The 50629-nt window shown below is 34.0% G+C and overlaps 6 protein-coding genes and 1 non-coding gene across 7 annotated transcripts; 2 read left to right on the forward strand and 5 right to left on the reverse strand.

Moving 5' to 3' along the window:
- Window positions 1-1880: 1880 nt before the first annotated feature.
- Window positions 1881-4736, reverse strand: LOC126674741 (fruit protein pKIWI502). The gene is made up of 5 exons (XM_050369241.2): window positions 4103-4736; window positions 3913-4012; window positions 3722-3817; window positions 3545-3625; window positions 1881-2271 (listed from the first exon to the last, which is right to left on the reverse strand). Exons 1-5 carry the CDS (start codon window positions 4648-4650, stop codon window positions 2209-2211), a joined length of 888 nt encoding a protein of 295 aa, XP_050225198.1. The 5' UTR covers window positions 4651-4736; the 3' UTR covers window positions 1881-2208.
- Window positions 4737-5072: 336 nt separating this feature from the next.
- LOC126674740 (ATP synthase subunit beta, mitochondrial) lies at window positions 5073-8347 on the reverse strand. Its single transcript, XM_050369240.2, has 9 exons — window positions 7786-8347; window positions 7609-7684; window positions 7422-7510; window positions 7153-7270; window positions 6955-7058; window positions 6702-6860; window positions 6395-6619; window positions 5991-6302; window positions 5073-5497 (listed from the first exon to the last, which is right to left on the reverse strand). Exons 1-9 carry the CDS (start codon window positions 8284-8286, stop codon window positions 5384-5386), a joined length of 1698 nt encoding a protein of 565 aa, XP_050225197.1. The 5' UTR covers window positions 8287-8347; the 3' UTR covers window positions 5073-5383.
- Window positions 8348-18325: 9978 nt separating this feature from the next.
- On the reverse strand, window positions 18326-20813 carry LOC126672754 (protein DETOXIFICATION 16-like). The gene is made up of 4 exons (XM_050366707.2): window positions 20718-20813; window positions 20002-20081; window positions 18858-19096; window positions 18326-18439 (listed from the first exon to the last, which is right to left on the reverse strand). The coding sequence occupies exons 1-4, from the start codon at window positions 20811-20813 to the stop codon at window positions 18336-18338; spliced, it is 519 nt and encodes a 172-aa protein (XP_050222664.1). The 3' UTR covers window positions 18326-18335.
- Window positions 20814-24698: 3885 nt separating this feature from the next.
- On the reverse strand, window positions 24699-24805 carry LOC126675978 (small nucleolar RNA R71). The gene has a single exon (XR_007640157.1). It is a non-coding gene; the product is annotated as a small nucleolar RNA R71 (small nucleolar RNA).
- A 5970-nt stretch (window positions 24806-30775) lies between these two features.
- Window positions 30776-38920, forward strand: LOC126672755 (uncharacterized). Its single transcript, XM_050366709.1, has 3 exons — window positions 30776-31715; window positions 35127-35615; window positions 35664-38920. The coding sequence occupies exons 1-3, from the start codon at window positions 30776-30778 to the stop codon at window positions 38918-38920; spliced, it is 4686 nt and encodes a 1561-aa protein (XP_050222666.1).
- Window positions 38921-40142: 1222 nt separating this feature from the next.
- LOC126672756 (protein DETOXIFICATION 16-like) lies at window positions 40143-41577 on the reverse strand. The gene is made up of 4 exons (XM_050366710.2): window positions 41250-41577; window positions 40630-41174; window positions 40391-40477; window positions 40143-40248 (listed from the first exon to the last, which is right to left on the reverse strand). Exons 1-4 carry the CDS (start codon window positions 41535-41537, stop codon window positions 40143-40145), a joined length of 1026 nt encoding a protein of 341 aa, XP_050222667.1. The 5' UTR covers window positions 41538-41577.
- Window positions 41578-44647: 3070 nt separating this feature from the next.
- On the forward strand, window positions 44648-49508 carry LOC126672757 (protein DETOXIFICATION 12-like). The gene is made up of 7 exons (XM_050366711.2): window positions 44648-44941; window positions 45768-46312; window positions 46789-46875; window positions 46954-47010; window positions 47110-47348; window positions 47567-47772; window positions 49041-49508. The coding sequence occupies exons 1-7, from the start codon at window positions 44648-44650 to the stop codon at window positions 49101-49103; spliced, it is 1491 nt and encodes a 496-aa protein (XP_050222668.1). The 3' UTR covers window positions 49104-49508.
- Window positions 49509-50629: the final 1121 nt, after the last annotated feature.

The following is a 50629-nucleotide window of genomic DNA, read 5'->3' on the forward strand; positions in this document are numbered from 1 at the left end:
TTAATGATTATTTTTGTAATATAAAATAAATATTAAGTAGATTGTTTAAACAAAGGGATTCTTTCAAAAAATAATGAAATTACTCTTAATAATAGATTTTAAAAATTAAATAAATATTTTATTCAATCTAAAAAGTTAATGTAAATTATCCACTTCATTTGATATAATTATTTTATTTAAATTGAAAAATTAATAAAAAAATATCTATTATAAATAATTTTATAAAAAATTAAATATGTGTTTTATTTATATTGAAAGTTCATGAGAATGCTTCTATGTCTCAATTATATAAGTATATAGATTTAAAAAATTAAATAGGTGTTTTATTTATATGAGGAAGGAACTGATAAGAATGTTTTTTCGGTTCTCTCATTTATATAAGTATATATAAAGATACTTAATAAAGAAGTTTTTTAAAAAAATTATTTAATAGGGAAATAATATAAAAGATAATATCAAAGTTATTTAAGAGATAAATGTCAAAGTTAAAATATAAAACATTTAAATATTTAATAATTTATATATAGCCTGTTTTTTACGGTTTCGCTAAAGATCTTTATCATTAATGTCCTTCATTTTGCCCAATCATAGTATTGTAAAAAAAAAAAAATCAAATCACTAGGTTATACTTTTAAGAAATTATAATGTCATTTTTTGTGGTTTTATACATGAATAAACAATATATATTTTAGAAATATAATATGTAACCAGAAGATTGATTTTATTATTAATTAAATATAATTATTAAAAATTGCATATCAAATTGTATTGACATATTTACAATTTCAAATTATTTTCTAAGTAATATAATTATTTAATTTTATTAATGGTCTTTTTATATATTTATTTATTATCTTTAATTAAAATAATTATTAACTCCGAAGCATCGTTGTGTACTAGTAAGTTAAGAAAGAAGGAAAAGTAACTGTTAGACCCTTCAATTCTTCGTACAATTATATGATGAGGGGCATGTGGGGTATGGTCAAAATTGACGTACTTGTTTCAAAAAAGTAAAAGGTGCAATGAAATGGTGGTTTTCCACGATTACTTTTTAAATTTTAATGAAATTTAATTTGTACTTTTATTTATTATTGGTGAGATGACTTTATGACTTTTTTCTTTTTTTTTGTAAAACTTTCATCATATTTTTTTATATTTGTTTATCATAAATCTTTCAGTTTTAAGTAATTAAAATACTATTGTTAGATAGAGAAATTCTTATATGTACTTATATTATTAAATGTGTTTAAAATTTAAACTAACTAAATTATATTAATACAATATTTTAATAATGTACTAAAATATTCCTACCTCCATTAAAAAAAATACTTTTTGTCGTGTGATAAAATATTTGAACATTGCTTTATTCTTCAAATAGTGTGTATTAAAATATTTGAAAAACTCATTTGAATAAACGAAATACATGAGAAATTCATTTGTCGATTTTTTAACTATAAAATAAATATAAATTACTGATTTAGATAATTACCCCTCTTCTTTGTATTTATTACGACTCTTTCTTCATGAGTATTGGAATTGGAACAATTATTTTATTCCAAAGAAATCCATTTCCATTTGTACAAAAAGTAATGAGAAAATTAGAAAAAAATACTCTTTTTTAAAAATAATATGATTTCCTACCTCAACAACGAAAAGATAGAGAAAATACCTCACCATTTTAATATTTTTATTTTTTTTACTCTAACACCTATTTATATTATAATTATATCTCCAATATAAAAATCAATAGCAAGTTAATTCTAAAAAATATATTGTTAATATTAAAAAGTAATTAGTATTTTTAAATTATGAAACTAACAATGTTGAAAATATTAAAAGTAAGTTTCCTTTTTGACCGACACATTTAAAGATCCCCAGAATTGCTTCCCTCAGGGAGATAAAAAAATTATCAAACATTGGCAACTTCATGTTATTGAACATGTCCACACTTCTCTACGGGGTAGCTTAACATTAAAAAGGAGGCTGCCATTACATATCATATCATGCCAAATCTTGCTCAGGTTTCCTATACTTTGCCTGCTAGAATTTCTATTTTACAATTCATGGTACATGTAAGATGCTCAAAATTCAAAATTGGGAATTATTCACTAGCTTGACGAATTTCGTCAGCAGTGTGGATCAAAGAATCATCTTCAACTGTTGCTCAATAAATAACACTACAACAATGTGAACCTCTTTGGTAATATCTCAGAAGTTCTTTAGTATCTTCTCACTTGAGACTCCATCTGCCAACAGAATTGATGTTACTTCCTGTAAAACAGACAGCCAAAAAGTTAGTGCCATCCCTTGCATAATATTAGAATTGTTGTTCGCAAATTCACTGAACAAGTTATAGTTAGGAAGTATATGCACATTTAGATTTATTCTTCACATTCAGTTTTTCCCGCTGAATAAAATAGCTTGCTTGAGAATGTAACAAGAGATGGTCGGAAAAATTACTCGTAAGTTCTCTTTCAGAGTAAAATTCTATGACTATAATTCAGCCCCTGCTAAAACTTAGAACAAATTGTTCAAATGGATGTTTAGTGTTGACCCTCTACTCCTTGGATAGCAGAAAACAAAATTGCACAAAATATTATCACGGTTGTTCAGAAACACTGTTTGAGCCGTATTATTTGAATCTATCAATTGCTATTTAATTCACCTTCTAATGATGCATGATAACATTACTTTAATGAGAAATTGTTGACCCTTGGCATACTATGTTGTTGTAAGATCATATATGCTTCAAAAGAAAAATAAGAAACATAAAATGCATCTTGATGTTAAATTTCTATACTTTATGTGATATTAGACGTAAGATTGCCGGAGCATACATCTTAGTGATCCTACTATTGGATTTTTTCTTTCTTTCATAAAAGAACTAGAGTCAATAATGGTTTGCTGAGCCTGAATTCATGCACCTATTGAAATGAGAGCATAAAAACTTAAGACATCATTTTTTGCCTAGAACTGCCAAGATTAAGAGTTGGACATTTGAGATACTTGTTTATAAATTGGCCTGCAACTTCAAAAGATCACGCTACGACAGAATAAGTTCGTGGAAAGATGACTCGGCATAAATCCTTCTACCAGAATGTGGTGAGGAATAACGACAGCAACACAGAAGGACAATTTACATAGGACTATCCATATCAGATAAAAATTTATTGCTTCGTCAATGAATTAGACAAAAGTGGAAACCAGAATTATACATTAGCAGCATTGGAATCTCAAACCTTCACCCGACATGTTAAACGAGTTGCCACCTTAAAAGAGATAGTCCTAAACAGACAAAAGTATGCTTTTTCAATGTATTAAATTGTAGAGCAGTAAAAAATAAATGAGCTTTCTGATAGAGGTGGTCTTTTTCACAGGGGCAGTTCTAATTAACGGTACGATATAGACTGCTAGCATATACTTTGGGACATAATTGGTAGATGGTCCAAGTGTTCATGCAATTATCTAGCCATTATCAGTTGAACATAATACGTTATGGATTAGCAACTAGTAAACAAAGCCGAAACAAATATCAGTAACAAACCTCCGCCATCTGTTTCTGCCCACAAAGCACAGCACCAGTGGCTATAGGATTATCAATCTGCTTGGCTCCGGAAAAAGCAGCCTGGGGAAGAGCGACAAATGGTGTAAAAACACATTACTGGCAATCAATTCTTACGACAACTTCAAAAAGATACACGATGTCAAAAAAAAGAACTACCTGTACATAGCCAGTTTCACCAGTCCAAGAATCATCAGGCTGTGAAAGTACTGGAACAATAGTAACACCGGAAGACTCCCAATCCTTAAACCTATCCTATTATAAGACCAGGAACCGTAACTTTCAGAATCTAACTTGCACAATTGAAATGATAGCACATAAAATGAATCAAATTCAATTAAAAAAAACACCTGATAAGCCATTCTCGTCAGGTTCCTCGCCCCATAATACAGCCTAACATCAGACCTTCTATCAGCACTAAACCCCGACTCTATCAATGATCGAATTGGACTGCAAATTTTGATTTTCAAAATAATCAATTAACTCGCGCTTTTAATATAACAAAAAAACATAACTAAAACATCACTAATTAAATTTTACCTAATTCCAGATCCCGTAGCGAAAATCAGGACCGTCGAATACTTCTCAGGCGGCGAGATGCGATCTAAATCAAAACCGTTACCCATGGCTTGAGTTAACTCGACCACATCGCCTTTCCTCAAACCGCACAACAGCTCAGCGGTTGAGCCGGGAACCGTTTTCACTAGAAATTCAAACGCGCCTTTAGCGGCGACGAACGAAGGCGGCGACGCTATAGCTAGGAAAGAAGGTTTCTCGTAATCAGGGACGCGGAGCTGGAGGTACTGGCCGGGGCGAGTATGGGAGGATACAATATCAGGAGAGTCGGAGACGTCGATTGTTATATGGAAGAGAGATTCTGCAGCGGGTTCGATTAGAGAGAGCGGCGCGTGTGACCAGACGGTTGTGTCTTGACGAACGGCTGCAGCTGCGACGGAGGCGAGACGGCGTTTGTTGAGGCGGAGGGGAGTTAGGCGGCGGAGGAAAGACATGGGGAGGGTATTGTAGGCATGGGGAAGAGAAGGGGAGGTTAGAGAGAGGGGGGAGGGGGGCAGAGTAAGGCTAGGCATGCTCTTTGATTTTAAGTTATTGGACAGAGAGAGAGAGTCGTCCGGTCCAAGACGGTGGCGGCGCTTTAGGTGGCAATATGAGTCGACAACGTGTTATTTATACGACACCGTTTTCACTTTTATCCTGTAAAAGATATTTCGGCCACATGTTAATAGCGTTTCGGCTTCATCTTCATTTTTCTTTTTCTTTTTTTTTAGAAAGAATCTTCATTTTTCTTTTAATCGACTGTTATAATTCATTTTTTTTTTTGAATTCAATTTTTTTTTTGAGATTTTTTTTTTTTTTGAATTCATTATAGTTCATCTAATACCAACAATAAAATTGTATTTGGTGATTGGGTTTCAGAAACAAAGTCTGGCATGGAGATGGATCATTCAAACAACAAAAATAGCAGCTATAGAAAAGAGGCAAAACGAAGGCATTCAGACAAAACTGAGTTCATTGATAATCTTTTAAGGAAAAAATATACATGTCCGCCTTCCTTTTTTCCCCTTATTAACAAGAAAAAAGAGGGGGTTTTGGTCGGACATTCCCCATACTTGTCCTCCTCTTTTCAAATTCTGCAATAACATTAACCCAAAAAATAAAAAACTGATAATCCGACGCAAATTTCATCTCAAAACAAAAAATCAATATCCTGCTGTTGCTGGCTCTACCAGCATCTCCTAGATTATTTTTGATTTTCGCAATTATCAGTACAAGGGAACACAAAAGACTGCTCGGTATATATGTTTAAGCTGCCAAATCCCTGGCAATCTTCTCAGCCTTGGCAATGACTTCCTCAATGCCTCCAACCATGTAGAATGACTGTTCTGAGAGGTCGTCGTATTTCCCGTCCAACACTCCCTGACAATAACCACAAACCAACTTCGTTAAAATCAGGTACCCATGTTCTTATAATTCAAGAGATTACGCTTTTTTTCACAGATTGAAGCTGTTCAAGCTGATGCTAGTTTTAAGTATGATCAGTCAGCTACTAAAGTATTGAATCAATCAACCAAGCTTAACTTCATCAACCAGTGTCCGTACGAAAACATTGACAATGAAGAAATAAGAAATATAGGCCTCATGCAATGCACAACATGTTTTATATAAATCTCAAAACAGTCAGCACCTAGATGTATCCCCAAGTTCCAACATAATGAACAAAAGAGTTGCAAATAGACAGGCCAACATAAACATCAACAGTCAACATCCATTCAATATTTTGATCTTTAATGAGCATTTCACCACTATAATTCCTCAAATTAAAAAGTATATAATGAGAAATCAAGGTGCGTGAGGGAAAGGTACGAGATTTTCTATCTTAAATTCTAGAGCTAAGAATATAGTGAAGTACCTGGAAACTGGCAACGTTTTCTTTCAACTCGACATACTTGCCAGGGGCACCAGTGAAAACTTCAGCAACATGGAACGGCTGGCTCAAAAACTTCTGAATTTTACGTGCACGGGCAACTGTCAATTTGTCATCTTCACTGAGCTCGTCCATTCCCAAAATGGCAATAATATCTTGAAGATTCTTGTAATTCTGGAGAACCTTCTGCACTCCACGAGCAGTATTGTAGTGGTCCTCACCCAGAATATGAGGAGAGAGCATACGGGATGTAGAATCTAGAGGATCCACAGCAGGATAGATACCCAGCTCAGAAATCTGCTCCAATAAACGGCCGATAAGTTTCGAAAAAATAAAATATAAATGGTGAACGTTCTCCTAACATTATAATATACGAGTTATAATTATACCTGTCGTGACAACACAGTGGTGGCATCCAAGTGAGCAAAGGTCGTGGCAGGAGCAGGATCAGTCAAGTCATCAGCAGGCACATAAATAGCTTGTACAGAAGTAATGGAACCTTTCTTAGTCGTTGTAATACGCTCTTGGAGACCTCCAAGATCGGTAGCCAAAGTAGGTTGGTAACCGACAGCAGATGGAATACGACCAAGCAAAGCAGACACCTCAGAGTTTGCCTGTTCAGCAGAAAACTTGTAACATTAGCTGTGTAAAACAACAGACAAAGATTAGTTCAGATAGTATTGACATGCAAAGTACCTGGGTGAAGCGGAAAATATTATCAATAAAGAGAAGCACATCTTGTCCTTCAGCATCACGGAAGTGCTCTGCAACAGTTAGCCCGGTAAGACCAACACGGGCACGAGCACCAGGGGGCTCATTCATTTGACCATAAACAAGGGCACACTTGCTTTCAGCCTACATAAAAAAGGCACAAAATATAAGTACGATAAATTTAATATATCAACATATATACTCTTACAGAAACGATCAAACAGTAAATTTTATTGACCTGCTTTTCCCCTAGCTTAATGACACCACTCTCCATCATTTCCCTGTACAAGTCATTACCCTCACGGGTTCGCTCTCCAACACCAGCAAACACTGAGAAACCACCTGAACACACAAAATCCAACAAATGTTCAACAAAAAGGACAGTAATAAGTGCATAAACCACAACTGAATTGTCAGGTTATAAGTTATAACGAACCATGAGCTTTGGCAACGTTGTTAATAAGCTCCATAATAAGCACAGTTTTTCCGACACCAGCACCACCAAACAATCCAATCTTTCCTCCCCTTTGGTATGGTGCAAGGAGATCAACAACCTGTAGGTAGTACATACAAAGCAAGGTTTCTTTTTACACACGAGTAAAGCAAACAAATAAATTTCAAATAATATCACAAGCTGAAGTAAAAAAGAATCAGCAATAAACAAAACAAAACCACCTTACGTAATAAAAAAAGTAGGTAAAATACCTTAATACCAGTTACAAGAATCTCTTGCTCAGTAGCTTGGTCAACAAAAGAAGGAGCTTCTCTATGAATTGGCAAGTAATGGTCGGTCTCTGATAAGAACCACCAAACAAAATTTTCAAAATTTAAACACAAACAGCCATCAAAAACAACAGTTACTCAAGCGTAAAAGATTCAGTAGATATCTTACTGACGTCTCCCCTATGATCAATTGGTTCTCCAATAACATTTATAATACGACCAAGTGTAGCCCTACCCACAGGCACCTAATCAAATCAAAAATCATCACACAAAATCAGATCTAACCTAATACAGTTCAAACATTATAAATCTATAACATCAGATCAGATCAAATTGAGTGACTTACAGTGATAGGAGAGCCAGTATTAAGGACTTTTTGTCCTCTAACAAGACCTTCAGTACCGTCCATAGCAATAGTCCTAACCATATTCTCCCCCAAATGTTGAGCCACTTCAAGAACTAACCTAATCGAATTATCCATCACTTCAAGTGCCGTCAAAATCGGCGGCAATCCTTCGTCGAATCTCACATCCACCACAGCTCCGATCACCTGACACACCTGTCCGATCGCGCCTTTTCCGGTGAACTCATCGGTGATTTTCCCAGCGCCGCTACCTAGCTTATCCGACGACGGAGATGCCGATACTTGCGTTGTTGGCGCAGGCGCAGCGGCGGCTGCTGCCGATGTGGCGTACTCCGATGTGCGGGTTAGGAGGTAGCCATAGGGAGACGCGCAGCGCGTGGAGATAGGTGAGGGAGTGGGAGTAGGGTTGGAGAACGGCGATTTGGAGATAGATCGGCGAGTTGATGATCGGAGAAGAGAGGATAAGAGTCTGCGTGAAGCCATAGGTTAGGGCTTCAGTATAGAGAGAGAGATGAAAATGATTTGTTAGGGTTTGTGAAATGAAAAACTTTACTGTATAGGCGTTTTAAATGTACGCAGATTAGATCTGGTTTATTTTGTTTTTTACTTTTTACTGTTTTACTGTGGTTTCTTACTGCTATTCTTTAAATAGAATTACTATAATCTTCTGTAATATCCACCAATAGCGGTAGAGCACGTCGTCTTTTGAAATAAACGGTGTCGTATGAATGTATATGCAAGCAATGTAAAGACACCTGGCTCCACTGGAGAAATAAATGTATGATTTGACGTTAAAGTGCAAGAATCATACGGTGTCGTTGCGGGAATGGTTGAGTAGTCAAAGACAATATTCACCTTGTAGCGATGGCTATAAGTCAGCGCTGTTGAGACTGAACTACCCTTGTTTTATTTATTTTGTTGGGTTTAGAAATTTGAATTAGTCAGATTTGGAGAAAGATTATGAGAAATAATAGGCCCCATGAAAAAGAATAATTTGGGAAAACTATTATATGTATACTTCTATTGGATGATCGAAATATATCAATGTAAAGAAAGTGTACTAAAACAGTTAAATATACTCCCTCCGTCCCAGAGGCGGAACCAGGACTCCAATTTAAAAAGGTCGAAATTTTTACATTAAATTATTTAAAAAAAATCAAACGGCTCTAATAAGGTGTAAATCTGTAAAAAAAAAGGTTGTTATAAGGGCGGTTTCTAGGATTTTTAATATTTGGGTGCGTAGAGGTGTGCAAACGGTATTTCAGTTCGGTTCGGAAGTCAAATTAGTAAAACCGGTCGGTTATCGGTGGTTGTAAACTTAAAACCAAACCATCATTTTTTTCACTCAAAACCGATATTTTTTACTACCGAAATTTTTAGTCGGTTTGCTGCAGTTTTCGGTTTTATAAATCGATTTTGGGCCTTTAAATGGGCTTTGCCAATTAATAATATTTTAGAGTATAATTATGAAATATAACTAAGCTGTGTATCCAAAAGTAATTAAATATGCAATATAACTATTGTTACACTTTTAAGGATATATCAAAATATATATAATTAGTCTTCATGTTGATAAAACCAAATGTAAATTTAGTATATTGCTTACAGTATGAACTGATAATAATAACCAAAAAAATTAATAAGTCTCAACATAGAAGTAGCAACAAAAATAGCAACTGCAATCAGTTTTTACATACATAAATAAAGTCTGATAAGCTTCAATCAATATATGTAGCCAAGCAAAAAATTGGCCTACTGTAAACTGTAAAGTTGCCACTGCAATCAATTGATCCAAAAATGGTTCAATAATTAGAAGTTTAATGCTCTGAAACTGTTCGATGAAATGCCTAGAAGAAAAGTATTCATCTGGGCTGTTTTATTTCTGGCTTGTTTGTCCTTGTTGGCATTAGTTGAAGTTAGCACCTCCATTTTAACGAATTAGGGTCTATTTGAAATATAATTTAAAAATGAATGATTATTTTAAACTTTTTTTTAAGTAAAAAGAGGTTAATTTAATACTTGAGGGTACAATTGAAACATAAAACCTCAAACTAGGGTAAAATTGGAAATATTCCTACGTCGGGGTATAATTGCAAAAAGAGCTAAAGGTGAGGGGGGCTTGAGTGATTAAGCCTAAATAAAACAGTAAAGTCTGAGAGTTTTTCTTCGACTAGGGTTAAAAAGCACACGTATATATAGAGAAGAATTATGATTTTATTTTTAAAGTTAATCTTCCATTATATATTTTATTTTATTTAATTATCATGTTTACTATAAAATTAACTTCTAGTCATACTCATTTATTCTATTTAATTATTTTATTTGCTTTAAGGTTAACATTTAGTCGTATCCGTTTATTTTATTTTTATTATTATAATAAGGGGTGTAAACGAACCGAGCCGTTCGCGAGCAGCTCGGTGTTCGGCTCGATAAGAGCTCGGTTCATGTTCGTTCGTATTTTAAACGAACCGAGCTCGATCTTGATTTTATGTTCGTTAATATAAACGAGCCGAACATGAACATAGTGGTGTTCGGCTCGTTTACGTTCACTAACAGCTCGAATAAGAGTTCGTAAACAAGCTCGTGAGCAAACTCGATTAATAGTTCGTGAACGAACTCGCATATAGTTCACAAACAAGCTCGTTTAGAAACTCGATTAGGTGTTCGCGAACTAATTCATATTTAAATTAATTTATATAATTATGATTCTAATTTATTCAGCTTATATTCGTGAACGAGCTCGATTAGTTTGTTTTTAATTTATTCAGCTCGTATTCATGTTGGTTCGTCTAACAGCTCGTGTTCGTTCGTTTATCCGCTAAACGAGCGGGCTCGCAAACGAGCTCGTTTAGTACTTATCGAGATCGTTCGTGAGCTCGTTCACGAACTTGTTCGTTTAACGGCTAAACGAACGAACACGAGCTGAACATGAACGAACATGAACACTATAAAATATAAACGAACCGAACATGAACACTCCGTTCAAAGCTCGATTGAACATGTACCGAACATGAACACCTTGTTCGCTAAACTAGCCGAACATGAACAGTCCAAAGCTCGGCTCGGCTCGATTCATTTATACCCCTATTATAATTATTTTTATGGATGTTATACTACAAATGTTGAATAGTTATAAGGCCCACAAGTGGCAACTGAACAAATACAGAGTCTATTCAACAAGTCAAACAGGACAACCGAAGCACAAAACCAACCAACCTAACGACATAATTTATTAAAAAAAGTAAAAAAAATACCTGATTTGATGGTCTTGGTTCAAACAACAGCTTTAAAACGAGTTTGGAAGTCGGAGGCGCCTCCAAGGATAAAATTTTTTTATGTGGACGGGGTTGCATAATACTGTTCCATCATTATCTTTTCTTGCCTCTCGCAAAATTATCTTGAATGATAATTTGAGTTGTGGAATTTGTGGAAAAATTGAGACTCAAAATCATATTTTCATTCAGTGTAGTTATACTAAAACAATTTGGTACGAAGTTTTTGAAAAGATGGATTTATCTTGAGTTTTACCATCTACCTTTGAGGAAATTAATTTTATTTCAATGGATAACAACTATTCCAAATGGGGGATGTACAAAGTTTGGACTACGACTTGGATGATCTTTATTTGGAAAATTTGAAAGTGTCGCAATAAAAGAATATTTCAGCATAAGGGTTCGTCTTCGGCAAAAGTTATTTTTCGATGTGTTCATAGTGTAGCTTTTTACTACAAATGTAAACATCCTTTTTTTATTTACTCCGGATTAGATTTGTATAGAACTTCAGACATTATTTTTCTTTCTTAGCTTGTATTTTTCTTCCTCAGAGTCGTAGCCTTAAATGGCATAAACTATGTGAGTAGTGGACTTTTCCCACTTCTTGTGGCTTTTAATAAAACTTTTATTTATAAACAAAAGTTGAGATTTTAATTATTTTTAAAATTTCGAATTTCGAATTTTCAATTTTCAATTATTAATCTATGAAAATTAATTTTCAATTTTTAATCAATTTTCAATTTTCAATTTTCAATTTTCAATTTTCAATTTTCAATTTCCTACATTAGAAAGACGATCTTATCATTACAGGGATGCAAATATTCAAAGCAACTAAAATTAAAGGTCATATAACATTTTTTTACTTGGACAAATTCAAACATTGCCATTTATCTTTAAAAATATTCAAATAAGTCTTTAGTGAATATTTAATTAGATATATAATTATTTAATTTTTAAAATTAAATTTAAAACCGACACGTATCAACCTTCGACTCCAAATCCGCCACCGGTCCCACTCCCACCGCTGTTTGTCTTCCTCACGAAAGATGAGCAGATCTGCTCGTCTTTCGTGGAAGACAAGCTACGACTGGTCCGAGAGTGAAGCGAAGGTGAGTTCGAGGCAGGCAACAACAGAGTCGGGGGAGTTTTATTTACTTAATTTGTATAAGATAATTTAAATTAGTTTTTGATTTTGTGGAGAAGGTAATTTTCTTGTTTAATTTATAACATCAAAAAATATTTAGAATATTTAATAAATATGAAGAGTTCATTTTGAATGTTATTCGAATGAAAAGAGTTCAATTTGATACTTGAGGGTGGAATTGAAAACAATTAAACAACGTTGGAGTGTAATGTACCGATATACAACGTTAGAGTGCAATTAAAAAAAATAAAGGTCGATTATTTTTAAGACTATTAGCTAAATAATACTAAAATATACTAACACAGATAAGAGCATCTCCAATGAAATGTTATTTTTTATGTTAAATTTAGCATAGAAAAGTAATAAAATGCTATAATTAGCACATCATTCTAATTTTTTTCTCCAATGTGAAAGGCTGAAAATAATTGTTATAATTATTTACTAGGAAAAATATATTTTAATTATATTAATTATTTTTATTTGATAATTTTTTTATTATATATTTTAAATAAAAGTTAAAGTAATATTGTTTTTGATAAAATGAGTTTCTAAATAAAATTTATTAAAAACTTGATGAACTATATAATATTAATATTTTTATTTATTATATTAGTATATGGTCTACTATTAAAAAATAAATTCATCGAGATTGTGAGATTATAAAGAAACGCAAAATTTAAAATGAAGAAAAGTAAATAAAAGTTTAAATAATAAATGCAAAAAGATAATTGCAGTACAATTAAAATTAATAATAAATATTTATTAGATGTTGTAATTTAGCATATGATATAGTCAGCGCTAAATTTAGTACAAATTATAACACTATATTGAAGTTGTATTTTAATATTTAATGCTAAATTATAACGTTAGTTTTAATATATGTACCTCAAATTTTATTTCTAATTTATAATAAGATTTTAATTAGTGAAATATTTGGCAGAAGTTTAATTTTGTTATCATTGGTTAATTGGAAATTATAATCCAATTAGGATTAATACTCCTAATGCTATATAGATTAATTACTCCATATAAATACACTATCTAATTCACCTTTTAGAGTACACTAAAACCGAACACACAATGTTGACATTGATGTGAATAAGGGGAAAAAGGAGTGTGTGTGATGTGAGGAATATGAGTTAATTAACCCTTTTGGGTTATTTCTTGTAAAGAGTTAAACATCTTGTGGTTTTTTTTCTTATAAAGGCATATTTATTAGAGATGTTCTCTATTTGGTAAATCTCCACCAATTTTGACTCCTTTTGTTAATTAATGGATAGCTTGATTTTTCGCCTGTGTATGTATGCTTTAATATTAAACCACGTAAATCTCTTGTGTTAATTTTTTTTATTTTGCTATCTTGTCATTTGTTATCAAATCCATAATTAAATACCTACTAAATGGTTTTGATTCCGCTGCGCATACGAATCGGTCACGACAATTGTTACCAAAGATTCGGTATAAATATTACAACAATTGGTATCAGAGCCAATTTGGTTTTTAGATTTAATTTTGAATTATGATTATTATGACAAAATTGTTATTTGGAGGATTTCGCAATTTGAAGGCGAAATTACTTGACACAAAAAAATATATTTGGATATAGAGAACCTACCAATTTTATGAAAATTCTTAAAGATATTTTTGTGTTGGATATCAATATGCTACTTTAAACTATAAAGAAGAAAGATATGACTTTTCTATAAACACGTAATTTGAGGATTTTATAGTCTTTGTAAGATGAATGATTGAGATAATCTCTTTATACTCTCATGAAACTCTATAAGTGATTTGGATCTAATAATTATTTTTAAGAGTTTGTTAAAGGAAGAGTTTGTTTGGGCATAGTTAGATTTTGATAAATCATATGACATTGCGAAAGAGATTTTATTTTGAATAAGTAGCAATCTTAGACACAAGATGGATTACAATGTTTGTAATTCGGAACGACGTCATATTGGATCGCTCATGAGTCAATTTATTTGGATCGGAAAAATATTTTCTAATTCTGAAATTTATGCATATTCAGGTTGTTCATATCACATATGTGCCAATTTCTTTTTGGTTTTCCAACTACAATTGAGTTAATAGCGGAGTGTAGTTATGTGCAACAGTCAATACATGCAGAATTTTTGATATTTGTTCAGTTAAGGGTAAGATGCATAATGAGGCGGTTAAAACAATAAAGAATGTTCAACACGATTTCTATGTACACATGTCCGGTATCTCAATATATAAAATTACGAGTTTTATGGATATTTGGCAATGAAGTGAGAGTGGATGTTTCACTTGTGATGTATGCTCATTGAGTTGGTCAACTTATGAAGATTAAGGGATATGCTACGACCTCAACATTTATTTTTTGATTTAATCATTATAGCCTACTAACGACGGTTGTTTATGGTATCAGTTTTAAGACAACAAAAGTCGAAGATTCGTGAAATTTTAATAAATATACACGAAGATAGTAAATCTTCAGGTCATTTCAGTTTCAGCAAGTTCAAGACGTTCTTGAAACTTATATGATCCTCCTCAAAAAACCTCTTTTGGAATTAGCTCAGTTTGGAATTAAATCGAGAAGGTGGAGCACAACAGTAGTTTATTAGAGAATTAGAGTCAAGGTGGAGATTGTTCGAATAATGCCTACAATTCTATATCTAATGTGTATTATGATTCTAATTAGTAAAGTATTTTGGAAAAGGATAAATTTATTATCATTGGCTAATTAGGAAGTTTAACCCAATTAGAATTAATACTCCTAATGCTATATAGATTATTTGCTTCCTATAAATACATTACCTTGTTCACCTTTTAGAGTACATCAAAACAAACACACAATGTAAACATTGATGTGAATAAAGGGAAAAGTGGGTGTATGTGATGTGAGGAATATAAGTTAATCGTAACTCTTTTGGGTTACTTCTTGTAAAGAGTTAAACACTTTGTGGGTTTTTCTTTTAAGATCATATTTATTAGATATGTTCTCTATTTGGTGATTCTCCACCAATTTTGTATTCTTTTTGATGATTAGTGGATGGCTCGATTCTTTCGCTGTGGATGTACGCTTTAATGCCGAACCATGTAAGTTTTTTGTGTTATTTCTTTATTTTGCTATATTGTTATTTGTAAGCAAATTCATAATTATATACCTACTGAATGGTTCCATTCCGCTACGCATACCAATCTGGTTATGAATCGGTCATGACAATTGGTATCAAAGATTCAACAATCGATATTAATGTTACCATAGTTTGTTTTTATAAAATGAGTTATTTTAAATAAAAAATTATTAAAATAATCGATGAATTATTTAAAAATAATTTTTTTTATTTATTATATTAATATATGGTCTACTATTAAAAAAATTCATTCATCGAGATTGTAAGATTATAAAGAAATGCAAAATTTCAAATGAGAAAAGTAAAAAAAAGTTTAAATAATAAATACAAAAAAATAACTGCAGTAAAATTATAGTTAATAATAAATTTATGTTGGATGTTGTATTTTAGCATATGCTATAATTAGTGTTAAATTTAGCACAAATTATAGCATCGTATTGACGTCATATTTTAAGATCTAATGCTAAATTATAATATCAGCACTTTATTTTAACACTTTATTGGACATGCTTTGTCAAATTGCAAATTGTCAACATTTTTTTATATATATTAAACACAAAATTGTGCATGATGGAAAGTGATTAATTTTTTAGATCTTTTTCTTTAATTCCCTCTTTATTGTCTTTTCTTTATAGTTTTGAAATCTTAAAAGTTAACCAGGTACCTAATTTGAAATCAAGAAATGATAGACGATAGGAGTGTAAATGAACCGAGTCGAGTCAAACCGAGTTTAGAGTGTTCATATTCGGCTCGTTTAGCGAACAAGGTGTTCATATTCGGTTCATGTTCAGTCGAACTTTGAACGGATTGATCATGTTCGGTTCGTTTAGATTTTATAGTGTTCATGTTCAGCTCGTGTTCAGCTTGTGTTCGTTCGTTTAGCCGCTAAACAAACGAGTTCGCAAACAAGCCTGATAAGTACTAAGCGAGCTCATTTACGAACAAGTTTGAAAAGTACTAAACGAGCTCGTTCGTGAGCCCGTTCGTTTAGCGGCTAAACGAACGAACATGAACTCAACTTGTGTAACCATTAAACAAACGAATACGAATACGAGCTGAATAAATTAAAAACAGTACCTAAAAACGAAGAAAATAGTGAGAGTTTGAGTAAGAGGCGACACATTAGATTTAGGATTACTGGTTTTAATTTTAGACTTTTAAATTTTAGTATATATCAAATTTACTTTTAGGGTTATGAGTTTTTAACTTTTCTTATATCAAAACTACATAGTTTTGATAGAATATACCAAAACTGTGTAATTTTGTTTACTCTATGTAATTTTTAAGATTATTTCAGATAATTATATAATTTAATTTAAATATGGTTTAGTTCGCGAACACCTAATCGAGTATAAAAACGAGATTGTTTGTGGACTATATACCAGCTCCTTCACAAACTCTTATTGGAGCTCGTCCATGAACTTGTTCACGAACTCTTATTCGAGATCGTTCACAAACTACTTATCGAGTTATTCGTGAACGTAAACGAGCCGAACACGTATTAGCAAATATAAAATCTAGCTCGAATTTGGTTCGTTTAGAATACGAAGAAACACGAATCGAGCTCTTATCAAGACGAATAGTGAGCCACTCGCGAGCAACTCAGTTGATTTACAAGTCAGATGATATAGCGCGGCGAGAAATTAACTACTACATAAACATCACAAACAGAGGCGCTCACATGCAATTTTCGGATCATCGAATTTAATTTTTTAATTTTTTTTTATATATAGTTATTTCATATTCGATTTGATGAATTTGACGAGTTTAAAAAAATTATACAATTGTTATATCCTATTTCCTAGTGCATAATGTAAAAATCAATATTTTTATGAGGTTACAAAAACAATTATATATACAATTTTCCTCTTCATTTTACTTTATGGCTGAATATTAGTCCATGCTTCCGCTGTCTCTAACTCGTTCTATTGCTTTTCTTGCCTGAAAGAAGGATTAACAAGGTTAGCAATTAACATACTATATTAAAGTACGAATTTTGGAATTCAATAAATTTGGGTTGGATGGCTTCAAAATTAAATGTTTTGATATAAAAATTATCAATATTTTTCAATATAGAACTTAAAGTACCATCCTCGTTCAAAGTTCATAACACCTAAACTGAATTGGAACATTTGTTGTAATAATTGAAGAGAGCGATGGTCGTGTATGTGGTTATTCTCAGTATAATATAGCAACCCATTTAAAAGTGTATATACACATAATAAAATTTATTGGCTAGATCAAGTTTTTTTATATATATCTCTCGTAGAACTCATTCATTTTAAACTGTAAAATTTCATTGATAAAAGAGTGATCCACCTTATACTGAGTCTAGTCAAGAATTTTCCATTACTGAAAAACAGAAAATTCTAATAAAGTAGGCTCATAGTAGACTAATCTCACATAAGTGAACTCCGCTGTATAAGTGAAAAATTTGTGTGACTGTTTATAAAAAGGTTTAAATGCATAAAAAATTACAAACTTTCGCGTGTTTTTGGTATTTAACGTGAACTTTTAATTTGTGGTATACAAATATATGAACTTTCAAAATTTTGCAATAATGACACCGACACCGTTTTGGATGTAAAATAGCGCCGTTTTAGATATAAAACGACACTATGTTGAATAAAAAAATACAAATGTGATACATAATTGTAAAATTGGAAAATTCATATTAAATATCCAAAATTAAAAATTCATGCTAAATTTTAAAAACACGCGAAAGTTGCTGATTCTTGATGCATTAAACCTTATAAAAATTAGGGTTGGATAAGACATTTTCTGAAAACCTACCTCTTGATCCTAGTCGGTGAATACATTGATCATAATAAGTGCCACAGTTTGCACTAAAAGTCCACATATAATTCCCATCCATAGCCCCTGACCATAATAATTCCACCATCCTATTTAGTACACTGAAATTTTTGAAGGGCACATGTAATTTATCACAGGATGAAAAAAAATGAAGAGAAATAGACTTACCATACCTCCAATTTTCTAGACAAAAGCAAACAACAAAGCACAAGGAATTGCCACAGCATAGTAAGCCCCGAGGTTAATACAAGCACACATATTTTGCCATCCACATCCTCTAGCAGCCCCTGTATTAATTGCTCTAAACATGAGATATTCATAAGGTTAAATACAAATTAATTCAAAAAAATATAAAATATAGTGTATTATGCAATTTTAAAATAAATTTTAAATTTTTACTATTAAAAATACAAACTTATATTTTTTTTACAATATAATGAACATTCGGGCAATCTATGTTGATTGATCGTCAAATGTTTTGGATTTGACGTCTCACATCTACACCAATTGATCGGATATTTAATCGGTCACTTGAATTGAAAAAAATAAAAGTTTGTATTGCAAAAATTAAAAGTTCGTGTTGAAAATTACAAAACATGTTATAATTTATTAATTTATTAGTATTTAAGCATATTCTGCAACATGGTTAAATTAATTGTCACATTGTTATAAAATTTAATAAAAAGAAGAAGATGTTAAAATTACCTGATAGTACACATTGAAATCCATCCAAGAAATCTGAAATTGCTAGTAAAGGCAACATATTTGCAACATAGTTGATCACTTGTTCTTCATTACTGTAGAGTTTTCCCCATACATTTCGAGCCAAAATGGTTATAGTTCCAACAACTAACCCCTCAGAGAGTGCCATTATGATCATCACCTGCAGAGCTAACCGTGCAGCTTGTGGACGCCCTGCACCCAGTTCATTTGACACTCTTATACTGATATAATTAAAAATGTTAAGGAATAACGAAGAAAATTTCAGTAACCATTCTTAACAACATATTCTCCCAGCATGACATCTAATTTTAATTTATAGCTAAATGATGTATAAATTATAGTTTAAATTAAAATAATAAAATATCCTCTATTAATAAAGGTGACATTGCAGTTATGTAAATATCAACCTGATAAAAAGATTATCTTTTAATTCTACTCAGTACACATCATATGGGAGTTCATATGGCAACCGTAAGACTTTGACATAAATGCCATATGGGTGCTACATGCCAACCCATCTCCTAATTTATAAAAAAATCTATATACTATATTCTAAAACTGAAGTTGAAAATCCTATACATTGTACAGTGCGTTGTAAACCTTGTGGCTACAAAGGTTCGAATTTTAGTTGATTGAGGGTAAGGTCAAATGTGCAAGTTGTGCATGTAAATCTTAATAATTCATTTATTTATTCATTAATCCAAAAAGTCCAGATGCATATATTGGTGTTGGGGCCAAATTTTCACTTGCCATGCATGAGTCATTGTAATTTCATAAATGTTTTCAACTCTCATGTCCCATCTCACATACATTATTACTAATTCTTACACAGCGGGTTCATATTTTTTTTCATTGCCAAAACTTTTCTTCACCTCGAATAACACACTTTAACAATACAAATAAAAAAATTTAATTCTTTGAAAGGGGCCACTTGATTCAATAGTTTTTTCCAACTACCATGAACTATTGTTATAAGAGATGTATATTGAATTTCCCCTAATATTAATGTGCACAAGTCCAATTGCATAACAAGACAACAATAAATGTAGATGTCCTCTATATCTCTAAGCCTATAGGCTAACCTGTAAAATATATAATTGGAGAAATGAAATATAACTTCAGCAACCGTGAATCAAGGATGGCCTTTCCTTTATGTTTACTGACATTAACTGTCCTTTTTGGCGTAGTCTTTTCCTTTCTCATTTCCTGAGATAAAAAAGAATTGCTTTCCTTCACACCCAACAATACCTTCCCATTTCAAGTATAAATTGGTCAGTTTTCTAGTGTGCATCACACAACTCTGCAAATTGCGGTTAGTTTTTTTTTAATTATTTCAATTTCTTAGTATATTGTCTCCATTCTCATAAACTTATTTTTCGTAGATTTCTCTACCAATACGCGCATAGCTCATACAAGGTAATATTTTTAAAATTTATTAACCATTATGCATGTAAGTGCATTTGTATCAGTAAACAGGCTTAACGTTATGTGTTTAAGAGTAATTATCCCAATCAATTCGCCAACTTTTCCATCTCATCTTCATTCTACCAATTTTTGAAAAAAAATCTATGTCAGTCAAGATAATAATGAACGTTATAGCTTTCGTATGGGTTTGGCTGAATAACGGTATTCAGTTAAGACAATAATCTAACCGTTCAAGAAAACAAAACTATGGCAATCCAGAGCCAATAGCGACATATTTCTTAGTACATGTAAGTGCTCTTCTATAAAATAAGTTTTTTTCCTCTGAAAAAGCGATTCTATTGTCTTTTAACAATTTTGATGTCTTGTCTTTATGTGACAAGTGTTCTATGTTAATTGTTGTCAATTATTAGCCATTACTATTTCAAGAGGAGTGAGGTTGGTTGAGTAGGGAATCTGTCTTGTGTTTTGTGCTTTCTCTGAAGTGGCTTTACAAGTGGACCAGTACATGTTCATCATTTACATGCAAACTTAACCAAAGTTTGTATATTTCCAGCTAATTTTGATACGTGATTTTTTTCGATTCTTTCTGGTAATTTGCTATGGCTTCGTCTGGGAAAACGTTCAATGGGGAGAAGCTTTCATATCTATATTCTCGAGCTACTCTTGAGGAGGAGGAAGAGGGGGGCTTAGAGATCTTAGAGGATGAAGAAGGTGTTATTGAGAGTGGTTACAATTGGTGTCTGGTGGGAAGAGTGATGACAGAAAAACCAATAAATTTCACCATTTTACAACAGGTGTTGTCTGGAGTCTGGAAACCGGTCATGGGAGTGGCTATCGAGAGGGTTGAGGCAAATCTGTTTCAATTCAAGTTTTATCATGAATTAGATATGCGAAGGGTGATAGATGACGGACCGTGGACGTTTGAGCATTGTTTACTTATTACTAGAAGACTTCAAATCAGAGATATTCCTTCGGAGTTGAGTTTATGGAAGGTGGACTTTTGGGTTCATGTTCTTGACGTTCCAAAAGGTTATGCCACAGAAAGGGTCGGGGAGAATGTGGCGAATTATTTGGGTACTTTTGTCGATTGTGATCTTACAGCGGTGAAAGGTACGGGAATGAAATCTTTTCGGATTCGAGTTAGTCTTGATGTCCGTCTACCATTAAAGCGTAGAATGAAGTTACGAAGAGGAGGTGGTAATTGGAGTTGGATTAATTTCCAATATGAACGCTTGCCTATGTTTTGCCTATGTTGTGGGATTATAGGCCATTCTGAGAAATTTTGTGCAAAGTATTTTGAGAATCCTATTCCGAAGGAGTTCTTACCTTATGGGTTGAGTATGCGGGTTGATATGAGGAAGAAAGTTGTGAATACTGGCGATAGATATTTGCGTCCTACGAGCCCTGCTAGGGTTTCTAACGAGGAAGACGATGCTGATGTGGCAATTTTGAAAGGAAAGATGGAAGCAAATCTGGTTATTTCAAATTCAGCTCAGATTTTGGAAATCAAGAAATCTGAAGTAATTAGGAAAGATTGTGGAGAAGGTAGTGCGTATCCCTTGATTGGTGGAGGGTTTCAAAAATCAAGTAGCTTTCCTGATAAGAGTAAGTCGACTAAGTCAGGTGAGGGAGTAGATGAGTTGACTCTGGATTCTAAAAGAAGGAGAAGTGAGGTGGGCTTCGGAAAAGAAAGGGTAACTAATGGGCCTGATTTTCATGAAGATTCTATGATTATCGACCCATCAAATAACTGTCCGGTGGGTTCTGGGGTCCAGACCCACCAAGTATTATGAGTATCTTAGCATGGAATTGTCGTGGGTTGGCCAGTCCACGGACAATTCGATACTTGAAAAACTTGGTCAAAACTAGAAAGCCAAGTTTCATTTTCATGAGTGAAACTATGATCTCTTCTAGTCGTATTAATGTTCTGAGAGCTGCTTTGGATTTTGAGGAAGGTTTTTCAGTTTGTAGTGTTGGTAGAAAAGGAGGGTTAGCTCTCATGTGGAGGGATTCTTGTTCGGTGGAGGTTAACGATTCTTGTGCTAGTTATATTGACGTTACAGTTACTGATAGGAGTATTTTACTCCTATAATTAGGGTCGATTTTACTCGGTTTTTATCACGTTTAGTAATAATTTTATACATTATTTGGCATTTTTATGTTTGATGGTGTTTGTTAATGTTTCAGTAGAAATAAGGTGAAAATCGAGTATTTAAAGCTAATTTATGGTGGATTAAGCGTTGGAGTAAAAGCATAGCTTGCGGACGAAGGAATTAACGTCGTAAAGGAAAGGATTATGAAGTCTCGAACGAAACTTGTGCAGTAAAGAGCTGTTCCCGTTCGAAAAACACTATTCTCGAACGGGAACCATGAAGAATGGCTTGAGTCTCGAACGAGAAAGCCATTCTCGAACGAGACCCAAGTGAAATGGTGAAGGTACGTTCGAAACCAAGGATGGGCAAACGAGAATTTTCTCTCGGTTAAAGCTTTTTCGAACGAGAAGCCAAGGTACGTACGAGAACCATGAAGAATTCAGGCATGTCTCGAACGGGAAAGAGAGGTACGAACGAGAAAGAGGTGAAATTTGCCTAATCAGAATTGGACTTGGACTTAATCTCCTTTTACGACTACAACCGAAACTCCTATTTCAAATTCGATTCGTCAATCGACTTAGAAGATTCCAGAGCTTCCTCCTCTATATAAAGACCTTGTAATAAACTAGTTTGAGGATATAGAATACATTAGTTTTATTTTCATTCTTTTAAAATAGCGTTTTAGCTTCTGTTTCTCAGCAGTTTATAAGTAGTTTATTATTAGTTTCTGCAAAGAACGATTGTGAAGATTTCAAGTTTAATCTAGACGATTCTTCCGAAATTGACAACTCCGGTATTTATTGTTCTAATTATGTTTAATTCTTCATCTTCTTCTTTGTTTAATTTAAGCTTAAGCATGTGTAACTAAATCCTTTGTTCGGGGATTGATATGAACACTTAGATTAGTTTTCGAATTGGATTAGGATTTATTAAGTGAGTAAAATTGTGTTTTAATTACTAGGATTAATGCTTGAATTGATTTGATCACTTAGTTCATGATTTTTTGTTTAATTAACTAATTGAGAGATTGTTAATTAAATAGACATAGGTAATTAAAAACTTAGAGGAAAACACCGTGAGAGCGGGTTGGAATTTAGGTAGTCGTTGAGTTTGCTTCATAATTACAATTTAGTTATTTAATTCAGTTTTAATATTGTGAGAGCAAGTTAATAATTGATTAGCTAATTTGGTTGTGATTTTATTTGAATCTTTGAGGCTTGAGAGAGCGGGATTCGGTGCATTAGAATAGCTTGATTTATAATAAAATCACTAGATCAGTTTTGATCCATTCTTTTACTAGTTTATTTGGAATTATCAATCCTTGAGCTTTTTATCATTATTGTTTAAACCTCAATTTACTTGTTTAAATTCAGATTTTTAGTTTAATTACTTGAAGTTGAATTAAGTTAGATTTTATTTAGATTACATAAATCCATTTATTTTTCTACTAGCCAATTAAAGAATATTAGAAATTAGTTGTTTAATTCATTGTTCCTTGTGGGATCGATACTTGGTCTTCCAAGTTATATTACTTGCGCGATATCGTACACTTGTGATTATTTGCCAACAAGTTTTTGGCGCCGTTGCCGGGGAGCAATTGCGATTAAATTAATTAAAAGTATCTTATTCTTAGATTGAGTTAGTTATTTTTATACTTTGTGATTCTTGGATTTTACGTTGGTTTTCTTGTTTGTGTTTGCGCAGGAATTTTGGTTAGTATATGCCTAATACACGGCGTGCCAAAGAACCGCTAGAACCGTTTCAGTCAGATTTGACATCCTTCGAAAGAAGTATCCGAAAAACAGCGCGGAAATCCAAAACAATGGAGGACGACCGTAACCCTCCGTTGAATCACGAGGGGATTGTTCCACCACCACCACCACATGATGGCCTAGCTCTTAATAGGCCAAACGAGAGGGTTGCCCCTCTTCCCGAAAGACGTACCTTGGGTGAATTCTTCTTACCCAACGTGGACAACGCCAACTATGGATGTTTTGCACCTCCTATCCTCGCTAACAATTTTGAAATCAAGCCGGGAACGATTCAACTACTTGAGAGTCGTTGCCAATTTTATGGGTTGGAACGCGAGGATCCAAATGCCCATCTTTCAAAATTCACGGAGGTATGCAACACATTCAAAATGCATAATGTGACGGAGGATCAAATCAAGCTTCGTCTTTTTCCTTTCTCTTTGAGGGATAAGGCGAGGAATTGGATTCAATCACTTCCAAACACCTCAATCACAACATGGAAGCAATTGGCACAAGCTTTTCTCAATAAGTATTTCTCTATGGGTAAGACCGCGAGGATGACCAAGGAAATTATAGATTTTCTCCAATTACATGGTGAATCTCTATACCAAGCTTGGGAACGCTTCAAAGAGCTTCAAAGAAATTGTCCGCATCATCATTTAGGGAGGGAGCATCTTGTCTCTATTTTCTACAATGGTACCAATGAGGGTACACGGGCAACGATTGATGCGGCATCGGGAGGATCACTTATGAAGAAAACTTATGATGAGGCCAATAACTTGCTAGATGAACTCGCTACAAATAGTTGTTCTTGGTCAACCGAGCGGTTGAGGCAACCACCTCAAAAGGGAATAATGACCCTCGAGCAAACCCAAGAATTTGAAGCAATGAAAGCGAAGAATGCGACACTTCTAGCACAACTCGAGATGTACAAACAACAAGCAAATCAAAGGAATGCTCAACTTGCGGTAGTTCAAATGGGTTGCGAGACTTGTGATGGGCACGATCATTCGGGAATGGATTGCCCCGTCCTACATCAAAACTCAAATGAGCAAGTCAAATATATCAATGGGCAAAGGCAAGGCAATGACCCATATTCCAACACCTATAATCCGAGGTGGAGGAATCATCCTAACTTTTCGTGGAGGGAAAATTCGAGTCAAGCCAATGCCAACCCAAATATGGGAGGAGCAAATTTTCAAGGAGGAAACCGTGGTCCACAAAACCAAGGCAACTTCAACAACTACCGACCACAACACCCACCCGGTTTTCAAAATCGGAATACGGATGAGGGGAGCAAAATTGACAAGCTTATTGAGGAAGTTAGAACCGGTTTTAAGAACCAAGCTTCCGTCAATCACCATCTCGAGACTCAAATTTCTCAACTTGCCATCTCGCTTCAAAATAGAGCTCAAGGGGGTTTACCATCTACAACGGAATCAAATCCAAGAAAGCAAGTCAAAGCTATTGAACTCCGAAGCGGGAAAGAACTTGATGATCCACATGCAAGTAAAGAGAAAGCGATCGATCTAACAACGGGAACAAATGAGGAGGAAGTAACCGAACTTCCATATGTTAAACCGCCACCTCCTCCTCCATTTGTGCCGAAGGTCCCTTTCCCGGGACGATTGAAGAAGACGCCGGATAACCAAAAATTCCATAAATTTCTGGAAATTTTTAAGAAACTCCAAATCAATATAAGCTTTGCGGATGCTTTGCGTGAGATGCCTCAATACGCGAAGTTCCTCAAAGAAATCATAACGAAGAAAAGGAGTTGGGACGACAAAGGCACAATTTCCCTAACGGAAAATTGTAGCTCACTCATCCTTAGTGACTTGCCCACCAAGCATAAGGACCCAGGGAGTTTTACAATTCCATGCAAAATAGGCGATTTAAATTCAATTAATTGTCTATGTGATTTAGGGGCAAGTATCAATCTAATGCCTTTGCTTCTTTTCAGGGATATTTTTGGTGATCAAACTTTGAAGCAAACATCAATGATGCTTCAATTGGCGGACCACTCCCTAAAAAAGCCATACGGAGTGGTAGAAGATGTTCTAGTCAAAGTAGACAAATTCATCTTTCCGGTGAATTTTGTCGTACTTGACTATGCGGCGGATAAAACATGCCCTATGATTCTTGGGCGTCCTTTCATGAACACGGGGAGGGCATTGATAGATGTGCACGCCGAACGACTCACTTTGCGTATCGATGATGACAAAGTAGAGTTTGATATGAAAAGGATTATGCGCAACACTTTTGAGGAGGTGGAATGCATGAAACTGGATATGATTGATGGAATCGTGGAAGAACTTTTCCCGCTTTCAAAAGTCATATTCCATTCCGAGGAGACACAAGAAACTTCCGGGGAAGAATATTCCAAAGAAGATGAGCCGAAAGCCGAAAATTTGATTAGAAGAGAGAGCGTGACACCACCTTCTTCTATCTCTCTACCAAAGGTTGAGCCTAAAACGTTACCATCTCACTTACGGTATGCGTTTTTGGGCGACAACATGACACTTCCCATCATCATCTCAAACAACTTGTCGGAAACACAAGAAGCGAGAGTTGTCAAAATGGTGAAGCAACACATTTTGGCGATCGGTTGGCAAATTTCAGACATCCGAGGAATTAGTCCCTCGGTGGTCATGCACAAGATCCACCTAGAAAATGAGTCAAGAGCATCGGCTCAAAGACAACGACGTTTGAATCCAAATATGAAGGAGGTCGTGCACAAAGAGATAGTAAAACTTCTCGACGCCGGAATTATATACCCCATATCCGATAGTGCGTGGGTTAGTCCCATTCAATGCGTTCCAAAGAAAGGGGGGATGACGGTGATTGAAAACGAGAAGGGTGAGCAAATTTCCAATAGGACGGTAACGGGATGGCGTGTTTGTATTGACTACCGCAAGTTAAATACGGAGACGAGGAAGGACCATTTTCCATTACCATTTATTGATCAAATGTTGGAGCGGGTAGCGGGCCACACTTATTATTGTTTTCTCGATGGATATTCCGGGTACAATCAAATTCTTATCTTCCCGGATGACCAAGAGAAAACAACTTTCACATGTCCTTATGGAACGTTTGCTTATCGGAGGATGCCATTTGGTCTTTGTAATGCACCGGCAACATTTCAACGATGTATGACTTCCATCTTCGCCGATATGATTGAAGATATTATGGAGGTCTTCATGGATGATTTTTCGGTATTCGGGGACTCTTTTGAGATGTGCTTAAATAACCTTGAACGAGTGTTGGCCCGGTGTGAGGAGACCAATCTAGTCTTGAATTGGGAGAAGTGCCATTTCATGGTAGAGGAGGGAATTGTCTTGGGACATAAAATCTCCAAGGACGGCATTGAAGTAGATAGAGCAAAAACAGAAATCATCGAGAAATTACCACCACCAACTACCGTAAAAGGAGTTCGTGCCTTCTTAGGGCACGCCGGGTTTTATCGACGATTCATCAAAAATTTCTCTTCCATTGCTCGTCCTTTAACTAATTTGCTTGTTAAAGATATTCCTTATGAATTTACTAATGATGGCCTTGTTGCTTTTTCTAGGTTGAAGGAAGCCCTTATCTCGGCCCCAATTATCTCATCACCCGATTGGACTCTTCCTTTCGAACTCATGTGTGATGCAAGCGATATAGCACTTGGGTGCGTATTGGGGCAACAGAAGGAGAAAAAGCTTCATGTGATATACTATGCGAGCCGAACATTGGCGGGTGCTCAACTCAATTACACCACCACCGAAAAAGAGATGCTTGCGGTGGTGTTCGCATTGGATAAATTTCGGTCGTACTTACTTTGCTCTAAGGTTATCATCTATACGGACCATGCGGCCCTTCGATACCTTTTTGCAAAGCAAGATGCTAAACCGAGACTAATCCGATGGGTGCTTCTTATGCAAGAGTTTGACATCGAAATTCGCGACAAGAAAGGAACGGAGAACGTCGTCACCGACCACTTGTCAAGGTTAGAAATTCCGGAACCAATTATAAGTGGCGTAGAGATTAATGAAACGTTTCCGGATGAGATGTTGATGGTACTTTCGGACGTAGAAACGCCATGGTATGCGGATATCGCAAACTATTTATCTTCCGAAATAATGCCGCCGGACTTGACTTACCACCAAAGGAAGAAGTTCTTGAGCGATGCTAAACAGTTTCTATGGGAGGAACCGTACCTCTTCAAGGTGTGTGGAGATGGGATTTTGAGGAGATGTGTCCCACTACAAGAGATGATGCCTATACTTAGTCAATGCCATTCGTCGGACTATGCGGGTCACTATGGTACATCAAGGACCGCCGCTCGTGTGCTAGAGTGCGGATTCTTTTGGCCTACGCTATTTCGCGATGCAAAAGACTTTGTTAGTCATTGCGATCGATGCCAAAGAGTAGGGAACATATCTAAGAGAGCTGAGATGCCGCTTACCAACATTCAAGAGGTGGAACTTTTCGATGTGTGGGGAATAGACTTCATGGGTCCATTTCCTATGTCGTTTGGAAAGCAATACATATTGGTGTGCGTAGATTACGTTTCAAAATGGGTAGAGGCGGAAGCATTACCCACTAACGATGCCAAAGTAGTGTTGGATTTTCTCAAACGTTTGATGAATCGATACGGGACTCCTAGAGCAATAATAAGCGACGGTGGATCTCACTTTTGCAATAGGCAATTCGATGCCTTGATGCGGAAGTATAAAGTCTATCATCGGGTCGCTACTCCGTACCATCCTCAAACAAGCGGGCAAGTTGAAGTTTCTAACCGTGAGCTAAAACGAATTCTAGAAAAAACGGTTAATAACACAAGGAAATATTGGTCACTAAAACTAGATGATGCATTATGGGCATATCGTACTGCTTTTAAAACGCCCTTCGGAATGTCTCCATATCGTATTGTTTTTGGGAAAGCATGCCATCTTCCGGTGGAACTTGAACATAGAGCATATTGGGCCATTAAAAAGCTCAATTTTGACCTTAAAGCGGCGGGGGAGAAACGTATGCTTCAACTCAATGAGTTGGACGAATTTCGGTTAAATGCCTACGAAAACGCCAAGCTTTACAAGGAAAAGACGAAACGATGGCACGATGCTCATATCGTTCCTAAAACTTTTTCGAAAGGATCGTTTGTCTTGCTCTACAACTCACGCCTCAAATTATTTCCCGGGAAATTGAAGTCTCGTTGGAGCGGTCCCTTCAAAATTCAAAGTGTGGCAAGTCATGGAGCTTTGGAATTGGAGAATGCTAGTGGTGAAGTCTTCAAGGTAAATGGACAACGGTGCAAACCATATCTTGGACCTTTGACGGATCAAGTGGTGGAACAAATCATGTTCACCACTCCTCCATAAATTTCGGGCCACGGTCTAGCTTTTGACCAAAAATAAAGCGCACTCGGGAGGCAATCCCGAGAGGTTCGTATTTTATTTTATTTTATGGTTTTGCTTTTAATTTTGTTTCTTTATATTTTTCTGTTTAATTCCGGGGTGAGTTTTTGTTTTTGATAGTGCAGGTATTTAAAGGGTTTATCGCAAGTTTTAGAGGGTTTCCAGACCATTCTTTGAGTTATTTTGCTTTGGTCTCGTCCGAAACTTATACTTTCGAACGAGACCCTTGCAAAATTCCTCAAATATGGCTCAGGTAAGATATTTCCCGTTCGAAAAAATGAAATTTCGAACGGGACATGCAAAAAATTGGCCTTGGTCTCGTTCGAGAATCTCATTCTCGTTCGAGACCAAGAGAAATTTTGAAAAGCCAAATCTCTCGGTTAAGTTGTTTTTCGAACGGGAATGGGTTTTTCGTTCGTACCCAGGGAATTTTGCCTATTTCCCGTTCGGGAAAGTTCTTTCCCGTTCGAGAACCAAGGCAATTTTGCCTGGTCTCGTTTGAATTTCGAACGAAAAAAAAAAAAAAAAACCTGATTAAAATTATGATTCCCGTTCGAAAAACCATTTTCCCGTTCGGGAAACCATCAAAAATAGTGGGAAATTTGAATTTTTCATTTAAAACTTTTGAATTAAAGTGTGGTAGATTTCTTGAGACTTGTGTTTCTTTTGAGACTTGTGTTTCTTTGAGATTTGTGCTTTGAAATTTGAATTTTTCACTTGGATTGATGACTTGGCAAATCCGAACCATTTATTAGTGCTTAAATTCCACTTGGATTGATTACATGGTGTTGATCTAAACCGTTAAATCAATTCAAAGTTATTAAATGGCAAGTTTGAATTTAGTGGTGGGAAATCTTGAGATTTGATATTTTTCCCTATAAATACCTTGCATTATTCTACTTTTTATTTCACAACAAATTCTTCTTCTAATACTTTTCTTTTCTTACTCTCTCAATTTTTTTTTTAGATATATTCTCATTCCGCAATCATGGTGCGAAGCAAGAATGCCGAAAATCAACCAATCCGCCGTTCAAGCACAAGAAATCAAGAAGCAGCTATTCCATCTTTACCGGCTGTCGGAAGAAGCCGCTCAAAATCAACCGCTCCCTCCACCTCTAGGGTTAACACCTCGGCGATCTTGACATCTCGATATCAAGCACCTTTCCAAATCCATACGGAGGAGGAAGGTGACTTATATTTGAGCATTGGCCAAGGTAAGTCACCACTCTTACGATGAGATGACTCTTGAGTTCTTTTCTACTCTTCAACCGGTTCGCGGTTCTCCTACTTCCATTACTTTCCGCATCAACAACACTAGTCATACTCTTAGTGTTGAAGATTTGGTGGAACTTTTTGGAATGAGGGGAACGGGATTGGTCAATTGGGCTCAAGAGTTCGATCAAGTGGCAATTTGGCGGGAATTGACGGATCGGGACGACTACAAGTCCAAGGTGTCCAAGATGAATGAAGTCAAAGACATCAACATAGTGGTGTTCTTGAAATGGTTTGGGCACTCTTTTGGCGGGCGTAATGAGTACTCAAAGGTGGCGAAGAGTGATCTTTTGGCATTGAATGCCATTTTACATCCGGAGATTGACGCCTACCAAGTCAACCCGGCTTATCGTCTTTTGAAGCGATTACGGGCGGTTCCACAAGAATTGTCGAAAATTGGCTATGGATGGTTTGTTCGTGCATTGACCGAGAAGTACAATTGTATGCCCACGGCATCTACCTTGGTAACTTTCGAGTCCACTCCGGCGAGGGTAATAAATATTAACCATTTAGATGTGGCCGGATATGTGAAGAGGGGGAGAATTATTCCCTATAATAGAAGGGTACGATTGTTAACGAGGGCCAAAAGAGAAGCGGCGGCACAAGAAGAGAGAGCGGAAGAAGAAGGAGGAGACGTAGAAGGAAGAGTAGGAAGACGAGCGGGGAAGGAACCCGCAGAAACTTCTCAAGCCGGAGAGGCGGCTAATATTTCCGGGTTTGATCAACGGTTTTCTGAGTTGGTTGAACAAACCCGGACCGGATGGGAGCAAAACCGGGTTGGTTGGGAAACTAACCAAAAATTACTTGAAGATATCCGACGTGAACAACATGTTGGTCTTACACAACTTCAATGGAGGCAAGATCGAATGCGGGCACGGCTTAATCGGCAAGAGGATTTTCTTCGGGGTTATTTTAATGCCGCCGACGGAGAGCGTTATCCATCACCGGAACCATCACCGGATCCACCGGCCTTTGACTAGAGCGAGATTTGTTTTTCTAAACCCAAACTCCTTTAATTTTCTGTTTTTATTTCTTAACTTTGGGGACATAGCTAGAAATAGTGTGAGGAGGGGGGAAGAAAATTTTATCTTTCGTTTGGGTTATTTTCGGTGATTTATCTTTATTTTCAGCTTTATTTTTTTAGGGTGTTGAAGTAGTTTATTTTCAGTTTTTATTTTTATTTTTAGTAGAATGTATTAGGGTATTAATGTAGTTTATTTTCAAAGGCTTGTATCGCGTTAAATCTTTGTCTTTTAATTATGAAAGTGTTAGTTGATTTGGTGTGTATCTTAATTAATTTGTCAATCTTAGATTTCCCCGAATCGATGAATGTATGAACACGGCTTCTTAATTCGACAATTTATAAGTGATGCTTGCTTAATGACTTAATAATTCGTTGACATAATCCGCTGAAATAAGGGTGAATTCAAAATTTAGACTTGTTCAAATCGTTGAAACATAATTGAATAACTTGATGCGGATTCATGACGTGTCGATTGTTTATTTTTATAGTCGTTTCTAAACTTTTGGCATAAGTAGCATAATTTTTGTAAGAATTGAGTTTATGGCATAACACTACACACTTTTGAGAGTTTTGAGCTTAATTTCCTTGTTGTGAGTGTTGATTTCATGTTTTATTCCTAGAACTTGCTCAGTGTCCGTTTAAAGTTACACGATTGGGTTTTCAACAATTAGATGATTATGGCAATTAGGTATACCCTTTTCGTTTAGACCACTTAAATAGACTACCCTTTATCCCTTAGATTACACCAATTTGAGCCTTAAACCTTTTTATTGTTTTTACCGTATTTTACCCTTTACCGTTCTATGTTTTACCTCTTTTGTTTACCTTATCGACTTTATATATTATTTATGACTATGATGAATATAGGTGATTAATAACTCAAGATTAGTGAAAAGAGAAAGTGAACTACATTGTGCTTAAAAGATAAAGTTACGCCTTGAAAAAAAAATATTGAAAAGAAAAAAAGAAAAAAAGAAAAAAAAAGATAGAAATTTGCAAGCAAAAGCTCAAAAGAAGAAAAAATTCTGAGATTGCAAAACGCAAGCGTAATTCAAAAAGGAAAAAGAAAGTTATGAGTTCATGTAAACGCAAAAGCGGAGTTAGATCAACCTAGAAGTTAATAGTAGTAGTAAATAGTTTATTAAGTTGATAATTAGCCTTTGTTTAACCTTTTTACCTACCCTTTACCTTAGCCACATTACAACCCCATAAAAGACCATATGATTTTTGTTGATTACCGAATCAAGTAGCGGAGTCCGGGACTATGAGCAAGCTTATGGTGAATATTCATGTTTTCAATTGTGAGCTTTTTTTGTTATATACCCTACTTGTTGAAATATTGATGCCATTAGCTTAGTTTTTACTAAATTGTGCTATGATTTGCCTAAGTGAGAAATTGATTATTTTCCATGTCCCGCAAGTGATAGTGAAACTTGAAGTGTGATTCAATTTGACCTTGTACTAATGAGTTAGTAACCATTGTTATATTGAATTATGTCATAAAATTATTATTGTTATTTGATTGCATCATTATTTAGTTGTCGGTTTTAGAAGGTTGTTGTTCATATTGTTCATAGGTTGGGGGATTTCTTTGATTGATTTATTGTTAAGTTATATGCTAAGGATTTCTAACATATTTTGTAGAGTAAGATTTATTTCTTGCTTGAGGACAAGCAAAGGTTAAGTGTGAGGAGGTTTGATAGGAGTATTTTACTCCTATAATTAGGGTCGATTTTACTCGGTTTTTATCACGTTTAGTAATAATTTTATACATTATTTGGCATTTTTATGTTTGATGGTGTTTGTTAATGTTTCAGTGGAAATAAGGTGAAAATCGAGTATTTAAAGCTAATTTATGGTGGATTAAGCGTTGGAGTAAAAGCATAGCTTGCGGACGAAGGAATTAACGTCGTAAAGGAAAGGATTATGAAGTCTCGAACGAAACTTGTGCAGTAAAGAGCTGTTCTCGTTCGAAAAACACTATTCTCGAACGGGAACCATGAAGAATGGCTTGAGTCTCGAATGAGAAAGCCATTCTCGAACGAGACCCAAGTGAAATGGTGAAGGTACGTTCGAAACCAAGGATGGGCAAACGAGAATTTTCTCTCGGTTAAAGCTTTTTCGAACGAGAAGCCAAGGTACGTACGAGAACCATGAAGAATTCAGGCATGTCTCGAACGGGAAAGAGAGGTACGAACGAGAAAGAGGTGAAATTTGCCTAATCAGAATTGGACTTGGACTTAATCTCCTTTTACGACTACAACCGAAACTCCTATTTCAAATTCGATTCGTCAATCGACTTAGAAGATTCCAGAGCTTCCTCCTCTATATAAAGACCTTGTAATAAACTAGTTTGAGGATATAGAATACATTAGTTTTATTTTCATTCTTTTAAAATAGCGTTTTAGCTTCTGTTTCTCAGCAGTTTATAAGTAGTTTATTATTAGTTTCTGCAAAGAACGATTGTGAAGATTTCAAGTTTAATCTAGACGATTCTTCCGAAATTGACAACTCCGGTATTTATTGTTCTAATTATGTTTAATTCTTCATCTTCTTCTTTGTTTAATTTAAGGTTAAGCATGTGTAACTAAATCCTTTGTTCGGGGATTGATATGAACACTTAGATTAGTTTTCGAATTGGATTAGGATTTATTAAGTGAGTAAAATTGTGTTTTAATTACTAGGATTAATGCTTGAATTGATTTGATCACTTAGTTCATGATTTTGTGTTTAATTAACTAATTGAGAGATTGTTAATTAAATAGACATAGGTAATTAAAAACTTAGAAGAAAACACCGTGAGAGCGGGTTGGAATTTAGGTAGTCGTTGAGTTTGCTTCATAATTACAATTTAGTTATTTAATTCAGTTTTAATATTGTGAGAGCAAGTTAATAATTGATTAGCTAATTTGGTTGTGATTTTATTTGAATCTTTGAGGCTTGAGAGAGCGGGATTCGGTGCATTAGAATAGCTTGATTCATAATAAAATCACTAGATAAGCTTTGATCCATTCTTTTACTAGTTTATTTGGAATTATCAATCCTTGAGCTTTTTATCATTATTGTTTAAACCTCAATTTATTTGTTTAAATTCAGATTTTTAGTTTAATTACTTGAAGTTGAATTAAGTTAGATTTTATTTAGATTACATAAATCCATTTATTTTTCTACTAGCCAATTAAAGAATATTAGAAATTAGTTGTTTAATTCATTGTTCCTTGTGGGATCGATACTTGGTCTTCCAAGTTATATTACTTGCGCGATATCGTACACTTGCGATTATTTGCCAACAGTTACTAATGTCGATGGAGTAAAATGGAGATTGACGGGTTATTATGGATTTCCTGAGAGAGATAGAAGGAAAGATTCGTGGAATATGTTAGTTGAGCTTAGCAAACAGTATTCACTTCCTTGGTGCGTCATTGGTGATTTTAACGATCTCTTTGCAAGAGATGAAAAGAGGGGTGGAGGAATTCAACCGCATTGGATGATTAACGGCTTTCGAAAAGCTATTTTGAATAGTGGGTTAATGGACCTTGGAGCAACTGGCTATCGATTTACGTTGGAAAGAGGGCGGGGATCGGAGGCATGGGTGGAAGAGAGGTTGGATAGAGCTCTGAGTAATGGTGATTGGGCAAATATGTTTAATAGAGCGGTTGTTCAGAATTTGGATATATCCACTTCGGATCACAGACCTGTTTTTCTAATTCTCTCAGGGATTGAGATTAGTAAACAGAAGTTCAAATTCCGCTTTGAAAATGCTTGGGTCAGGAAAGAAAACTGTAAGTAGTTGGTGGAAGCTAATTGGGATCGCAGGAGAGGTATCCCAGTTAAGGAAAAAATTGTTCAAGTTAGTAATGTGTTGGCTGGGTGGAGTCAGTCGATAAGAAAGAATTTTACGAAAGAAATAGCAGCTAAAAAGAACTTAATTGCACAAGTTCAGGACATGCGTGATTTGGTTGGGCGTAATAATTTTAAACAGTACTCTAAAGAGCTTCATCTTTTGCTTGAGGAGGAAGAGACAGTTTGGAAACAACGAGCTAAGAAGTTCTGGTTACGAGATGGGGATTCAAATACTAAATACTTCCATTCGGCTGCTTCAAGTAGGAAATGGAGGAACATAATTTTGAAATTAAGGGATGAGAACGGAGAGTGGAAAACGACAGATAGGGATATTTTTGATATTGTGAGGAGATATTTTATCCATCTCTTTACTGGTTCGAACTTGATGGAGGAGGAAGCAGATTTTGAGGTGAGTCTGAAAGTTACAGCTGAGCAGAATGTGGAGTTGTTGCAAGAGGTGTCTATAGAGGAAGTACGAAAGGCGGTTTTCAGTATGCACAGCGATAAGTCGCCGGGGCCGGATGGATTAAATCCAGCTTTCTTTAAAACGTATTGGAATACTGTTGGAGATGATCTGGTGTTTATGTGTAATCAATTTTTAGATACAGGAACTCTTGAGGATGGTTTAAACAATACAGGTATAACCCTTATACCTAAAATTAATAACCCTGAGCATGTTTCTGATTTGAGACCCATAGCATTGTATAATGTCGCTTATAAGATTTTGGCGAAGGTTCTTGCAAACCGTATGAAACACTTGATGCCTTTAATTATTTCTGAAAATCAAAGTGCGTTTGTTGAAAACAGACTTATAACTGATAATTTTCTAGTGGCTTATGAGATTGGGCAGTTTTTGCGGAGGAATAGGAGAGGTAAAATAGGCAATGCAGCTTTAAAAATTGATATGAGTAAAGCGTATGACAGGATAGAGTGGTCTTTTGTAAAGTTTATGATGCAGAAGCTAGGCTTTAACGCTAAATGGATCGCTTTGATTATGGAATGTATTTCTTCTGTTTGTTATACCAGTGTGGGAGATTGTTATGATGATGACCCTATTAAGCCGAGTCGAGGCTTGAGACAGGGGGATCCACTATCCCCTTATTTATTTATTATTTGTGCTGAAGGGTTGAGTTGTTTACTTGCTAGAGAAGAGGAAAGAGGTCGCATTCACGGGGTTTCGGTGTGTAGAGGTGCCCCGGCTATTAATCATCTTTTCTTTGCAGATGATTGTTATTTGTTTTTTCGAGCTTCATTGGAGGAGGCAAGAGTTGTTAAAGCAGTGTTAAAGTCATATGAAGGACTGTCAGGGCAGAAAATTAATCTACAGAAGACAAACATTATGTTCGGTGCTAATGTTATGTCGAGTCTCAAGAAAGATGTTTGTGATTTGCTGAATGTGGGGGAGGTTGCGGATCAAGGAAAGTACCTCGGGCTACCATCGTTGGTGGGTAGAAACAAGAGGGCAGTCTTTTCATTTATTCGAGAGAAAGTTTGGCAAAAAATTAAGGGGTGGAATTCTAAAGCGCTCTCGAGGGGTGGCAAAGAGATTCTCCTTAAGACGGTTGCTCAAGCGATGCCAAATTTTGTCATGAATGTTTTTCTAATTCCTTTAGATTTGTGTGCCGAGCTTGAAAGAATGATGAACTCGTTTTGGTGGGGGAGGAATAGTGAGGCTAAGAAGGGTATTTGTTGGGCTAGTTGGGATAAGCTTTGCAAACCGAAGAAATTTGGAGGTATTGGCTTTCGAAAGATTCACGATTTTAATGTCGCAATGTTGTCGAGACAAGCTTGGAGATTGCTTATTAATGGTGATTCGCTTATGAGCCGTGTGTTTAAAGCAAAATATTTTCCAAAGACTTCTTTTTTAGGAGCAAAGTTGGGATCGAATCCGAGTTTTGTGTGGCGAAGCATTTTCGCTACTCAAAAAGTGATGCGTAGAGGAGTCCGAGTGAGAATTGGTGATGGAAAATCCACAAATATATGGCAGGATCCTTGGCTTATAGATAAATCTTCGGGTTTCATTCTGTCTGATCATAGGCCAAATTTGAACGATTCCAAGGTTTGGCAACTATTTAAAGAGGAGACAAGAGAGTGGGACTTGGAAATTCTCCGAGACCTGTTTGTGGAGGAGGATCAGGTTCGAATATTATCAGTGCCTATAAGCGTAAGAAATTTGAAGGATAGCTGGATCTGGGTTTTAGATGAGAAAAATCGATTCTCAGTTAGAAGTGTTTATAGAAGTTTAAGAGGTGAATTTGCTGATGATGAGTTGCAGGAATCGCCGTTTTGCTGGAATCGTTTGTGGAACCTAAATATCCCTCTTCATGTCAGAAATTTCATTTGGCGGTTAGTTTCTGGTTACCTGCCGTCGGTTGATGCTTTGGCTAGTAAAAGGGTATTCATTAACGGCCAATGTCAGGTTTGTAACAGTATGAACGAGACGGCATCGCATATTTTTTATGGTTGTGAAGTAGCCATTTCCAGTTGGGGGGTGTCTAAGCTTCACTTGGCTGTTAATGCCGATTGGAATTGTGAGAAGTGGTGTCGTTCTTGGCTCGAGAACTTGAAGATGGAAGATAGAGAGCTTGCGGCTATGATTTGTTGGCACTTGTGGCTTAATCGGAATGGGGCTGTTTGGGAAGGAAAATGCAACAGTGCTGAGAATGTGGTTAACGCAGCAAGTCAGCAACTTTACTCCTGGCAGAACGCGAGAAAGAAAAGAGTATTATTTGGTGAAAGAGAGCTTGCTAGTGAAGATGGTAAGGCGATTTGGAGTCCTCCTGCTGTGGGTTTCACCAAAGTTAATGTAGATGGGGCTATCTTTAAGTCAGAAGGTAGAGCAGCTATGGGTTGTGTTGTGCGAAATGCTTCAGGGGAAATTATACAAGCAAGGCAACTTTCTTTTGTAGGTCTTTTTGATGCTAGATCAGTTGAACTTATTGGCATCAGGGAATTGCTAAGCTGGATGAAGGGATGGAGTAATCTTATTATTGAGTCCGATGCTCTAGAGGTAGTTCAAGATATTCGAAATCCCGAGCTTGCTAAGGGTGATTTGTTGGTTGAGGATTGTGTTTTATTAGCGGAGCAGTTTTCTAGTTTATATTTTTCTTTTGTAAGGCGGTCTGCGAATCTAGCTGCGCACTTGTTAGCGCGTAATGCTCGTTCCTTGTCAGGTCATTGGGATTGGTTTTCGAACTTTCCTGAATATCTTACGTCTGTAACTGCTTCGATTTATCCTCAATAAAGTTATTTGATTATAAAAAAAAAAGTTAAGACAATAATCTATGGCAGTCAAGACAATCTATGGGTTATAGCACGAATTTCCTACTCATAAATTTATGTACATATTATCACTTCACTCCATAGTTTTGACTTTTAAAAAAGATTTCTTTATATGTTGTATTGTATACAAAATATGAATTTAATATTTTTTTTCTTTTATCATTAATCCAACTTTTTGTAAGCTACAATATTATCCGTTGGAAGATTTTCCATTAGAATACACCAAATAGGTCAGAACATAAAATTATATTTGGATTTTGTTAAAATGTTAACACTATTGTTTTGTCTAATTTTTTTTTAAAAAAAACTTTTTTAAAATAACGGTAACATTTAACGGTAATAAAACGGCTAATTTTTTTAATTATATATACTAACTTTGTTATTTTCCATTTCATCATTCATCTTATACATTTCATATTTTCACACCATACTTCAAAATGAAATTGTTTTTATTTTTTATTATAATCATAACTATTTTATTGCTGATTAGTATGTTTAATCTAACTATCAACGAATTTTATTTCCTTTTAACTTTTTTTTATACTTATTGTTCTCCCATTACTAACTCTGGCAATATTCATAGATTACGGATATATATAAATTGTAAAATATAATTTATATAACAATTTATATAATCTATTACTATTATTTTTTATGAATATGTTTTAGGTTCAAGTAGTTTGCGGAATTACAAGTGACGCGGACAAATGCGGTGCTTTTCACACCTCAAAAAGCAGAAAAAGCAAGAGTTAAAGATTATATCTAAATAGTTGCATCTTAGTTTTCGATATGGTATCATGTATCTCTTCTACTTCAAATTATGTATTATTTTAATAATTTTATTTTATATTGAAATGTTGTTATTGTTTAATTTAATAAATTGAAAATTATATATAATATTTCAACTATTAACTACCATTAAAAAAATGAGTCCTCCGAAACAAAGCGAGGGTTATATACTAGTTATTTAGTAAAATTAAAAAAATTGCTAAACAGACATCTATATAAACTGCCATGTCAATCCATTTTAACGGAAATAAAAACTTATTAACATATTCTTTAGTGGTATATAATTATAGTTCAAATATATTTCAGTTACGAATTAAAATTTAAGCAATATGCATCGAGGAAAAAAAGTTCGGACTGAAAATTTATAATAATATCACAAACCAACATTATTTGAATTAGATAAGTGAAAATAAAAAATTGTCCAAAATGGATTGATCAACTGACTTTATTGCGCCACCAAGGCCAACTGATATCATATAGACCATCCAACATGTGTTCAGGCTTTTAAGAGGTTGACAATAATGAACAAGATTAGTTACTAAGTAAGCAATTTTTATAATTAATTATAATAAGCAAAAATAGAAAGTAATTTTCTCTTTGTGCCTTAAATTCTATGTTAAGATGGAAAAGATAAAGAATGTACCTTATTGATAACACAGATGTCTCTAATTTGGGGTTTGGAAGAAGGCCAGACAAGAGTACCACCATTTCAAATGACCAATACTCCAAGCTAACAAGAAAAACAAAAGATAATAATTAATGTGATATTTATTGATTGGTTATGACATTTATTATTGACATGTGTCACACGATAAATGGATGGTTCATAATCCTACATGGCGAATTAGGTTCGTATTTCTCCAAAAAATACAACGAACGTACCATATCATGATTGCAGAAGGAATTGCGAGTTTCACAAAGCTAATGATATCATGCAATGCCTCCTTTGAGAAGCCAGTCCAAGTCTTTAAGCAAGCCGAGGAGAATTGTATATACAATGCCAATAAAACCACATTAATCCAATACGAAACCGTAATTGCCAAGGCAGCTCCTATGCTTCCAAATGCTGATTTGAAAACAAGAACCCAACACACAAGTATATGCAAAGAAGCTGTGATTGCAGAGGTGACCATCATCGGAACAATATCGTTTTGTGCTTGTATAAACTTATTTAGACATTGCAGCAAGCTATAGGCAAAAAGGGCGGGAATCATCGATCGGTTGAATGTTCCCGCTCCTATGGAAATATCATGATCTTGACCAAGAAATATAAGGATAGAACTAGTGTAAAACCATATGATTGCAAGAGGAATGGTCAGAGAAAAAAGGATTTGCATTGCTCTTTGTGTGTGAATACCAAGCATGTGGTATTGTTTAGCTCCATAGGCTTGTCCACAAAGTGTTTCTAAGGCACTTCCCATTCCTAACTATAAAAGGATTATAATTAGATTGTTTCATAGAAATAAGGCCATCTTTGGTTCATGTAATAAAATAAAACTTACCAATACGCTAAAGCCGGTCACGGAAGCAAAAGAAGAGGCCACGGAAGCACTAGAAAGAGGAAGCTCGCCGAGATGCCCGACAAACATAATTGAGATCACTTGTAAGCAATACTGAAGCATGCTAACTGCTATGAGAGGCCCTGCTACCCAAATTTGCTTCGTTGCTTCCTCAAGAAATTCCCCTTTCCAACAATAACTTCCCCTTTCAGATAATTCCTCATCATCATCAACAAGTTCTTGGTTTTGAATAAGAGAAAATTCAAGATTTGATTTGTCTCCACTTTCCATCCTTCAATTTGTTTTTCTTTTGGTTAAGTCAATGTGTTAGTGCTAGTAATATTAAAGAGGATTGTTGGAATATGTCTAGAATTCTAATTTCTATTTGTATTAGGACTCTATTAATGAAGTGTTTGGGAGAAGGATAACTTTGTTATCATTGGCTAACTAGGAAGTATAAATCCAATTAGGATCAATATTCCTAATGCCATATAGACTATTTATTCACTATATATACACTACCTTATTCACCTTTTAAAAAACACCAAAAACCGAACACACAATGTAGACATTGATGTGAATAAGGGGAAAAGGGGGTGTGTGTGATGTGAGGAATATAAGTTAATTCTTATCCTTTTGGGTACTTCTTGTAGAGAGAGAAACACTTTGTGGGTTTTCTTCTAAGGGCATATTTACTAGAGATGTTCTTTATTTGGTGATTCTCCACCAATTTTGTACTCCTTTTGATGATTAGTGGATGGCTCGAATCTTTCGCCCGTGGATGTACGCTTTAATGCAGAACCACGTAAATCTCTTGTGTTATTTATTATTTTGCTATATTATTGTTTGTTGATCAAATCCATAATTAAATACCTACCAATGATTTCGATTCCGCTGCGCATACCAATCCGGTCACGAACCGGTCACGACAATTGGTGCCAAAGATTCAACATCGGTATCAATATTACAACAATTAATAGGGTCGTATCAAATATCATTGGTGCCAATTTTGTGCATATAATTGCATTATTGTGTGCTCAATAATAGCAACAAGACGAAGATCTCATGTATTATAAAATTAGTGGATAAAGGATTAGTTTACTCCTTTTATGATAGGGGTGAGAAACAAATCGACCGGCCGAATTAACCGATTTTTGGTTTGTTCGGCTCGATTATAAGTTTAGGTTCGATTTTAATATAAAAATGTTGGTCTTTGGTTATCAGCTCGGTTTGAAATTTGGATTATCTAAATTAACTTAACCGGCCAAATAAACCAAAAAATATGTTTTTTAAATATTTTTCCTGTATTTTTATCGGCTTTAACCTAACCGACCATATTAACAATCTATTCGGTCGGTTCCGTTTAAACTATTCGGTCGATCGATTAATTTGGTTTGAATGCTCACCCTATAATATGATTTTGACATAACAAATCCAAAACTTTGCTTTCTTGACTAGTTTGTCAAAATTAAATTGGAGCTCATTTTTAGTGCAAAACTTATATTAGCATAAATATCTGATGTAATAGAATAAAAATTTCTCTTCACCACATAAATTTTAAATGTTTGTTTATTTATCTTTTTCTTATTTAATTTCTGCATAAGTTTTAATAGGAAATCAGACAATCAAGAAACCAAGATTATATTGATAAGTTTTGTGATTACAAAAACTAATTAACCAAATGCCTAATGACCAATTTATATAGACCTGCAGAAAAATAACGGTTTCCCTAACAAACTTGATTATGAATAAACACAATAAACTAGATGCTTAAAACAGTTAGTGAATGGCTGGCGTGGATGCTATCAACAGTAAGATTTTTAAAATTAATTTATCTTTATATTTAGATTGTAATTATTATTAAAATTTTAATTTTTCAATTGTTAGTGAACTTTTCATCTATGAATATGGATAAACATCCAAATATGATTTTGACTTATCTGTTAATTGTAATTTTCTCATTTTAGATTATTAATTATTCTCGTAATATTATGGATTGGATTCCCTTAAGTTTAAAACGAACTTGAGAGGGTCATGTTCATGATCTACACCGTTCATTATAGAATGAACGGTGTATATCAAAAAATATAATTTTTATTAAATTAATTTATACTGTTCATATATATTATTTGTTTCGCGCTTAAATTCTGAATAAGATCTCAAATTTTCTTTGAGTTAGTCGCATATCTTAATTAATTGAAAGAAACTTAAATTTCTTGAAATAATTTACCTTCTGTGCAAAAGCATTAATATTTTTCTAAATAAAATTTTCAAAATTCTGTTATTCGTAAGGTTTCTAGAATTAATTTACTTTTAAAGATTAGTCGCATACCTTGTTTCTAAATGGGATTTTCACATAACTATCCGGAAAAGAAATATTATAAAATAATTGCATGAAAAAATAATTTCATGAAATACCTATAAAAATATTGATGTAAATACAGAATTAGAAAAAAAACACTAAAAATACACACAGAAACACTAAAAATCTCATCGAAGATACACACGAAAAATACCAAAAACTCTTAATATACACCTAAAAACACTTAAAAACACCCATATATATAGTTTTTTTTTGACAATCCATATATAATAGTTTTTTTTTTATGAATATCCATATATATATAATAGTTAATCAACAATAAACATACTACCTGTTATCAAAAAAAAAAAACAATAAACATACTACCTATTGACCACCTTGACCGCACCTGCCAGACAATTTTCTGGCCAAAATTCCGGCGACCGGTCACTGAATTTTAGTGGTTTATTTTTAGTGCAAATCCGATATTTTTATAAATAAAAATTAAAAAAATAGTCAAATAAAAATTACAGTAATTTCTAAATAAGTTTTAAAAGAAGGTAAATTATGTATTTTTTTCTTTCAAAATTAAATGTAAACTAATTTTACTAAAAAGGCAAAATTTAATATTCTCTCCAACTTAATTATATAGTTTCATATAATTTATTATTTAATTTATGAAAAAAAATCATTAACAGTTTCTCATGAAATTTAGTTATTTATGAAAAAACAGTTGCTCATAAAAAATTACACGAGTTAAGAAAAAAATATTGTAAAAATTAGTAGTATAAGTTTTCGTTATATTAACATATTTTATTTGTAAATCAATTAAGGAAAGTAAAATTGAAAAGATCAAAGTAAGGATACAGACCGTATCTGGTATAATAAACACATATTCACAACCCAATCCAAATAAAAGTGCAAAAGTGGAAAGTGAATAGCTTTTTAGATCTCTTCCCTTAATTCCCTTTTTATTATTACCTTTTCTTTAAATATTTTCAATCTCAAAATTTAACCGGTGCACTAATTTAAGAACCAAGAAATGGAGGACAATTTGCTACCTTAAAAATCATTAACCATTTTAAAAAAAAATATCATAATGGCAGATAAAATCATGCAAAACATGTTAATGCAACTAAAATATCATAGCAGATATGTTAAGATGGAAGAAGAAAAAGAAGTAGATGAAGAAATATTGGGCCTAACATGGCATGTTTTGCTTGAAGAAGTGAAAAAACTAATATTTATAGCAGGGCCTATGCTGGCTGTTGTTTTATCACAGTATCTTCTGCAAGTTAGTTCGTTGATGATGGTGGGTCACCTCGGCGAACTCGCTCTTTCTAGCACTGCCATCGCCACTTCTCTTTCCGGTGTCACTGGTTTTAGTTTTCTTGTAAGTCTTTTCTCTAATTTTCTCGTTTTCGATATCATTTTCATAGTAAGCCGGAATTCTTAGATAAAGTAGTTCACCGTGTATGACTATGATTGTTTAAACTTACCGAAATTATGAATTTTCTATTGATAATATGTGGCAATGTAATTAATTAAAATTTTCAATCAATAAAAGACTTAATTTTAAATAAAATAATTAACATAAGAGATTTAATTTAAATTATACTATGTGTCACATTATTAATAAAAAGTTTAATTATCAAAAAAGTATTTCATCTTTTTTGAATTTTTTCATTTATATTCCAATCTTTCAAAATAGTCAATTTTACCTCATTTTCTAATTTGCGGTTTAAATTATATCCATTTTTAAAAGTAAAGTCTCCCCACTTGAAAAAAGGTTTAAATGTCATTCATATTTGACATGTAGTCTCAATTTTTAAAATTTAATGGCTTAAAAAGTTTAATGTCAAAGATGAAAGAAAATTATGAACTTTTTTTATATAGAAAAATTTAAATATGAAAGAAAAAATATAATTGAAATCGAAAATTAAAAAATAGAACAAAATTGGTGATTAAAAGTATATAATATTAATGAATGAAGTCAAAAGATGATTTTTTTTTAATGATTAGGCCTTAATGAAAAGTTGTCACAAAAAAGACTCTGGTCAAGTGATTGAAGAGCCGGGAGCAATTTTTTACGATCCACTAAATGCGTTGCTAAATTGTCAAAAATCCATCCTTAATTCGACGAATTTTAGTCCATGGTCATAAAAAAACAGTTTTCTTGCAGCAATGATCATTGTTTAATAGAATCCTGTAATGTGCAGTTAGGGATGGCAAGTGGATTAGAAACTCTATGCGGGCAAGCTTACGGAGCTAAACAATATCACAAACTCGGAATTCAAACTCAAACTGCAATCTTCTGTTTAATCTTAGTTTGCATTCCTCTTTCTATTATATGGATATTCATGGGAAACATTCTTGTTTTCATCGGCCAAAACCCCACAATTTCACATGAAGCTGGTAAATACATAATCTGTCTTGTTCCGTCACTCTTCGCTCACGCTGTCCTTCAGCCGCTAGTTCGGTACTTTCAAACACAGAGCTTGATCACTCCCATGCTTCTAATTTCTTGTGGAACTCTTTGTTTTCATATACCTCTGTGTTGGGCTTTAGTGTTCAAGTCAGGACTCGAAAATCTTGGAGCAGCGATTGCGATTTGTATTTCAAACTGGTTGAATGTGATTGTTCTTGGACTCTACATGAAATACTCGTCTGCTTGTGCTAAAACTCGGGCTCCCATTTCGTTGGAGTTATTCGGTGGGATTCGAGAATTCTTCCGATTTGCCATTCCTTCTGCAGTCATGATATGGTATTTCATCTATTTGCTCTGCGCTTTCTAGAGTTTAATAGTACTACATTTTTATCGGCATAACACATATTTGGGTCACTGCACTGTCACATGTTTAATGATTGAGTTTATGTACTAAAAAAGTCCATATTGGATTCTTGTACTATCAATTGCAAATACGTTGAGTTCTTCCGTCTATTTATTAGAGATAAACTCAATATGTTTGTATGGACGAAATTGGATGGAAGGACTTAATTTGGATGAAATTGATAGTGTAAGGATTCAATGCAAAGACTCAATTGTTAAAAGTGCGATAGTGCAGAGACTTAAATATGTTTAGTACTGTTTAGATTTTTGATTTGTTTTTAGAGTTTCCAAAACTCCATGTACCACAAGTGCCTGGAAATTTTTAAAAATACCATTTCACCATAACTTGATTTAATATTTCCATTTTGGTACAAAATGTAGTTTTGATGGAAGCATAATTGTGTTTGTAGCCTAGAGTGGTGGTCATTTGAGCTGATAATATTGCTGTCAGGACTCTTACCAAATCCAGAGCTTGAAACTTCTGTTCTATCCATTTGGTAAATGTTTTTCAAACTCAAACAAGTCATCATTTTAATTTATTTCCTCATATCTAAATTTTTTTATTTTGTTTACAGCCTTCAGACTACTTCTACGCTGTATACAATACCATATGGATTTGCCGTTGCAGTAAGGTTAAATACAAATAAAATCATAAATTATATCGTGTTTTGTAATTTTATTTGTATTTCTGTTATGGTATTTGATAAATTTTAAATTTATTGTGTATATAGCACAAGAGTTTCAAATGAATTAGGAGCAGGGAACTCGAAAGCAGCGCGTATTGCTGTTTACGGTGTCATGTTTCTTGCAATTACGGAGACAATGATAGTCAGCAGTACCCTTTTCGCCAGCCGCCGAATTTTCGGTTACCTTTTCAGCTACGAAAAACAAGTAGTGGATTATGTTACAGCCATGTCTCCTCTGCTTTCTTTATCTGTTATAATGGACAGCATACAAGGGGTCCTTTCAGGTACATTACACTATGTTAACGGTCCGAATCCAAATTTTCGATTTCAAAATGATTAATTTAATTATTGTGATAATTAAATTTTAAATCTTATAAATCACTCGAACCATCTATCGGATGTTATATCCGATAACTTCCGGATAAATTCGCTAAGTACCTGTGGCATATGAGTGTATTGAATATGTTAATGTTAATTAGGTTTGGTGAATTATATATTTCAGGAGTTGTGAGAGGATGTGGATGGCAGCATAAAGGCGCTTATATAAACCTAGGGGCGTTTTATCTGTGTGGGATTCCAGTTGCTGCCATTTTAGGGTTCTGGTTTAAATATAGAGGCATGGGTCTCTGGCTTGGAGTACAAGTTGGATGCTTTACACAAATTGTTATTCTAGCTTTAGTTACAATTTGTGCAAATTGGCATAAACAGGTAAGTTCCTTGGCATTTTAAGTATAAATTATTGATGGTTTTAGAATTTTTAATTTCTTTCGAAATCCGATTTAAATAAATAGATTCTGAAAAGATTAGAAAAATAATGGCCATGCAATTTTTTAAATTTAAACCCTTGCATTTTTTATCAATTACCACCACATTTTTTAGTTTTTATAATTATGTCTAATTTGAAAGTTTTTTTTAATCGTGACCAAAACTTTAAATTTCATTTTTTAAATCCAAATCTTTGTATTTTTTTGTCAATTACAACCCATTTTTAATTTTTGTCTAACTTCTAAAAAGAGTTAATATAAATGTTTGGTCGCAATTGATAAAAAAAACGCATAAATTTGAATTTAAAAAATATGGTCATAACTGCAAAAAAGCATTTAAATTGGATATAATTGTAAAAATTGAAAAGTTTGGTTTTAATTGGTAAAATACGCAAAGATTTGAATTTAAAAAATAGTTATGTCAAAAATTATTAGAATTTAAAAAATAGTTTAATACCTATCAATATATATTTTCAAAAATACGCTTCTGCACAAAACAATTTACTTTTGTACTTAAAACGTTTTTGCTTGTACCTAAAAGTTTACGCTTTGTACACTTTATATCAAAAATGTACTAGCAATGTATCTAATATATATCGGGTAGTTGGTTATATGGAGGCATCTAAACTATTGTTTTTTTTTTTGCATTTTGAGGATCAAATATTAATTCGTTTCAATTTAATTGTCAAATTTAATTTATTTAATTTATTTACTAAACTTAATTTTGTTTCAACGAGATGTTTCCAGCAAAAAAATAGATATGTGGCAGCTAAATTTTATTTTTTCGCTTAAGAACTTTCCACATATGCATAATTTGGCCTAAAAATTTCTCGTTAAAATAAAATTATACAACGTGGCAGGTTTTCATGATATTATAAGGAAAAAAAGGATTGTCACGAGACAACATTCGACTGTCATGTGTGCTTTTGGCTGTAAAATTTATGTTTCAATAAAATTAAAGTTGTGAAACAAATAAAAGTTCGATCACTAATATATAATAAAGCGATAGTTTAGATATTCTTGGGATCAAATATCCAATGTGATGTATTTTTTGTAGGTAAAAAATCAAACGTAAAAATTGATTTTTTTTTATCTTAAAGTCTATTTTTGAAAATTAAGAGATTTTTTTAAATAGTTTTATGATTTTTTTAAGATTATAAATTTAAACTATTTTATTAATTGTTTGTATATATATATAACGATGCATTGCAGGCAAGTAAGGCAAGGGAAAGGTTTTTGGAAGGGAGTTGTTCGTTGGAAAAAGAGGAAATGTGAATTTGCGATGGTGGGAGAATTGCGAGAAAGTTTTTAATTACTCCATGCACCAGAATAAAAATACTCGTCATTGTAAGAGAAAAATGTCTTCATAGATTATTAATAGGCTTAATACATAATTTGACCCCTGAACTTGTACCCTTTTACCCATCTAACCTCTAAACTTAGCGTCTCACCTATCGAACCTCCGAACTTGTTAAATAATCCGATTTAACCCCTGAATTTGATAAATACGTAAATATTGAACCCCTCCGTGCCACCTGTCACTTGAAACATTCTAGAAGAAATTTTGTACGGAGGGGTTCAATGTTTACGTTTTTATCAAGTTCAGGGGTCAAATCGGATTATTTGACAAGTTCAGAGGTTCGATAAAAGAGACGTTATGTTTAAGGGTTAGATGGGTAAAAGGGTACAAACTCAGGGGTCAAACTATATATTCAGCCATTATTAATACATATCAGCAACACACTTTATATGTCATGTTTTTTTCCTTTAGATTAACAATTATGTTAATATAAATGATTAATTAGTTATATTATATATTTTAATAAAAAATTAAATAAATAGTTTATACAAATTAAATGGAATAAAATTCCGTCAAGTTCATTTAAATTTGACGGGGTCGTATTCACGATATACACTATTCATTATCAAATGAATGGTGTAGATTAGTTTAATTACAATTGTACTTTTTTTGACCTACATCTTTCATTTAGTAATTAATAGTGTAGATTTGAACTTGACCCCTCAAATTGCAATGAAATTAAAGGAATCCTGATCTAAAAATTATAACTCATAAGAACTCATATAAATTTAAAGCTCATGGTAATAGAGGTGGTCATAGGCCGGGATGGGTTGAACTGTGAACTGACTTGATCAGATCCAGCTCGGAACAGATCAAATCATGAACAATGTTAACGTTATATGAACCCATATGGTCGCACACTAAAAAAAGTTCAAAATAATTATAGGTTTATATAAGACTAATAGAAATATATACTAATTAATTAAATTAAAAATTTAAAAGATAAGAGTTATTCTTAAAATGTTATCTTTTGAAAATAATATTAATAATTAATTATCAAAAAGAGTTTTGATATACTTAAATTCAAGAGAGTTATTAAAAACGAAGTGTTTGAATTTGATTGCAACACACGTTTTTGAGTAAACCCTAAATATGTTTTTTTTTGAGAGGAAAAGAGGATTTTATTAGAAATCAAGCCAAAGCAATAAGTTCATTGACCGGCACTACTAGAAAACAGTCGATTTGCGACGGATTTTAGCGACGGATTTAAAATCCGTCGCTAAAATCAAAATTTGCGACGGATTTAGCGACGGATTCAAAATCCGTCGCTAAATCTTAAAGAAAATTGGCGGGATGAATGCCGCCAATTTGTTTTTCACTTTTAGCGACGGATTTTGTATTCCGTCGCTAAAAGTAATACATTTAGCGACGGAATACCATATCCGTCGCTAAATGCTTACTTTTAGCGACGGATTACTAAATCCGTCGCTAAAAGTATTAT

The sequence above is a fragment of the Mercurialis annua genome, linkage group LG3 (genome assembly GCF_937616625.2).
Source record: "Mercurialis annua linkage group LG3, ddMerAnnu1.2, whole genome shotgun sequence".
Classification (NCBI taxonomy): Eukaryota; Viridiplantae; Streptophyta; class Magnoliopsida; order Malpighiales; family Euphorbiaceae; genus Mercurialis; species Mercurialis annua.

Bases quoted from the DNA above. Each gene is read 5' to 3' on its own strand.
- LOC126674741 (XM_050369241.2), bottom strand. From the start codon at position 4,650: ATGCCTAGCCTTACTCTGCCCCCCTCCCCCCTCTCTCTAACCTCCCCT. The intron at 3,818-3,912 runs GTGTTTTTTTTA...GTCTTATAATAG, and splicing joins TGACGAGAATGGCTTATCAG to GATAGGTTTAAGGATTGGGA. The intron at 2,272-3,544 runs GTTTGTTACTGA...TCTGTTTTACAG, and splicing joins GGCAGAAACAGATGGCGGAG to GAAGTAACATCAATTCTGTT.
- LOC126674740 (XM_050369240.2), bottom strand. From the start codon at position 8,286: ATGGCTTCACGCAGACTCTTATCCTCTCTTCTCCGATCATCAACTCGC. The intron at 7,685-7,785 runs GTAAGTCACTCA...TGATTTGATTAG, and splicing joins ATACTGGCTCTCCTATCACT to GTGCCTGTGGGTAGGGCTAC. The intron at 7,511-7,608 runs GTAAGATATCTA...GGTTCTTATCAG, and splicing joins TGATCATAGGGGAGACGTCA to AGACCGACCATTACTTGCCA.
- LOC126672754 (XM_050366707.2), bottom strand. From the start codon at position 20,813: ATGAACATGTACTGGTCCACTTGTAAAGCCACTTCAGAGAAAGCACAA. The intron at 19,097-20,001 runs GTTGCTGAAGTT...TAATTATATCAG, and splicing joins AAGGCCATCCTTGATTCACG to TATAAGAGTGTCAAATGAAC. The intron at 18,440-18,857 runs GTAATTTTAACA...CAATTAATACAG, and splicing joins ATTTCAATGTGTACTATCAG to GGGCTGCTAGAGGATGTGGA.
- LOC126672755 (XM_050366709.1), top strand. From the start codon at position 30,776: ATGACTCTTGAGTTCTTTTCTACTCTTCAACCGGTTCGCGGTTCTCCT. The intron at 31,716-35,126 runs GTTATTTTAATG...ATTTGCCAACAG, and splicing joins GCAAGAGGATTTTCTTCGGG to TTACTAATGTCGATGGAGTA. The intron at 35,616-35,663 runs GTAAGTAGTTGG...GAGGTATCCCAG, and splicing joins TTGGGTCAGGAAAGAAAACT to TTAAGGAAAAAATTGTTCAA.
- LOC126672756 (XM_050366710.2), bottom strand. From the start codon at position 41,537: ATGGAAAGTGGAGACAAATCAAATCTTGAATTTTCTCTTATTCAAAAC. The intron at 41,175-41,249 runs GTAAGTTTTATT...ATCCTTTTATAG, and splicing joins TGACCGGCTTTAGCGTATTG to TTAGGAATGGGAAGTGCCTT. The intron at 40,478-40,629 runs GTACGTTCGTTG...TTTTCTTGTTAG, and splicing joins CCTTCTGCAATCATGATATG to CTTGGAGTATTGGTCATTTG.
- LOC126672757 (XM_050366711.2), top strand. From the start codon at position 44,648: ATGGCAGATAAAATCATGCAAAACATGTTAATGCAACTAAAATATCAT. The intron at 44,942-45,767 runs GTAAGTCTTTTC...TGTAATGTGCAG, and splicing joins TCACTGGTTTTAGTTTTCTT to TTAGGGATGGCAAGTGGATT. The intron at 47,349-47,566 runs GTACATTACACT...TATATATTTCAG, and splicing joins CATACAAGGGGTCCTTTCAG to GAGTTGTGAGAGGATGTGGA.